This window comes from Balaenoptera borealis, assembly GCF_965194805.1.
Source record: "Balaenoptera borealis genome assembly, chromosome: 14".
NCBI lineage: Eukaryota > Metazoa > Chordata > Mammalia > Artiodactyla > Balaenopteridae > Balaenoptera > Balaenoptera borealis.
This window is the reverse complement of record NC_138875.1, coordinates 8,334,647-8,406,735: the sequence shown is the minus strand read 5'-3', so window position 1 is coordinate 8,406,735 and position 72,089 is coordinate 8,334,647. Positions and strand designations below refer to the sequence as shown.

At 38.0% G+C, this 72,089-nt stretch overlaps 1 protein-coding gene across 2 annotated transcripts; it reads right to left on the bottom strand.

Annotated features, from left to right (window-relative positions):
- Positions 1-18,224: 18,224 nt before the first annotated feature.
- TMX3 (thioredoxin related transmembrane protein 3) lies at positions 18,225-61,835 on the bottom strand. Of its 2 annotated transcripts, XM_082355259.1 has the most exons (16): positions 61,614-61,835; positions 60,555-60,609; positions 53,888-53,927; positions 52,527-52,650; positions 45,085-45,130; positions 43,451-43,531; positions 41,565-41,664; positions 40,797-40,874; positions 38,426-38,492; positions 34,697-34,795; positions 31,843-31,900; positions 31,592-31,645; positions 28,383-28,439; positions 24,354-24,483; positions 22,978-23,046; positions 18,225-21,126 (listed from the first exon to the last, which is right to left on the bottom strand). In XM_082355259.1, exons 1-16 carry the CDS (start codon positions 61,657-61,659, stop codon positions 20,866-20,868), a joined length of 1,365 nt encoding a protein of 454 aa, XP_082211385.1. In that variant the 5' UTR covers positions 61,660-61,835; the 3' UTR covers positions 18,225-20,865. The 2 variants fall into 2 exon arrangements, with proteins under 2 accessions (XP_082211385.1, XP_082211386.1); XM_082355260.1 differs by lacking the exon at positions 61,614-61,835 and having other exon boundaries at positions 53,884-53,927.
- Between the last annotated feature and the right edge of the window lie 10,254 nt (positions 61,836-72,089).

Sequence of the window (72,089 nt, the reverse complement as noted above, 5' to 3'; positions counted from 1 at the left end):
AAGAAGTGTGTAATAAAAACATAATGAGTTGCATTTGAGTCCTGGCTTAAGTAAGTGTTTGTTCCTATAACACTGGGCACATAGTTTATTTCACTTAGCCTCAGATTCCTCATTTGTAAAACTGGATGGTAATTATACCTATTTCTCAAGTATACAGTTGTTCTAAAATGAAATAATTCAAAACAGGTAATCATCAAAAGTTATAACGTATAAATCGTTTTTAAATGTCCGTATGCTACTATTACACTTGGAGTCTATGCATACGACCTAGCAGTTGAATAGCACAGTGTGTTCTGTTTGTCTTACCCTCCAGAATAGGTTGCAACCTTAGTGAGGTTGCTAAAAAATTTGTACAGAAATTTTATGGTGTTCTGCAAAACATGTAGCAAGTACAGTACTAGACAAACACCTGATTCGGTAAAATTTGATTAGAGGTGGATGGGTTCTTTTTCTTACTCTTTCAAATAGATGACTAAATAGTTAGATTAACAAATGAGTTTAACTTGATGGATCTCATTTGACATTTCATTACCTCTTTTAGGCATTTGAGTGATTTGTTTAAGAGAGTTTCTCTCTGGAACAAAATATTGGAGGAGTAAATAAACAAAGCAGGCATACCCTTTTGTGATGGAAATGAAACCTTGTTTTAGGATAAAGCAGTAATAAAAATCACTGAAGAGAAGGTTACATACACTGAGGAGACTAAAACTGAGTAGGAATTAGCCAAGGAAGGAAATAGAAGAATTTGAAAATGGTCTGCCCAAGACAGCTCCAAGTTCCTGCTACACGGAGAGCAATTGGGAAGCTGTGGGAAAACTGAGTTTTGGTGACCATCACATTCTAGCTTTGAGACCTTGCACAAATAGGTTAATTCTGATTACTCAAGTTTTCTCATCTATAAGATGAGGCATCATAACACCTGGTTCATAACAGTAGGGAATATTGTTTAGCAACTGTTAATTTTATCAAAAAGCAAGTTCTCTGATTTGTTCCCTAACTTTGGAAATTTTCTCTAAAACATTAGTCTTAGGAGGAGTGAACTAGAATTATCAAATCTGAGTAGATAATTAACTAACATAATTAAGCAGATACCATGACTTTTTTTCATGATTAACTGAAAACTAAACCTTTATCTCTTACTTATGTAGCATGTTTTCTAAAAAACAGTTTCCTAATACCAAATAAACTATGCAGTGATCTGTAATGATTCCATGTAATAAAATACAAAAATATGTATTAAAAATTCATTAGGTTACAGCATTCACAATTAATTCAAAATATATCACAGACATAAATGCAAAACTATAAAATTCCTAAAAGGTATCATAAGAGAAAATCTAGATGACCTTGCGAATGACAGTGACTTTCTAGCTACAAAACCAAGGCATAATTAATTAAAAAAATTGATAAGTTAGACTTCATTAAAATTAAAGACTTCTGCTTTATTAAAGATACTGTCAATAGAATGAAAAGACAAGCTACAGATTGGGAGAAAATATTTGCAAAAGACTTATCTGATAAAGGAGTGGATTCCAAAATATACAAAAAACTTTAAAAACTCAACAGTAGGAAAACAAACAACCCATTTTGAAAATGGGCAAAAGATCTGAATAGACGCCTCACCAAAGAAGATATACAGATAGGAAATAAGCATTTAAAAGTTACTCAACATGATATATCACCAGGGAAATGCAAATTAAAACAATTAAAAATTAAAACTACACACCTATTAGAATGTGGAATCCAAAACACTGACAACACCAAATGCTGGTAAGGATGTGGAACAATAGGAACTCTCATTCATTGCTGTTGGGAATGTAATGGTGCAGCCACTTCGGAAGACAGTTTGACAGTTTCTTACAAAACATACTCCTACCATATGATCCGGCAATTGTGTTCCTCGGTGTTTACCTAAAGGAGTTGAAAGCTTATGTCCATACAAAAACACGCACATGGATGTTTACAGCAGCTTTATTCATAATTGCCAAAACTTGGAGGCAACCAAGAGGTCCTTCAGAAGGTGAATGGATAAATCAACTGTGGCACATGCAGACAATGGAATATTATTCAGGGCTAAAAAGAAATGAACCATCAAGACATGAAAAGACCTGGAGAAACCTTAAATGCATATTATCAAGTGAAAGGACCCAGTTTGAAAATGCTACATACTATATGATTCCAACTATAAGACATTCTGGAAAAGGCAAAACTGTGGAGACAGTAAAAAGGTCAGTGGCTGCTAGGAGTAACGGGGGAGAGAGAAATGAATAGGCACAGCACAGAGGATTTTGGCAGTGAAAATACTCTGCATGATATCACCATGATGGAAACATGCCATTATAGTATATATTTGCCCAAACCCATAGAATGTACAGATGAAGAATTAACCCTAAGGTAAACTATGGACTTTGGGTGATTATGATGTGTCAATGCAGGTTCATCCTTAGTAACAAATGTACCACTGTGGTGGTACTGGCTCTTTTGCAGGTAGAGAGTATATTGTGTTTGTTTATTATTATGATTTATAAGTTACAAGTGGATTAGCACACATTTATTCAGATAAATGTAATAATACATAATATTAAAATGAATACACTGAGTAAAGAACATTAAAAAAAAAATCTCTATGGTCTAAAAGAGATAAAGTAGGTATCACCTTAAATCCTTGAATTTCAGTGGAGGATTTAGGGACCTCTGGGCTGCAACTCTAGTGTTTCTAAATGGATGCTGTCCAAGGAGAGAGAGATCAAGAGCACACAGAATGGCTCACCTGACAAGGTTTGCCAGAAAAAAACACAGAATGCCCAGTTACATTTCAATTTCAGGTAAGCAACACATAATATTTTAGTATAATTATGTTCCTAGTATAACTATGTCCCTCTCACTTTAGCCTGGTGAGGTCCGTTTTATTTATGTCTTTTAGTCTGGTGATGTCCGTTTTATTTATGTCTTTTAGCCCAGTGGGTATATAGCTTTTTTTTTTTTATGTTCTTTACTTAATGTATTCAAATATTGCATGGGATATACTTATACTAAAACATTTGTGGATTATCTGAAATTCAAATTTAAGCGAGCATTCTATTTTGTTTTTTTCCCAAATCTGATAGTCCTACCAATGAGCCTACAACATCAGCATTCATGGGATCCTAACACACTTGTTATGAGTGAGAAGTCAGTTAGACATTTACTTCCTTTTATGTCTCCCATGTTTGAACAAGTGAGAGTCGATTAAGATATAGGCATTAATTGAATAATATTATAATTTAAGTTACTTTGATTTTAGAGTAACTTGATCCTTGCCTCTGAGTGTCCTTTCTCATATGTCTTTCAACTTACAGGGCATTTTTTAGCCTCTTCAAATATAATAACTGTACTAAGCATCAGAGAAATGAACTTCAATTAAATTCAATTTCTTCACACACATAAATACATAGCAGCTGTCATCTACTTCCTAGGGGTGTAGTATATGTGATCAAAGAAAATTCCCTAAGATGAAACTATCAATGTACGGGTTTTAGAAATAAAATCCGTCGAACTGAAAAATATACACAATATTACTTACCATATTGCAATTTCATGTCATTTAGGAAAAGCAGAGTATTAAATTTTTAATTACTAGCTCCTCCTTGACAATGTGTAATGAAAATAAATACTAGACGTTGACATGCAAAAAAAGTAGTTTTGATTCCAGTGTGTTGATTCTATTTTCAGGCACAACTTATTATAAAACAAGTCAAATAAAATGAGATAAGCTGGCTAAAGAATAGGAAGGAAGCTAAGCCTAACAAAAAGAAAAAAGAGTGAATTATACTTAAAACTCTTTAATCACATTAACTATTGAAGACAGGCAATGCAAAAATATAGCAAGTTAAATTACCATTTTTATATCTTCCCCTTAATTCTCTAGGAGAACAGAAAGAATATATTATTTGTTTAAGTTGCAATTGATTAGGTAGAGGGGATGGTAGTTGTGGTAAATTTGATGATAATGATGATAATAATACTAGTAGCTAAGATGTATTAAGTGTTTTAATTTGTGCAAAGTAAATGCTATATGATACATTATATTATCATTTATTACTCAAGTCCATAATATGAACTGCTTCCATTTTACAGATAAGTAACCCTCTCAAGGTAACAAAACTAGGGAGTAATTGAATAAGGATTCACTCCCATGAAATATGACTTTCCAGTAGGAATCCATAGATATGATTCTTGTGTTGGAGCTTTAAGTGCTAGAGCCTTTCTAAAATGCACTGTTTCAATTCCTGTAATAACTGGATCTTTCCCAATTTTTAACAGAGAAGCAATTTAATAATTATGCTAGAAAATTATAGACTTCTTCATTTGGTAGATATGTAATACATATAAGAATTGAATTGCTATACTGAATAGGACTATTATACTCCAAAACACACAAAGAAGGTATTAACCCCATAGAGAGATCATGAAAAATACATTTATAACACATGCACACACAGATTGGGGGCTTAATCCCAAAAAGGGTACCTAGAGGATTGAAGCTGTACTCACTGTACAAAAATCAAAACATGATCATCAGCAAAGAAACATATAAAAAGATGCTCCCCATCATATGTTATCAGGGAAATGCAAATTAAAACAATGAGATAGCATGATGCATCTATGAGAATGGCCAAAATCTAGAACACTGACAACGTCTAATACTGACGAGGATGTAGAGCAACAAGAACTCTCATTCATTGCCGGTGGAAATGTAAATGGTGCAGCCACTTTGGAGGACAGTTTAACAGTTTCTTATAAAACTAAACATACTCCTACCGTATGAACCAGCAATCATGCTCCTTGGTGTTTACCCAAAGGAGCTGAAAGCTCATGTCCATACCAAAAACCTGCATGTGGATGTTTACAGCAGCTTCATTCACAATTCCCAAAACTTGGAGGCAACCAAGATGTTCTTCGGTAGGTGAATGGATAAATCAACTGTGGTATATCCAGACAATGAGCTATTTATTATTCAAGGGCCAAAAAGAAATGAGCCATCAAGCCATGAAAAGACCTGGAGGAACCTTAAGTGCACATTACTGAGTGAAAGAAGCCAATCTGAGAAGGCTACACACTATACGATTCCAACTATATGACATTCTGGAAAAGTCAAAACTAAGGAGACAGTAAAAGACCAGAGGTTGGGTTAGGGGTTGGTGAGAGCGGAGGGGAAATGACTAGATGGAGCACAAAGGATTTTTAGAGCAGTTAAAATACTCTGTGGGATACTATAAGGTTGGATACATGTCATTATACGTTTGTTCAAACCCATATTCTATATGTCATATAGTAGTAGACATATGTAATTTAGCAGTAGCTAAAACTATATATATTTACTGTCCAGTAGTACTATATATTTACTACTCCCAGAATGCCACTAAAGGTGCTACTTTAAAAATGTAATATAGTAGCACAAAATTAATGTACAATAAAGGCACAAGACATGGGATGCTTGTGAGCAAAGAGATTAGTAAACATAAAGGTAAATCTAATCATAAAATTAATAATGGATGATTTTGTAGCATCTAAAACACTACATTATTAGACAACTAAAAAATAATCTCTGTAATAATAATTCTATTTAAGGCTGTCTTCTTCACATCTGATGATATAATAATATGGAAGATAATAATGAAATGTTCAGGGCTTCCCTGGTGGCGCAGTGGTTGAGAATCCGCCTGCCAATGCAGGGGACACGGGTTCGAGCCCTGGTCTGGGAAGATCCCACATGCCGCGGAGCGGCTTGGCCCGTGAGCCATGATTACTGAGCCTGCGCGTCTGGAGCCTGTGCTACGCAACAAGAGAGGCCGCGATAGTAAGAGGCCCGCGCACCGCGATGAAGAGTGGCCCCCGCTTGCCACAACTAGAGAAAGCCCTCGCACAGAAACGAAGACCCAACACAGCCATAAATAAATAAATAAATAAATAAAATAATAATAATGAAATGTTCAGAGTTATAGGTGTTCTGAGTGTTCTCTATACGTTGGAAGATTGGAATTATTATATAAGTTGAACTCTCCAAGTTGGCAAGTCAAAAATTTTCTTGTTTAATTTCACTACCCACATCATTAAACCTTCTAGAGTTTTACTACTCTCGTTTTAAAAATGTGAAAATAATTCTGCACCTTTCATTTTGCTAATGTCAAATGAATTATGAATGATACAATGGTTTGAAAGTCTTAATGTACAATAGAACTGAAAGTATAGGGAGTTGTTCAATGGGTATAAAGTTTCAATTAAGCAAGATGAATGACTTCTAGAGATCTGCTGTGTAACATCATGCCTATAATTAACGATACTGTATTGGGTACTTAAAAAGTTTGTTAAGAGAGTAGATAGATCTCATCTTAAATGTTCTTAGTATACACATTAAAATAAAACAAAAGGGCATGAGGAAACTTTCAGAGATGACAGCTGTGTCTATTATCTTGATTGTGGTGATGGTTTCATGGGTACATGCATATGTCCAGATTTATCAAATTATAACATTAAATATGTGCAGTTTTTGTATCAATAAACTGTCACAAAGAACAAGATTTATATAACCACATGAGATGTTTTTTTTGTGCATCTACTTGGCTAGGCTGAAAAGCATTTTCCAGAATTCCCTTTCCTGTATGCCTCTCATTAGGATGGGCCAAAAGAGATGTTTTTTAATTGAAGGATAGTTGATTTACAATATTATATTAGTTTCAGGTGTACAGCATAGTGACTCAGTATTTTTATAGATTATACTTCATTAAAACTTTTTATGAGATAATGGCTATAACTCCCTGTGCTATACAATATATCATTGTTGCTTATCTATTTTATACATAGTAGTTTGTATCTCTTAATCCCCTACCCCTCACATGCTCCTCCCCCCATCCCTCTCCCACCTGGTAACCACTAGTTTGTTTTTTGTATCTGTGAGTCTATTTCTCTTTTGCATATATATTCACTGATTTTTTTTTAGATTCTACATATAAATGATATAATGCAGTATTTGTCTTTGTGTGATTTACTTCACTAAGCATAATAATCTCTAGGTCCATCCATGTTGCTGCAAATGGCAGAATATCATTCTTTTTAATGACTGAGTAATATTCCATTATATATATAAAATATTTTCTTTCTCCATTCATCTGTTGATGGACACTTAAGTTGCTTTCACATCACAGCTATTGTAAATAGTGCTGTTATGAATAATAGGGTGCATGTATCTTTTTGAATTAGTGTTTTTGTTTTTTCTGGATATATACCCAGGAGTGGAATTGCTGGATCATATGGTAGTTCTATTTTTAGTTTTTTGAGGAACCTCCATACTGTTTTCTGTAGTGGCTGCATCAATTTACATCCCCACCAACTGTGTACAACTGTTTTCGCCACATCCTCGCCAACATTTGTTATCTGTAGACTTTTTGATGACAGCCATTCTGACAGGTGTGAGGTGATATCTCATTGTGTTTTTGATTTGCATTTCTCTAATAATTAACAATGTTGAGCATCTTTTCATGTGCCTGTTTGCCATCTATATGTCTTCTTTGGAAAAATGTCTGTTCAGGTCTTCTGCCCATTTTTTGATTGCGTTGTTTGTTTTTTTGATATTGAGTTGTATGAGCTGCTTATATATTTTGGCTATGAACCCCCTGTCAGTCATATCATTTGCAAATATTTTCTCCCCACAAGAGCATTTTTTGAGTGAGATGTGGTGAGCAGAAAACAGTAGTAGACATTTGTAACCCACGCTGTGTTGCTGTTCTGCTGACTCTCATGTTGGCATGGGGTAATGCTGGGCCTGCCGATGCTGCCCTATTCCCTGGTACTCCTGCTTCTATGAGTCTTAGGCCACGTCCTCAATGAAGGGCCCTGGCTTCTGCATGACATCCGTACCACAAGGTCAATGCAACAGAAACTAACACAGGTTTCAACCCATCCTTATGTGCTCCAGCTTGCTCTTGATCTCTACCACCTTACTTACATTTATCTTTCCTTCTGAACTGCCTGCCCTGTGAACTTCAAGCTCCAGCATCAGATGTGAAGATGACAGACAGCCTTAGTGAGACTACTTAACTGCTTAGCCAGCTCTAAGATATCCTTGTAACCAATTCATATGTGTGTGTATGTGTCTTTGTATATACATATATGTGCATATATATCTTCTAGTGTGTTTGCTTCTCTGATTAAATACTACTGATGTAGAATGATACAGAGTTTAGTACTGAGAATGGTTCCAGAGGAGCAGCATCTTAAGATCTACGAACTAGTCTGGGTTTTCTGGAATTTGTTCTCTGATCTAATTAGATGTAAAGGCATAAATGACATGAGTTCCAGTGGTAATGGGGCATTAGTAATCCATGGCATGCAGTGGCAAAACCATTTAGATTTTTGTATTCAAGTGCCTATAAAAAGCAAGGCTCTAGGTGACCATGTATTTGCTGCCTTAGTATATTTTAGTGAAAATACAGAATATAATGCATTGGTTTATTGTTTCTAACTGTGTTGAAGAAATTGGGGAAAGAAAATGATAGCTCAAAGCCTTCAATTCCCAGCTCAATGTCTGCATAAAAGACCTAAAACTTCTATGACGGTCTTGAAAGAAATTCTTGTCTCCTGTAGCTACAGAACTGAGATTCCTAAAAAGCAAACCAAAGTTCTGTCTTGCACGTGGCTAGATTGCTAAACAAACTGAGTCCTCAACCTTGCAGAGTCTCTTTTGTTGAAGTTAGGTTAGTGATTGGAAATGAATGAAACCCAGAAAACTGGCATAAGTACATGTCCTTCCAACTCTGAGGTTAATCTCCCTTTGTCTGAACAATCTGTAATGGCCCACCGGCCCTAAATCATAAGAAACTAATCATGACCCATGAGAAGGTGCAATGCAAACTGAAAGAATCGCATGATTTTGACAATTTATACTGACTGAAACCAAGGGACTTGTATCAGAATATATAAATAACTCTTAAATCTCAATAATTACAAGACAAATAACCCAATTTTTAAAAAAAATGGGCCAAAGATCTGAATAGACGTTCATCCAAGGGGACTTCCCTGGCGGTCCAGTGGCTAGGACTCCATGCTTTCACTGCAGGGGGGCCTGGGTTCGATCCCTGGTCTGGCAACTAGGATCCTGCAAGCCACACAAACAAAACAAAAAAAAAGAGAAGAAGAAGAAGAAGAAATCCACTGACATTTATCCAAACAAAATATACAGGTAGTCAACAAGCACATGAAAAGATACTCAACATCATTCGTCATTAGGGAAATGCATATCAAAACCACAATGAGACAGCATTTCATACCCTATTAGATGGCTAAAATAAAAGAGACAAGCAATCACAAGTGTTGACAAGGAATTGAAGAAATTGTAACCTTCATACTGAATGTAGATTGGTGGCTGTCTAGGGCTGCCTGGGAGTGGGTAGAAGGGGGAATGATGGCTAATGGGTGCAGGGTTCTTTTTGGTGTGATGAAAATGTCCTAAAATTAGACAGTGGTGATAGTTGCATACCTATGTGATTATATTAAAAAAACCACTGGATTGTACAATTTAAAGGAGTGAATTTTATGGTATATGAATTCTATCTCAATAAAGTTGTCCGATATAGAGTTGTCAGTTCTTTGGGATGACAGAGTGGATTTATCACATAAGACCTCCTCTGGGAAGGTCTAGACGACACGTCTTTCACTACTGCTGGAGAAATAAATTCCTGAGAGGAGCCCCAGGGGTCTTGAACTATGTGGTCTCTTTCCACCATTAGTCCCAAGTTTAAGAGAACTGCTACACTGAGGTGGGCCCTCTCACAATGGGATAGTGGGATCCCAGGGTAGTGGAGCCAAGTGGGGGACTTAGTCACCAAAGGCAAAGTGAGTGTGGTTACCGTAATGGCAAGTAGCTTGAGACTAACCAGTCAAACCAGAACTGAAACCACTGGGAGTCTAGTAAAGTCTTACTTGATCTGTGTAAGTGGAAAAGCTACAGGACTGGCAAACTGAAGTCTGAATTGCATCCCCAAAAAAGAGAGTCATGGCCCTCAATGAATTCCCAGTTCATACATCCAGAGCCCCTCAAATGCAGGGAAAGCCAGGTCCCATTGAGGAAAAGATGCTGCTACATAGCAAAGGAAAAAAGTTATGCTGTAAATCATCCTCTTTGCCCTCCTCGAAAAGTTCTGTAACCATTTATCAGGACGAAAGCTTTGGGGAAGTAAAAGTAATCAGATATTGAGGATTTATGGGCATTGGCTCAAAATTCACAGTACTTCCTACAGTCCACCAGTCGGAGCAGGGAGCTAACGGTCAGATAAGCCATGGGGTTTGGTCAAGAGTCCATCTCATTGTAGCCCCCCCCGCCCGGGATTATTTTCCTGGTTCTGGAATGGATAATTAGAAATAATGTATAGCAGCTCACAGGATCTCCACATGTTATCTGACCATGGAGCGAGGGCTATGACAGGGAGAGTTAAATGGAAGCCATTCAAACTGGCTCTGCCTTTGTTTTCTGGTTTTGTTTTTACTTTTTTTTTACATTTTACTGAAGTATAGTTGATCTACAATGTGTGTTCATTTCTGCTGTACAACAAAGTGAACAGTTATACATATATATTCTTTTTCATATTCTTTTCCATTATGGTTTATCACCGGATAGTGAATATAGTTCTCTGGGCTATACAATAGGACCTTGTTGTTTATCCATTCTATATATAATAGTTTGCATCTGCTAATCCCAAACTCCCAGTCATTCCCTCCCCCCCTCCCCCTTTCAAAGGCTCTGCCTTTGAAAATAGTAAACCAAAGGCAATACCACATTCCTGGAGGAACTGCAGAACTTACTGCTATCATCAAGGACTTAAAAAATGCAGGGGTGGTGGTTCCATTCAAGTCGCCTGTTGTGCCTGTATAGAAAACAGATGGGTATTGAAGAATGAAAGTAGATTACTGAAAATTTAATCAGGTGGTGACTCCAACTGCAGCTGCTGTTGCAGATGTGATTTCTTTGCTGGAGCACAGAACACATCCCATTGTATCTGGTAGGTAGCTATTGATCTGGTAAATACTCTGTACCAGGCAAGCTATGGTGTGCTGGCCAAATCCAGCCTGTAGCCTGTTTTTGAAGAGGCCTTGAGCTAAAAAATATTTTTACATTTTTTAAGAGTTTAAAAAAAGTAAAGAATATGTGACAGAGTCCATATGTGGTCCTCAAAGCCTAAATTATTTATTATCTGGCCGTCTACAGAAAAAAAAAGTTTGCTGACCCCCTGTGGGGCTTTAAAGAAAATCTTTTTATGTTTCTGCGTTTTGAGGACTTTCAGAGCAAATTTTACTCAAACTTGGGATCTGAGCTGAAAGCAAGTGTTAGAAAGTAATTTATGAGTGTTCGAAAACAAAAAAAATCTCGATGTATTGCCAAGATTATCACAAGGAAACAAGAATTTACTATAATGCCTACTCTATTTTTTTCCCCAACATTCATTTTGAAAAATTTTAAACCTACGTAAAAGTTGCCAGAATAGTACAACTGGTGATTCTAGGTGAAGGGTACATAATACCCATATGTCCTTTACTTAGAATTATCAATTGTAAACATTGAGCCACATTTGCTTTACTTATTTTTCTTTCTAATATACACAATAAGAAGTCTTTATAATGTGTTTTTTTAAAAAAACTAGAACACACAAAACTGACGAAAAACAGTTATTGGGGCAAAGCCATGGTACCATCTCTTCTCTTTCTAACGGGCATCACTGCATGGGCACTGGAAATTTTAGTTCCTCGTGTTTTCTCATTATTCTACAGTCTGAAGTCAAATAATCCAATTTCCTAGTGAAGAAACTGTTCTTGAGCACAGAAGTCCCATTATCTAGAACTGAACTGCACTATAGGATGGTCCAGCGGAAATGCCCTCCTGCAGAGCTGTGCTTTGGCTATTTCTGGCTTTGGTCTTAACGTTACTAAGTGGACATCTTGGCACACAATTTATATTTGGGAACAGTTACTGGTCACATAAAATCTTGTTTTACATTAAATCGTGCAGAAGCAAGAAGCACAACTGTGCATACACTTTTGCATTTTAAATTTCATTTTCCACGCAAATGACTCATGAGGATGAAGTGAAAGTTTGAAACCTTGAGGGTCATATCTCCTTAGACCTCCCCCGTCTCACATGCCCCCTTACAGAAGAGGTTGATTTCAGTCCCCTGAGCCATCGCTCATCTTGAGGGGAAATGAGAAGTAAATCATCCCAGCTGCACATAACCTACTTTCTTGTGCTCAAGAATAAAAACCACTTTCCTGAAGCTGCTACTGTTATGCCAGTGAGTTGACTCGCAGTCGGCCAAGGCCAAGGGGTCACAATGGGGCTATTGAAGCATGTCATGCTCTTGCACGTCTTTGACTTCTGAAGGCTCACAAGGAAATCACAAAAAATACAACTTCTCTCAAAGGCACTGACACTCTGACCCCTCCTACTAATCAGTTAAGCCATTGGTTCACCACGTCGAAATCAACCGGGGAAGGTTTTTTTCTCTTTGTTCTGGCTTCAAGCAGAAGTTCATCCAAGACCAACCAAATAGATTTTCTAGGATTTATGTATATTTCATCTGAGGCAACTGATGCTCTTGTAATTCTGATAAGCCCTGCTGGTTAAGAATCCCTGATAAGCCCTACTGGTTAAGAATCCTTGACTTAAAATATAGTAATTATTACAAAGGCTAACAATTTTAGATGGACATTTGCAAAAGAGATATTTATTTTTCCATTGTATTTGAGGGACGGAGAATGTCTGATTACCTAAAAGTTTCCATGTTCTTGCCTCTAATCTATTCTTATTTTCAGTGACTATATAGATTTTAAGATTTTAGATCCTAAGCTAAATAATATAACAATCTTCCATATTAATACATATTTTACATGTTTTATAAATACAAAAATATTTCCAAAGCTTATGATTCTTTTATGTTAATTATCTTTTTTTATTGCTTAATTCATTAAGCATTTAGATACTTTTGGAACATGCATTTAATATCTTCAACTAAAAATGTGTGCTTTTGATTTTTTAAAAAATCAGAAACCTTCAACTCTAACACCCTAGTGATAAATACATCATTGTATAAATACACTATATTCAGTTACTCATTCATTCATTCTACAAGTACTTACTGAATGCATACTTCATGCCAAGCATGTTTTAGCAACTGGGAATATAGCCTTGAAAAAAAATAAAGTCTGACCATTCAGAGCTTACATTTATTGTGTATTTATTTGAGAGGGGAAGCAGGCAACAAACAATGGATAATATTATAAAGAAGAGCTTATACAAAACAAAGCTGCAGAATAAAGGGGTTAGGGAAAGTGGGAGGCCAGGAGGTGTAATCCATACAGACTGGTTAATAAAGGTGTTAATGGGTAGGTGACCTAAAATAAGGAGAGAGTGAGCTGTGAGGACATCCAGGAGAACACTATTCCAGGCAAAGGGAACAGCAAGGACAAAGAAGCATGCTGGGTGGGTTTGGGGAACAGCAAGGGGCAGAAGGCTGTAATGGAATGAACAAGAGCAGGGGGGAGGTGGGGAGGAGAGAAAAGTGGTAATGAGTGGGGATTGAGAAAAAGCATTATAGGCTCTATCAGTTTGCTAGGGCTGCCATAACAGAGTACCACGAACTGGGTGACTTTAACAGAATTTTATTGCCTCACTGTTCTGGAGGCCAGAAGTCAAAGATCAAGATGTTGTCAGGGTTAGTTCTTGAGGCTGCGAGAGAGAATCTGTTCCATGTCTCTTTCCCAGCTTCTGGTGGTTTGTTGGCAATCTTTGGCGTTCCTTGGCTTGTAAAAGCATCACTCCAATCTGTGCCTTCATCTTTCTATGGCATTCTCCCTGCATGTGTGTCTGTCTCCAAATTTCCCTTTTTGTGAGGACACCGGTCATACTGAATTAGGATTCACCCTAATTCAGTATGACTTTATGCTAACTAATTATATCTGTAACAAACCTATTTCCAAATAAGGTCACATTCTGAGGCACTAGGGGTTAGAACTTCAATCTATGAATTTTGGGGGACATATTTCAACCAATAACATAACCAAAAACATGGGTATTATGCTGAGTAAGATAAGAAGCCACTGGAATGTTCTGAGCAAATGCCACGATCCTCCTTGTATTTTAAGAGGATCCCTTTAACTGCTCTTTTGATGGTGGACTGCAGTCAGGCAAGGGTTAAACAGCAAAGCCTGGTAACGGATACAGCAGCCTGAGTAGAGATGGGAACCTGGAAAATGGTGTGAAGCCTGACTTCTTTAAAGATACAGCTAAGGCTCCCCTGGTGGCACAGTGGTTAAGAATCCGCCTGCCAATGCAGGGGATACGGGTTCGAGCCCTGGTCCAGGAAAGTCTCACGTGCCACAGAGCAACTAAGCCCGTGCACCACAACTACTGAGTCCACATGCCTAGAGCCCGTGCTTTGCAACAAGAGAAGCCACTGCAATGAGAAGCTCGCGCACAGCAACAAAGAGTAGCCCCCGCTCGCCACAACTAGAGACAGCCCACGCACAGCAACGAAGACCCAACGCAGCCAAAACTAAATAAATAAATTTTAAAAAATAAAGATACAGATAACAATTTCTCACAGATTAGATATCAGGTGTTGAAGGAAAGAAGCTATGGATAGATCCAGGGTTTTTGACCTGAGTAATTAGAAAAACGAAGTTACCATTTACTGAGATGAGAAAGAATGACTAAAAGCAGGCATTTGGTGGAAAATCAAAGTGTTTAGGACATGGTATTTGGACTGCCTATTAAACACCCAAGTAGAGATGTCAAGTCAGATATACAAGCTGGAGATACAGATTTGTGAGATTTTTAAAATCAAGAGACTGAATGAGGAATGATGTTGAGTACCTGCTAATAGTCTCATTGACCACTTGGAAATTCTCTTTTGTAAAGCTCCTATTCCCATCCTTTGTGCATTGTTTACATTGGGTTGTCTTTTCCTTATTGATTTGCAAATGTTCTTTGTATATTCTGGATACAAGTCCTTTGGTAGATGTAAAAATTGTGAACATCTTTCTCTTTTCACTGTCTAATGGTGTCTTTTGATAAACAGAAATTCTTAATTCTAATGAGATTCAATTGATACTTTTTGGCATGTTAGTCGTCTTGTGTCCTCTTTAAGCAATTGTTCTACACCAAAGGTCAGGAAGATTTTGTCTAAGAAAATTTTTCGTATTTAGGTCTATGATCCGTTTTGAATTAATTTTTGTGTATGGTGTTAGGTGGGATCAATCAATGGTCACTCTTTTTCCCCATTGGATAGCCAACTGATTTAGCATCATTTACTGAAATCCTTTTTCCCACAGAAATTTAGATAAGAAAACAACGTACAGCACTTACTACTTCCTAGAAATACCGTGTTTTTCCAGATAGAGAGCTAGGAGATCATCATCATTTGGCAGTAGTGAGCTACGTGGTCAGGAGACTCTAAGCTATCGTTCCCTGTGGCCATATGTGAGTGATTCTTAAATTAATCCTGGAGCAAGGAATTTGGCTTTTGCAAGTAAAAATGGAAAATGGTTACCTCAGTCACATACTGTTGGCTTCAGGAAGGCTCTCTGCAGAGCTGTACGCTCCCTTCCTGTTTTCCCATGCTGTCTCTTTCCTATAAGGACCTTCCCAAAGATCACAGGCAGTGGCCAAAACACCCTAACGTCTTGACATTTTTCTACCGAGTCCCTTAAAACTTCAGCCTCTTTATGCACATACATAATAACACCACCAAGTTTAAGGTTCCCAACTTCACTCCTGAGAAGGGAATGGGGAGACAAGCCACTGCCCCCCGCCCCCCGATCAGAGATAATGAGCAAGGGAGGTTAAGTGACTTGTTCAGATTTAAACAATTATTGAGTGATTCTACTCAGATATCAACCGCAGTTTATCTCCAAAGGCTCTTTAAACTATACTTCATACTATAAATTTAAAAAGATTAATCATCAACAACTTTCCTCCATAATATCTGAGGAGTACCTCATAATTTAATAAATAACTGGATCTTTCTGGGAAAAAAATGTTCCCGGTGTATCTTCATAGAGGTCCTTAGGCACCTGTGGAAATTACTGTTATGCTTCACAGTTAGTATTTAAATCAGTCTATGTATTTACAAGGACCACAGAGAAAAACTCATTATTTTGAAGGCCAGCAATTCACAATTTGAGATCATACTGTCAACTGAGAGGAACAGATTGTAGTAAGGGTAGTAATTTGGGCGTAAGAGGTTTATATGATAATCTTGAAAACTAAACTACCTAGTTTTTATTAAAAATGTGAAATTAACCTATGTCCAAAAATAGGGTGAATTTTGTAAATTCTTTTACTCCTTTCAAAATCACCTGTTGTACAAAAAGGGAGTAATCTTTTACTTTACAAAAATCTTTAATATTAAGTCCTTCTATCAATTATTTGGTTTAGAACAATAAAGTATTGTTTGGAAAAGTCATATAGTCCAGAAGTCTCAATAATGCCAATTCAGAATCTTATAGTTTCCTTAGCAATCAGTTTAAGAATAAAAAGGAGACAAAGGAATTTAACACAGATTTATTAGTTACATAGATTATTTTTGAGTGTACATCAAAATATTAAATGTCATTGTATGAGTCATTAAAATCTGATCATTTACTGTAGTTTTGACTGGATTCTTATGGTTTGATATAGAATTTCTACTAACATCAAACATATGTTCAGAAACTGCAGAGTATCAAACAACTTTGAAGGAAAAAAACCACTGTTCCATAAATCTTTAAGTGACCCTAGTGATGAAGACAGAGATGCCAAGATCCTATGAAAACTCTGAATGAGAGGAAAAATATCCTCAGTTCCTATTACATATTCATCACTTTCACTTGACTGCTTCATCCACCCAACTAAAATTTACTATATAAAAGCTGGCCAACACTCTTTTTGGACTTTTTGCTGTAAAGGGAAGGGACGGTTGTAAACATGGGCGTAGAGGGTGGCTTTAGTGCTTGCATTTATGGCCTTACAGAATCTGTCTCAGGAAGAAATGTCGGCTTATGTTTACATGTTTTCAATGTGGGAATTCTGACCCCCCCAGGAAGCCAACTGTGTCCCTGGATATTCCTTTCGTCCAGTGCTCCCTCACGTAGAACTGCACCCCCCTCCCTGTCATCCACCCACAGACAGTCTCAGACACGCTGGGTAAATCCCACCCCTTCATACTGATGCCATCTGTATTGTCCTGGTCTCTTACCCTCTGAGTCCCAAAGATCCCAGAGATCTAATAGCAACAATTAGATGCTGAACAACAAATTATATGAGAAGGGAAACTAAGAAAAACAGAAAAGTAGAAAACTTACAAATGAGCGCTTTAAGTAAGCCTGAGTACCAGTTATTGCAGCTAAAAACTCCATGAGGACTGAGGCTGTGACTGCCTTGTACTGCTGTATCCTCAGGAGCACATAGAAGACGCTTAATAAACATTTGCTGCAAGAATAAACTGCAACAAAATAATAGCCCCTTTTTTTACTACTTGTTTAAAACATCTTTTCTGTTTATAGGAATGAACTTAGAAAAAAGTTGAGGGCTCTTATCAGAAGAGGCCGGTTCTAACCAGTCAGTCTGCACACATCCACAGGCTGTGTGGAACCAATTTTGTGGCTGTTACTCCTGTGCCGGAGTGATTCTCACTAAAAGATATGCTCATGGCATAAAATGGGAAAAACAAATTACAAAACATTAATCTGCATAAAGTTTTGTTTTTTCATAATATACTTCCCCCATTTGTTTGCTATTTTAAAAAAGAAAACCTTGAGGCTTTAGATTCCCATTTTAGTGACAGTGAAAGTGAGGGGTGGTTGTGTTGTGTCCAAGATCACAATCTGGCAGTTGGATCAAGGACTCAAATCCACTTATTCTAGCTTTAAACTCTGTAATTAATATTTTAAATGATCAGGTTTTACAAATACAAAATATATCAAACCTATGAATCTCAGGTTCTTCACCTTCAATATGAAAGAATTAGATTACAATCTATCTTATCTCTATCAAGTCTGTTTAAATTTTAGAACTATGTTTCTATAATTACAAATAACTTACAATTAATAAAAGGGGAAAAAAAACACTGTGGAAGATGAGTCTCAACTGTCCTTTTTGCTTTGCATAGAGAATTATTTACATCCCAGACAACCAGAAGATAAATGGTAAAAATAACAAACGGTTACATGTTTTCAACTCATTTATTTTAGAAAAATGAAGTTTTACAATTGGTGCCTTAAGGCAGGATATCATGAATTCAACGAGTTAGTAACACAAACTTTCAAAAACCTTTATAGATTAGTCCAAAGTAGAAAATTATTTTTTGCCCACTCTTGGACTCAGACACATTCAGAAAAAATATATATTTATAAAAATAAAATGGCAAACCTAATCCCACCAATTAATTGATAGTCTTAACATCCTACACTTGTTTATTTGAACACTCTCTATATAAAAAGAATAGCTGAGTGATTTTTCCCTGTCCTACTTCCATATCATATGAAGCAATGATGAAAATATTTAAATTACTTTTTGCAAAATCAAAACCCAAAAGCCCCTGAAACAAAACACAAGAAATATCAACAAGAACAAATATCCACTGAATAAAAACAATATAGCTAATTGTTTAGCTATATTGACTATTTATATAGACCCGTCCTTCAGCCTCTAGACATTTGGCTCTTCATGTTATTTCTAACTCAGGTACCAGGGAGCACTATGTATAAAGAAAGCAAGTGAAAATTCCAGGTCAATCCACCTAAGTTTCAGATAGCTAGAGATAGAGAAATATTAACGTACACAGTGAAACAAAAAGGACTGCAAGCTATAATGGGGTGCGCTGCTTCATAAAAACACGCACTTTCTCTCTTTGAAATATCTTTAGAAACTGTCTGAGCACCAGATTCAGCAACAGCAAGCATCTAGGATCTTGAATATTAGAAGTTGGAAACAGAACTTTATTGCAACTGAAAGAGAAGGCAAAACTCCAGCTTACTGAAGGGCATTCCCCCTATTGATATGTAATCACAGTGAGATTCATCACTGAATTAGGATGATATCTATGTTCTTCTACAAGATTCATTAAGAAAACTACCTTTATTTTGAAGTAATTTTTCCTAAAACGAAAACAGCATTTCTAGTAAACTCTGATATCACATTGAGGGGAAAACCATACTAGTGAGCAAAAATTTTCAACTTGTTTTGTGAGGATATTGTGACAATATCCTAAAGTAGAGACAAGTAGAAAGCAAAATTTTAATTAAAAAAAATTATTCACTTACAAAGCATCTACGCTTTTTGTTTCCCAAATAGACACACTTTGAAAACACAAATAAGAATATGGGGCAACAGTATAGTGTTGTGAAAAAAGATAACAGAAATAGCCCCAGGCTGCCCTGGGGACCACAGCCCTAAACAGCTTTACTATCAGGACCATGAATTACATAGTTTTAAAGTGATGAAACATTTTAAAATGTTTCATAACTCAATGAATAACCACCCAAATTACAGTCACTTAATAAAAATCCGAAACTTAGCTAAAATGAAGGTCTCAAACATAAACTAATCTACAATAAACATACCACACTGTTATTTAAAAAATACCAGTCTTTGTACATAACTTGGGATAGAATTCCTATGTTATTCCGTTATGGAGAGAAGATGAGAGGTCATTAGTTGAAATGGATAATAGCTGGGAGGATGGAGCAGGTAACTGGCAGATGTCTTTAATCACTGGACGTGAAGTTTCTTAACAGGCTGATTATGCCACTCATTACTCACTATGAACACAGACACGCCCGTAATATTACATAACAGATGTATGTCAATAAATTTTATATGTGTTTATGTATGTGTGTATGTGTATATATAGATATACAGACACACACACTAGATTATAAATTACTATAAAGTTACCATACCATAAAATAAAAACATGATATATATTACTTTTTAAAAAGCAGCAGGAGCTTTTTACCAAAGAAAAAATTTTAGACAAAATCCCAATATATAAAACAGAGAGATAAAAGTATGCTGTTCTGGCTAAAGAAGTGTAGGAGTGACAGAGACCCCCCTCCCTTCCTGCAGTGTTGGCTGAGACACCTTCTCAGTGTCCAGGGCATCATTTGAAATCACTGATCCAAGTAAATCCTGTTTCTGCTGCAAAGATTAAACATAAGACTATTTTTTTTCCCACGATATAGGCCCATATGAAAGTTTTATAATGCAACTGAGTATAAAGGTAAAAAGTAACATTTCCTCTCCTTTAAAAATAATAACAAAATAAAATCACTATGCTGTATAAAACCAAATTATTTTATCTCATAATCTTAATTTGATCCTTGGAAAAAGTTATTAGTTCTCCTTAAAGTGCCTAAATTTTAAAGACTTAATTTTGTCCATATAAATCTTATCCAAAACATGAGGAAAATGGATGGTAGGAGGCAGAGGTGTTATTTTTCTCTATCACACATGTGTCTTCTACCTGCCTGGCCAATTTAAATATTCTGCCCAAGAATCTTAATTTTGTCACAGAATATTCAGATAGAGAAACATGCAAATAGAAGTGATCTGGTAGAACAACATCTATAAGGTAAACTTTGATGGAGTGTTTTGATTTTGTTTGTTTTAGACAAACGTTTCGTCTCTTTGCTCCAAACATCTCCCCATTTACGGAAGGACTATTTTATAACCCATGCAGTTGATGTTAGCAAAATACAAACACCATGTTCTCTTCTGTAAAGGTCATGATTAAATGTCTAAATTCAATAAATAGACTCTTTAATAATTTGAAATCCTATGAAATATTTTATCTTAGTAAAGTCTCAATCTTTCTTCTTTTCTAACACATCTTTGGGTTCTTGCACTGCAGGCACCAGAGAGTCCCCACTCCTGGGCTCCTGTTTCTCTTTGCTCTCTTCTACCGGTTCTGGGCTTTCCGTCTCACTTTTGGACACTTCATACCGTTCTTCTAGGTAACCTCCATCTGTGTCAGCCGTGTAGATGCCGTAGCACATGATGCTGATGACACCCAGTGGCAGGCCAAAGAGAAAGCAGCCCATAAGCGGAGAGCTCTTGAATATAGACTGTGGAAAGATGATTACATCCCTCATTTGTATGCTGATATAAAAAGCATAAATGAATTTAAAACCACTACGGATTTCTTCCTCTTGCTGCCATCCAACTTGCTTTTAGTTCCAATGAATCAATGTCAATATTTCCGTTGTGACTATCGTGTGAAAGACCCTTGAGAAATTTTATACCCATGTATGTGTGTATGTATAACCAGCTATTGGCAGCAGAAAAGGGCACCAAATTCTCCACTACCTTTTCAAAAGATGTTTATTTTTCTCACATTAATCACAAAGGTCTCTTTGAGATGGCTATTATGTGCCAAGAGCTGTACAGTTATATCCTGGCTATAGGAGTCTGCTATGGAGAAGGGTGGTTATTGACCATAAAGAAGGTAATAGTCTCTTCACATAACATTTTTAACGTTTTTGACCTGTTTGGTTAGTAGTAAAGCAACATTAACTTAATAATTTCCCTCAGTTTGTATACTGTCTCCTCGGCTCCCAGAAAAGTAAAAGCAATTTAACTGAACAGGTTTTTCAAGTACAATATATTCTCTGGATTGTGACTGTAACTCTTGGGAACTAAACAGACAAGTTCAGAGGAGAGCAGGGCCGCTTTGGATTGAGAGAATGGAAGAAGGCATCACAGAATAAAGGTGTTCTGAGGCAGAAATTTAAGCGTAAGAACAAGGCAGGCCAGGGTACAGTGTGAGCTCGAAGACTGAGGAGGAGGATATGTGAGACGGACAGAGAATTGTGAGGGGCATCACTGGAAAAGGGAAGGGAAGCGATCAGAACTGATTATTCTAGTAATACTAATTAGGTGGAGGACGGCAGGCAGGGCAGGAGGAAGTGTGAAAACCAAGTGGAGGCCGGCAGCCACACACACGGGATAAGGGCCCAATCCGTGCAAAGAAGGTCAGCAGCCACACACACGGGATAAGGGCCCAATCCGTGCAAAGAAGGTCAGCAGCCACACACACGGGATAAGGGCCAATCCGTGGAAAGAAGGTCAGCAGCCACACACACGGGATAAGGGCCCAATCCGTGCAAAGAAGGTCAGCAGCCACACACACGGGATAAGGGCCCAATCCGTGGAAAGAAGGTCAGCAGCCACACACACGGGATAAGGGCCCAATCCGTGGAAAGAAGGTCAGCAGCCACACACAACGGGATAAGGGCCCAATCCGTGGAAAGGTCAGCAGCCACACACAACGGGATAAGGGCCCAATCCGTGGAAAGAAGGTCAGCAGCCACACACACGGGATAAGGGCCCAATCCGTGGAAAGAAGGTCACTGACAAACCGAAGGACGCACGGAGTAACTGATGAGTTATCAGCACGACTTTACTTCTCAGCAACAGAAGAAGGTTAGCTCTGTTTTGCTTTTGGCCATAGCGAATGACAATACCCGTGCAGGAGCTCAAGACAGACAACTGGAACCAAGTTCAAGGCTCCTACAAAGTCAGGGCTGCCCTGTAGCCAAGCCACGGACAGCTGAAGCTGGGGTGGTGAGAGAGATTTCTCAGAGCTCTCAGCAAGAAGGCTGCAGATCCAAGGACTGCAAAGGGCAGGAGGAGGAGAGAGACTCTGAAAAACACTTTAAGTCATGCTATCAGGTGAAGTGATTCTGAATTCCAGTTAACTCACCAATCATACAGAAATGAATAATTGGAGAAACTTAATATCCACCTGATTAGTGTCTTTTCTTAACGTAAATATGTACTAGTTCTTATCTTGCAAGTTAAGAATACGTATTTTTACCAAATCCTTTGAAATTCCAGATTTTACCTTAGTTAGACATAACCTATATACCTATATATTCTCAATTATTAGTGATACCAAACACACTGTCACAACTTACCACAATAGTAGATTTGGCATCAAATACTATTCTTTTCAATCTCTGCAAAATGCTATCTCCTCCTTGGGCCTTAAATTTAACAAGAAATAAAAAACAATTAAATTGTTATTTCACTACTATTACTTCATTTTTCTGTTAGATAATCTTACAATTGCAGGTCAAGAGTTGACTACAAAAAATTACACAGAGCACCTGGAAGAGCCACGGAGTAAATACTGACTGGTTTTTCTGTCCCACCCTCCTCTGCTCTCCTGTATGAACATGCGTCCTCCCTGGCCACAGTCCAAGCAGCTCGGCTGAGGCTGACCCACCCACGCGCCGGCCTGCCCGGCTTTTCAGTTTAGCTGACAGGGTTACACTTGCTGCAGGATATCCTCAAGGTCCTGCAGGGAGAGTCTGTCCGACGATGAAACCCAAAAAGAAAAAAGTGCTGCAAGGCAGAGGGAGAAAAATTCCTGATGAAAATCCATCAAATCCCTGCATCCAGCCACGCCTAAAGTCTGGCTCATTCCTTGAATTTCACTAACTTACAAATAGAAGGGTTCTCACCCATACAGGTGAGCATCGTTTCAACAAGTGTTATTTTCACAAATATAAAATTCCTACTGTGTGATTCAGAGTGTTTCCAAAGAAGAAATACTTGTTACTCCCTGAGCCAACTTTCAAATATAGTTTGTGTAAAGCTGAAACAAGTCTCACAAAGTAATAATTACACTTCACGAAAGCACTGAAGTCTCTTCTTTTCTTATTTTATTCCAGTATATTGAATTAAGATGCATGTTGGCCACCACCTGCTGAAGTGATTTCATGACCCGCTAATACGGGCTACAACCCAGTTTGAAAAACACTGCAATATGGTTTACAGAAAAAAACAGTGAAGATTATCCATTCATCATTTCTGAGAAATATTTTATAGGATTATACTTGGAACACTCCACTGGGGCTGGTTTTAAATACATTTCCTGATCTTTTAAGAAACTGTGGTATTATTCACAGGTTTTTTTAGAAAGCCAATAACTTAATGCAACTGTATTCTTGAATCCAGAGAGGTACTGAGAGTCAGGAAGTTCACTATCGGATAGCTCTGTACCCTGCAGACCTCTCAGCATCCCTAGCCCCTGACTCTAAATGCCAGCAACACCTCCCCCAGTCACTATGACAACCTATGTCCTCCAAGTAACATTCCACCCATTAGCAGCCTCTGCCACTTAGGTCCTGGGGAATGTGACTCAGCCCATCGTGTGAGAGAAGCAAGGATGGAGGCCTGCCCCTCACCCCGGGTGATGGCCGACTCTTTCTTTCAGAATCAGAAGAAAACAACTCATTTCTCCTCCACCTCCTCCCATCACCCCATTGCAATTAAAGCAAAAACTCACATCTACTGTGCCATCCAAAATGTTATTAATGAACTGGACCATGTCTTCTGCATTCTTAATCTGTCTATCTAGTAAAAAGTACTGTTGGTTTGAAGTATTTAGTACAACCACAGTTGGGACTTTTAATTCACTAAAAATAGAAAAACAAAAGAAATCAAAATGCATGTTAAACACAGAGACAACAAATATTCTGATACTTATTTGAATTATATCTAAATAACTAGAAGTACAAAAGGAGGGAGCTATAATAGCTCTGCCTTCCTTTGTTTACATAAAGAAAATTTCAAATTGCGCATCAACTTAAAAAATAGCTAAATTAACATTTATGAAAACTATTAGTATACAACATCAGACAAATGAGTATTCACGATCAAACCTAAGGATAAAAATTATTATGTATGAAGTATCCATTTCTGGGCAATATAATTCCTTGCCACAAGTTTATCTTAAATACCATCACTTTAACCATATACAGCCCACCTCAGTTAAAGGGCGTTCAGGCAACTAGAGAGGGAACAGCATGGTCTCCAGAGTTACACTGCCTGTGTTCGGATCTGATGCTTTCCCACAACTTTAAGTCTAATATTTTTCATTTATAAATGAATAAAGGTGTGGGGGGCAGGGTACCCATCTTGCTACAGAAGTTAAATGAGAAAATTCAAGTTAAATATCCAGCACATTCCTTGTATCAATACATAATACACGTTCAATAAATACTATTCCAAATTCTCTGAACTCCCACTACCCTACAGTATAATCACCCCATCCTCATGGGTGCTTCAGTGATATACTAGACGTCAATTCAGTTTGCAGACAAAAACCATAATATTACTAATGTGTCATTTACTTCAAATAATTTGTTTTCCCTTCAAGAATAGGGTTTTGCATAATCATAAAAAGGTACTTAATTCTGTATGCCACCTACATATCAGTTTATGGTTATTCATATGTCTATATATGAATGTATTATGCAAAAGCACAAAACTCTACAATAGAAACAATTTACAGCACTGCATTATCACCACATAAGTCACTGGGTCCAGGAGGCTGCTTTCTTGTTTATAATTCTCTATCCCTCCCCACACCACGTCCTTCTCTCACTGAGGCAAAACGTGCATACATGATCCCTGATGTTGGGCTCAGCCGTGTGGTTTGGCCAATGGGAAGGCACAGAAATGACTGAAGCAGAGGCTTGAAATGTGCTTGCCTTCTTGTGTTTCTGCTATTGCCATGAGAAGAATATCCCCCAGGAAGATATCCCTCCAGGGTCAAGGACATGGAAGACACGTACGGTAGACCTGGACCTAACTGGCAGCTTGGAGCCACGTCTGGCTGTGCCCAGCTAAGGTCAGCCAAGCCCAGACGAGTGAGAGAGAATAAAGGATTGCTGTTTTATGCCACTGGGTATCAGGGTGTTTTATTATCCAGTATTATTGTTAGGCAATAATTAACTGTAATTTTAAAAAAATCTTAGCTTCATTCTTGTTTATAAAAACATGAGACAACTTTTTAACTTACAGCAGTTTAGTTATTAGTTATCATCATAGTGCATCAGTAGCAAAATTCTATTTTTATGGAATGAAGTAGAACCTGGTCTTCCTATAAAAATATATCTTATGAAAAAGTTAAATACACAGCTGAACTAGAAACAATTTGTTCTGAAATAATTCCATTTGAATAACGATGAAAAATAGCACCTCATCCTATTCCCTCTTAACTATACTCACAAAAATCAAATACAAAATAATTTAATAGACCAAAGGTCTGAGAGTACCCTATTTCCTTTGAGAAAAAGTAAAAAACATCATCAGTGCTACAGTGTTAACTATCTTATATAATATCACGTATTTGCCCTACGTTAACTTTTAGGCATCAATACTTATTAAATTCTACTAATTTATGTGTCAATACTGATCTTACAGTAGTTAGGAGATTTTGCAGTAAGAGAGATCTGCATTTGAGGACTGGATCTCTTTGACTTACTTGCTGAGCATCCTTTGGCTTATTATTTAACTTCCTTGAGTTTCTTCTAAGAAATTTCAATTTCCTCATCTATATAAAATGGAAATAACAGTACTTATACCTTACTAAGTTAGTGTAAAAGTCAGAAAACATACATTGACAACTCAGTCCATTGTTGGTCACAGGGTAAGTGCTCATTAAGGACTGTCGATTATTATATAGCCATCATTATATGCCTTCTCTCTTCTCTCAAAAAAAAGCAAAGTATGAATTTTTAAAAAACCAAACAATAAGGGGTTGGTGGTACAGATTATTGTTCTCTGACCATAACTGTAGCAAAACTTCTATCTCACAACTCACATTAGAAATAATACTCATGAAGGAATGTCCATCCATCTCTAGAAATTCTGAATATTATCCTGAATCAAGGAGTTATTTATCAGATGCAAATTGCTTTGGCCTCTTGCCCACAATGTTTTACTGCATCACTTTACTGGCTTGCCTCCAAGGACATTATAAATGGTTGTATCGAAGTCCCTACTATATATACTGTAAAGATCCTATTAAAAATACATTTCTATTATAATGTGCCCCCCTTTATGAGATTATATAGCATAGCAATTTCTCTTAGGTTTCTACAAGGTCGGCCATACTCTTATAAGCAACAGTTATTCTATAGGGGACGGGAAATGTATAAGCAATGTTTTTCTACTTTGTCTTCAGTATTAAAAATCCAAATTGTTTAAGTACCTTTGGTAATTGTATAGATCCTTTACTTTATTTCCCTTTGTCTTGATTTCTTCATTATATATTACATCTGGTACTTTATGTCTTCGGTAAACCCTCTCAAATTTTTATTGGAATAAGGATAATGAATTGATTATAAATGAATAGAGGTACTTTACTTCGTAATTTTAGGCTCTTACCTGAAAATTATGAATGTTATTCTGGGTTTATAAGTTGGTAAAGCTCTGGAGGGCTTTCCGCCATCTTCACGTCCGGGCTATTTTAAGACCCATTTTCCAAACACTCTTGTGTTTGCTATTACACTCTGCCTGAAATAACCTCGCTGCATTCTTCATTCAGCTACTTCTCATTCTTTAGACTCCCTCTTGATTACCGGCTCTTGTGGCAAGCGTTTCCTGAGCCCCTGCGCCTTGCTGTGCATTTTGGTGTGGGTGGGTCTCTCTCTGTCTCCAGAGCTCCGTACCACACAGGCCTTCCCACATAGTGCTGTAGCCACCATGCTGTCTCACCCAGCACACTGTGAGCATCTGAAGACAGGGCCTCTATAATTCACTCATTTTTTTGCATCAACAGTGCAATGCCAAACAGTGTGTGACTTAGAGCAAATACTCACTAAACGTCCACTGAATAGAGTAGGCTTTTATTTGAAACTTATTAATTCGGTATAGGTCTGGTAAATGTTTTCTAACATCAACTTTCTGAAGTGACAAATCAGATCTTTACATCATAAGCATAATCAATATTAATATTAAAGCTGCAAAGTTTTCCTATAAACTTACTTTAGTCTGTTAAATTCTTCTAGAACAGCAATTAATTCTTGGATGATAAAAATTTTCTACTTAAGTTACATTTATTCATTAAAACTGAACTTAAGGTTCATATTAAACAGAAACTACAAAGTTTACAAGTTTTTGAATGATGTTTTCTTTCCAAAATACTATAAATTGACAATATTAAATTGGGAGTTTTTTATTTTTTGTATAGAGAACTTTAAAGTTTAATAAGTTTCAAATACAGATTTAAAACCTAAAGTAAATATTTAATGGGAGAATATCTGCATTAGCATATACAAAGGTTTGCTTTTTTCAGCTATTAGTCCTGCCTGTCTCTGAAAAACAGAAATTTAAAAATTGATAGAGTCGGGACTTCCCTGGTGGTCCAGTGGTTAGGACTCCACGCTTCCACTGCAGGGGGCACAGGTTCAATCTCTGGTCAGGGAACTAAAATCACACAAGCCACACAGTGTGGCAAAAAAAACAAACAAAAAAAATTTGATAGAGTTGATAGCAAAATCATTTCATCATTTAGCATTTTACTTACTCCATCAGCAAAGTATTTATATAGTCATTTCCATCCATATGGCCAAACTGAAAATCCCTAATCAACAACAACCAAAAAGAACAGAGAAGGAGAGAACAATATTAAATACAAAAAAAGATAAATATAAAGCACTGAATTTAGGGTTTGGTAAGCATGCAAACACTGTAAACATTTAACATATCAATCACAATAAATATAAAAAAGTATGAATTCTACTGGCTTTTGAGATACAAACACGTGACAAATTAAGCAAATTTTAAGACATTTCTATTTTGTTTCATACTGTGTAACACAAGAAATACATATATCATTGATATATCATTAGAAGACTTAGACTAAAAAGGGCATAATAATTAAGTAATGCAACAAATTTATATTGACTGTCTTTTATGACAGTAACAAACTGATTTAGCATACAGGAAAAAATATCACCTATTTTTTATGTTCCATTATTCTTTGAGTTCCTGTTAAATCATCATCTGTCTGTATTTGACTTGTGATTGCTCATTTAATTTTATCTCAAATGTATGAGTACACAGGCAACCTCCTTTTATTGAGCTTTGCTTTACTGCAGTTCCCAGGTACTATGTTTTTTACAAATTGAAGGTTTCTGGCAACCCTGCTTTGAGTGAGTCTATCTGTGCTATTTTTCCAACAGCATTTGCTCATTTCGTGTCGCTGTGTCACATTTTTGGTAATTCTCACAATATTTCGAACTTTTTTCATTATTATTATATCTGCTCTGGCGATCTGTGAGCAGTGATTTTTGATGTTACCATTGTGATGTTCGGGGTGCCACGAACTCTGCCCATACAAGACTTTGAATTTAAGCAATAAATGTTTTGTGTGTTCTGACTGCTTCACCAACCAGCTGTTCCCCCATCTCTCTCCCTCCCCCTCTCCCAGGGCCTCCCTATTCCTTGAGACACAACAATATTGAAATCAGACCAGTTAATAACAGTACAATGGCCTCTAAATGTTCAAGTGTAAGAGTCCCAGGTCTTTCACTTTAAATCAAAAGCTATAAAAGATCAAGCTTAGTAAGGAAGGGAAGTTGAAAGCTCAGATAGGCTTAAAGCTAGGCCTCTTCCAGCAAACAATTAGCAAACAAGTTGTGAATGCAAAGGAAAACTTCTTGAAGGAAATTAAAAGTGCTACTCCAGTGAATACAAGTGTTAAGAAAGTAAAACAACCTTATTACTGATATGCAGAAAAGTTTTTGTGGTCTGGGTAGAAGATCAAACCAGCCACAATAGTTCCTTAAAGCGAAGCCTAATACAAAGCAAGGCCCTAACTCTCTTCAATTCTGTGAAGGCTAAGAGAGGAGAGGAAGCTGTAGAAGAAAAGTCTGAAGCTAGCAGAGGTGGGTTCATGAGGTTTAAGGAAAGAAGCCATCTTCGTAACATGAAAGTGCAAGGTGAATCAGCAAGTGCTGATGTAGAAGCTGCAGCAAGTTATCCAGAAGGTCTAGCTAAGATAAGTCTTGAAGGTGGCTACACTAAACAACAGATTTTCAGTGTAGATGAAACAGCCTTAAACTGGAAGAAGCCGCCATCTAGGACTTTCTAGCTAGAGAGGAGAAGTCAACAATGCCTGGCTTCAAAACTTCAAAGGACAGGCTGACTATCTTGTGAGGGGCAAATATAGTTGGTGACTTTAAGTTGAAGCCAATGCTCGTTTACCACTCTGAAAATACTAGGGTCCTGAAGATTTATGCTAAATCTATCCTGCCTTTTGCCCTACAAATGAACAACAAAGCCTGGATGCAGCACATCTATTTACAGCATGGCTTACTGAACATTTTAAGCCCCACTGTTGAGACCTACTGCTCAGAAAAAAAAAAAGATTCCTTTCAAAATATTACTACTCATTGACAATGCACTTGGGTCACCCAAGAGCTCTGATGGAGATGCACAGTAAGATTAATGTTGTTTTCACTCCTGCTAACACAACACCCATTCTGCAGCTCATGGATCAAGGAGTCATTTTGACTTTCAAGTCTTCTTATTGAAGAAACGTGTTTCCTAAGGCCACAGCTGCCATAGATAGTGATTCCTCTGATGAATCTGGGCAAAGTAAACTCAAAATCTCTGGCAAGGCTTCACCACTCTAGATGCCATTAAGAACATTCATGATTCACAGGAAGAGGTCAAATATCAACATTAACAGGAGTTTGGAAGAAGGTGATTCCAACCCTCATGGATGATTTTGAGGGGTTCAAGATTTCAGGAGAGGAAGTCATTGCAGATGTGGTGAATACAGTAAGAAAACTAGACTTAGAAGTGGAGCCTGAAGGTGTGACTGAATTGGTATAATCTTGTGATAAATCTTGAATGGCTGAGGAGCTGCTTCTTATGGGTGATCAAACAAAGTGGTTCCAGGAATCCACTCCTGGTAAAGAGGCTGCGAAGACTACTGAAGTGACAACATTTAGAGGATTTAGAATATTACATAAACTTAGTTGACAAAGGAGCAAGGTTTGAAAGGACTGCTTCAGATTTTGAAAGATGTTCAACTATGGGTAAAATGCTACCAATGCTACGGAGAAATCGTTCATGAAAGGAAAAGTCAATGGATGAGGCAAACTTCACCGTTGTCCCATTTTAAGAAAAAGCCACAGCCACCCTGACCTGCAGTGACCACCACCCTGGTCAGTCAGAAGCCATCAACATCGGGGCAAGACCCTCCACCAGCAAAAAGATTACAACTCACTGAAGCCTCAGATGACGGTCAGCATTTTTAAAGTATGTACAGTTTTTAGACACAATGCTACTGCACACTTAATATTCAAAAACATAACTTTTATATGTACTAGGAAACCAAAACTTGCATGTGACTTGCTGTACTGCACTGGGCTGGAGCCAAGCCCGCAATACCTCTGAGGTATATGCCTGTATGTGCATATTTTCTTACCACCAACTTATCCCAAATCCTATCAAGACTAAGCTATGATACAAATTATAAGTTTTTTTTAAACTTGTAAGACACATATCAATAAACTTCAAGTCCAAACAATTCATACTGAAATGCTACATGCTGTAATTCACTTCAGCTCCTTGATTCATCTTTGAAAGTATGAAATACTCCTACTTTTGCTTTACTGTATTACAAAACCTAATTAGGTTTTGTAATAAAAGAAGTTATTTTGTAAACAAAAAAGTTGTTTTGTAAACAAAGATAATGGAGCCTTCCAGAATGCAAACACCTACCTGTGGAACTGGTCTCTATAATCTCTAGCAACTTCCTGAATAATTGACTTTAATCTGTGAGAAAACAAAAAATACATGAATATTCCATTTCATCAACTTGAAAAATATAATTATTCAATTATAATATATGCTGCCTTATCTAATATCTAACACTGCAGGAAAAGTAAGATACTGTGTCAAGTTTATCTGAAGCCATGTAAAGTCTGAATTGGATGATATTTGAAGCTTAAAACTATTTCAAGGCACCATACCTGGTATGTTCAACTGATGTATTTTTCTCATCAATTACTGCAATAGCCACAAGCTTTCCTGAAATTAAGAATGACATATCTAAATTCAATAATCCTCATTAAACTTTTCAATTATTACTGTAGCAATGAATAGGAAAATAGTATATAGTTTACAGAATTCAATTCCAATTATCTTAAACATGTTATGCTTAGCAGAGTGAAACAGTGAACTGTTGACTCCAAGTGATAAATTCCCACCTACCTCCCATCCCTGAAATGTAAATATCAATTATAGTAAATATTTAACAATTCATATACTCAAATTGTTATTTTTTTCACACAACCCACACACTAAAGTAAGTATTTTGTTGAAAACTAAAACTGTAAGGAACCAGTTGATAAAAGAAATGTACTAAGAATTACTACAGCTCTGAAAAAATGGTATAGAACAAGAAAATGATTTTTACCATGTTATTCCCTTTGGTACCACGGGCCACTGTTTGCTAGTAATTAATGCACAAAATAAAACTGACTCAAATTTATTTAACCCTCAACAGAACATAAATCATATTCATCTCTGACATCCTCCAGGACGGCAGCATGATGTAACAACCAGAGCACTGGTATGGAAGTCAGAAGACCAGGCCCTGCAATCCAGCAGGGTCTATTATGGTCCAGGCCTGGGAGAACAACAGTGAGGCACAGCGTCCATTAGCCACGTGCCTTAACCTCAGCGGACGCCAACTTATTTTAGAAACTATTATCTATTTCAAAGTCATCTGGAGAGTTGAATGAGATGACATGTACAAAAATACTGGGATAGTTTCTGGCTCAGAGTAGGTATATAAACGTAGGATTAAATCGACAATCTTTCAATCTCATCCCCATATCTTCTCTAATTTCATACTTAAATTCTATACAAACTTTAAATTCTACACAATCTTGACGCTTCTTTTAACCCCCAGCTAAAAACATTAGTTCATAATGTTTATTTCCCCTCTTGAAATATTACTGCATTTACTGTTCAGTGTTTGGTTTTTACTGTTATTTCTTTAATTTAAAGTGCTTCATGAGTTTTTTCAAAATGCCTACAACATGTCCAGCATCTTCCCACAGGCCGACACAGGTGGTTTCTCGCGTATTAAGTTCACAGTTACTGGGCGCCAAGCAATGTAGCCGGCACAGGGCTAGTTCCCGAGGCCGCAGTGAGAAGCACACAGACACAGCTCTGCACGTGGGGAAGACAATCGCACACGCAGACGTGTGGTGAACAGTCAGAAGACTCTGGGAGGACGGAGACATGGGGTTTATAAAAGAACATTTTGTAAGAGTAAACTAATGTAGTTCCAGGGGGTTAGTGAAAGACTTTCCTAAGAAAGCAGTATTTGGTCTGACTTTGACAGATGAATATAAATTCACTACACTTTTCCAGGCAAAGAAAAGAGAATATTTAAAGGTGCTCTGGTGCAAGGTGCACAGCGTTTTCAGGAAACTGAACAGTCAGCATGGCCGGAGACGGGAGAGAGTGAGACAAAACGGGAAAGTAAGCAGGAGTCGGAAGATGCAGGGACCTGCAGTCGCCAGAAGTCCTGAAAATACACTAGGTGTCTGAAGCCACCGAGGGCCAGGAGCCTGTTGCGGGGCTTATATGACAAGTGTCCAGGCAGGACCACAAATGGGGCACAGCCGAAGCTGACACCCAACCAGGGCAATTACGCTGGGAACACAAAGACACACTGCCATAGCCAACTTCTTTCCAAATCAATCTGGGAGAAGACACTGAAGAGCTTTGGCAAAGCTGCCTATTTTAGTTGCCGCCTCCTACGATGCTGTACTGAGAGCAGAACTACCGTATTCCTACATTCTCCCCCTTTTCCCTTCACACGGGCCTGCATGAATCAGCAAGTAAACCCACAGTCTCTGACAGTATCTGCGTCAACTTCCAATACAGAGCTAAGACACACCTCCTTCTGTAAGGAAAGCAAAGACAGAAGCATCACCAGACACAGAACATTAAAAGAAGACTCAGGAACCAGAACAAATACCATCCTGTGAAAGTTACAAAGTAACAGAAAAATGTGTTAGAGCCCTTCTAATTTGTATTCTTAACCAGATCCAAGAGCAGGAAATCATGAAGAGGAATCTCTATGCCTATTATTTCTCAGAAAAAAAAACTGAGCCTTGAGTAACATTTTCCCATTCTTTTAATCTAAAACTATACTTTCATCCAACTATCATAAAGTTGTGAATGGAAACAAATGTGGCAACAATAACCATGACTTATTTCTTATTTGTAATTCATTATAAATTTACAAAACACTTCCTCCTAAAATTTACACGGTTAGCTTCTTACAGTTTTTGTAGTTCACATCTATTTGAGACCAGTCCTTACAGCTGTAGTTCCTTACAGCTTTCTTTTTTGCATCTATATTTATATTTGCTTTGCTTATCATTTTCAATTACATAACTTCAAGAAACCATGCCAATCTGATGCCCATAGTTTCTTCACAGGTAAAAGCAGGCTTTCAAAGGTTGTGATAATTTGTATTCCAACTCCTATTACAAAATCAGCATCCTGCGGACAGCTTTCTGGTTGGTTATTTTTTTCTCATTTCCTTATTCTCCAGGCTCTGTTTTCCCTGTCACTATCATTTCTATTAGTAAACCCTTTCTAGCTAATCTTTATTCCACATGCAAAGGTATGTTCTTTGGTTAATATTAATCTATATTCTCATAAAGTTGAAGTGGCATTCAGGTCTGAAAGAAGGAATGATATTATGAAATAGAACTTAAAAAATTCATTTTCTACAGATTGAAGTAATCAGTTAAGGAAAAGTTTTGTAGTGTGATGGCGAGTTGTATATATGCTTGTTACCGGTATCTCCAAGTTCATACAAGAGGAAGCCATCCATTGTAAGATAATTCTGAAACCTCTCCCTGTTGATCCAAGATGACAGATCACCATCTTCGTACTCTTAAAAAAACAAAACAAAGTTGATAAATTATAGTGTAAATATGACGTTAAAATGTTTATAATGTTTAATCTAGCAGCATGTATAAAATGCCTGACATAGGATCATAATCTTAAATTCATAAATTTCATTTTTAGAAAGCTATTTGAAGCAATCAAATGTAAAAAAAGGATTAATGCACAAAACAATTCATTATTATAGCACCACTGAAAATAGCAAAAGATAGATAAATAAAAATAAATAACTGAAATATCCTAAACAGGAAATAATTTAAATCATTATGGTACATGTTGAGAAAGACCATTTATAGATTTTAAAAAATTATAATAATTAAGTGGTAAAGCAGGTAACAAAACAGTATTACAACATGACTGTAACTCTGTAAAAAATAAAGTATGAAAAAAACTGATAGAATGATAAAGTGAAGGCATATATATACTCCTATTAAATAGTTTTCCTGAGTTGATGGTTATTCTTGGATGATGGCATTATGGGCAATTTTTATTACAATTTCTTTGTTCTCTATTTTATGACACTTTGACCTCAGTTTACAACCCTCCTTCATATGTAAAACAAACTCACATATAAAGTCACACATACTGTATCAGCCCTTTTCAACGTCAAATACTTCCTCTGATAAGCAGACAGGAAACATTTACAATATCCAAGAGAATTATGTCCTGATTAGAAATATAATTCTGAAGTAATTCTGAAAAATTATTACAACTGCATGAAAAAGAAGTTGATGTAAAAGCCTACCAATATGGATGAAGACTGGATTTTACTGATTTCTTGAAAGATGTGCTTTTTCTGTCACTTGCATTGCTAAACAAAACATTTTCAAGTTATCAAACCTATAAAATAAGTAATATAATGCAAATCTGAAAGTATTTATGGATTTGGATTTATGAATTAGGAAAACAAACATAAAACTAGAAGTTGATTATTGGGCCATAATCTCCACTCCAGGTCAAAAGCAAATTTTCTAAAGATTATTCACAAAAGCGATAAATCTAAAACTCATTAGGAAATAAACCATCCTCCTAAGCCCCATCCCACTGTTCCTGAAATTATTAACAACAATGTAATAGTAGGATAAGCATTCAAAGTAACCTTTTATCTGAAGACTTCAGGCAGGTTCTAAGAACTGACTGCTGCAGGTTAGAAAATGTTGGCCTTCAAAACAGCTGTAGATGCTAAACACATTACCCCTCTCTTTCTCATGCATCAGAGGCCACATGTGAAACATGGATGGGGAAGGGCACTTCTTAGCCATTATTTAGACTTAAATGTATTCTTTAATAAAGAAAATCAGGCCTTTTTCAAAAAAAAGTGAAGTGGCTCTCTGAGTTAAGAAACTCATAATGCAACTAGAACAAGAGATTTGAAGGCTAAATCTTGGTTATACCATGTACGATTTTAACTTGGAAAAAACAAAAACAATCTCTTTAATCCTGTTTGTTTATAAAACAGTAAGACTGCTGATCTCAAAAGATTGTTGTAATTATCAAATAAGACAATATATTGAATATACTAAGTGCTTATCATACAAGGAGTGTAGATAAAGAATAAATGGATGGAATATGAATTTTCATATTTCAAATATGAAATATGAACATATTTCAAATAAGTTCCTCTTAATTTCCTTTTTAAGCCCAATGTCTCATGCAGCCATTCAACAAATATCCAATGAATGAGCAAAGGAATGAACCTGCAATTTAACTACATATCTCTCTCCTTTATCTAACATTCTTAGTTACCCCCTCTGTAATCTCAGGATATTTATCTATCTGCCTTACTACCAGATTCAGGTGAGAATGAGATGAAAATGTCAAGTTAAGCAAATAGATAGCACCTGCTGCACAAACATAACAGGTAAGTGGTGGCTATTATACTACATCAAGGAATAAACATGGTCCTCACATCTATCTAAAGATAGGGAAGCTATAAGATTTTACAACTGCTTTGTCTTCATGTTACTGTCAAAACAATTAAAATGCTCCTTTGACTAAAACAAGACAATCAAAATATTCCTTTTATTAGATATTCTTCTATTCATTTGAGTCATTTAAGCAACTCAAAGCTTACAGCTCTCAAACACTTGTAGTTTCTTCTCTGTCACAAAATAATATGACTGAGCAGGACCCCTCAGGGGCAGTCCTGGGCGACCCTTCCCCCATATTCTCTGCTTATGTAACCGTATCTGATGCACATTTCCTGAGTTGTTTTGATGACCAGGAGCACTTATCCCCCAGGCCTACTGGAGCCTAAGGATTGATAATGTTAACTGACACGGCCCTTGCTGTTACCTCACCATCAACCAATCAGAGGACTGTGCACCAGCGGATCACATACCCTGTGACTCCCCTCCCTTACCTGGCCTTTGAGCACTAGCTGCCCTGGACTCCTTGCTTGGCGCCCTGCACTGAAGCTGCCCTTTCCTTCACCACAACCCGGCGTCAGCAGACTGGCTTTACTGCACACAGGAGAGTGGACCCAAGTTTGGTTCAGTAAAAATAACTCTCTAGAATGTTTCTGATATGAATAACATGGTCCCTATCTGTGCTCTCCAACAAAAGCCAAGGCCACTGAGTATATGAAAAGTAGCTAGTAAGAATGAGAAACTGAATTTTTTATTTCATTAATCGTATGTAATTTACAATGTTACTAACATCGCTAGTAGGTGAGATTTTGCATTCGCTTTTGCTTTTGAGTGGCTGTGTACTGTCCAACAGATGTCGCGTTTCAGTGCTTCCTGAAATCAGAACTATCTCCCCATGCCCCTGTGAGTTTGCTGCACTGCCCTAAGCTACTTCAAAGCCCAGTTTGCGAACTCTGGTAGTAAGTATTTGATAATACCAAGGAATTACTGTTAATTTTGTTAAGTGTTATAATAGCATGTGGTTATCTTAAAAAAAGAAACTCCAAAAACCCCACATTGTTAAAGAAATGCATAATAAACATAGAGTCAGGGACACATAATGAAGCACATAGCGATGAAATGCCACTGGATTTGCCAAAATGCTTCAACAAAGAAAAAAAATTGTTGAAGCAAATGTGGTAAGATCTTAGTAACTGTCTCACCTGGGTGACAGGTATGTATGTAGAGCTTATTATTTTAGCATTCTCTTTACTATAATGTGTGTTTGATATAATAAAAATATTTTAAAAATAGACCAAGTATTTGCTTCAACAAAGAAATGCTGAATAGCAGGTGGGTGGTTACTTCTGTCAGGGAGGGAGAGAAAAGGCTACAGACGAATACCCCAGGGCTTTACCACTATTGAAGATGGTTTATTTCTTTCACATCTTTGTGTGTCTCAAATGTTAGACCATTTTAAAATTAATTTTGAATATTTTAAAGTAATGTATAGAAATTGCCTAGGGCTCATTTCTAAAAAAGGCAAATGATCTGACAAAAAAAGAAATTTACTGTAGCCAAACTCAGAATGAAAGAACACTGAGTGGAAAAACTAAAGTTGAAGGGTAAGAAAAACCTAGCAGTCATTCAACTAATGGGAAATGTAAGCAGTAGCTGCATTTACTAAATCTTTCATCAACACGTAAGCCCTATAATAGACACAACATTGTAATTATAAAGTGTTTACATGAGTTAAAACTTTGGAACTTACCATCATAAACAAAGTAAGTTTCATCTTTGAAAACAAGCACAGCGGGCATCTCTTTCAGGGTCACATACTGCGAAAATCAGAAAAAAAATTTCAGTTGGTAGCCATGAGTTCAAAAGCATTGAAAGTTACCAGGGGGAAAAAAGAACACAATGATGACAACCACAAAAAAGTTACCAACAGTTAAAAAGAACACAGTCAATCCCTAGCTGATCCAAGGACTCGGCTCGATATCTCTTTATACGCCCCCTGGCACGGTGCCCTGTTTGCTATGGTGAAACCATGAAATATTCTTAGAGCTGTTAACAGACTCAAAGATATCACAGGAAGTGAAGGCCAGGAGGCACTCTGAAACGGCGGAAGAGCAGGGGCTCAGGTAGCAATCGGCATAGGTAGGTTCTCCACACCACTCCCAGGCTGTGAAACAATGAGTCCATCACTTCATCCGGGGAGTCGGCTTCCCGTGAATCAAGGACTCAGAGCACCCACCTCACTGGGGAGTCAGGAGAGTGAGATCTGCTAACACACGTTGAGAGGTGAGCGCACGCTTAAACGATAAACTGCTTTATGAATGGGAACTTACGGTGGCAATCAATAATAAGGAATCCATTCAGTGGGTACCTGCTTCTTATACCTGTGTTGTACTTATTTCAAAATAATAAAATTACAGTAGAGAAATCAGTATTAGAGCAGAAAAGATATAATTTAGGTAAGCCACACAGAATTACTACATGAGTATGGTAATACTGAGCATAACAACAAATAAATCAGTAGATAACTAATAAAGTAAAAATAATAAAATAAAAAATAAGGACAGCTATCCTGGGAAGATTAAAAAGGGAGGAAGGTATGTCGCAGGTGATCTAGAATGATCTGGTTACATTACAGCACCATGAAAATAACTATTGTAAGGGCAGTGGTAAAGCTCTCAGGTGAGGCTCTACCATCCAGCATGCCTCTATTCACCCATGGTTGGCAACTCATCCACACAGGTACCCTGGGAGTATTTCACAGCATTCAGCATCTCTCCCTTTCAAGGGTATCCCTGAGTGAGCCAGTCTCTGAAATCACACCAGTGAGTCACTTGTCCCCATTACTCCTCTGAAACTGTTTCTCTTAAAACCACCAACAACCTCTATGGGGACAAACACCATGGTTCTTTCCTCTCCTCACGTTGGTTGCTTCACAGCATCTTGCACAGTTGGCCACTCCTTTCTTAAACACTTTTTATCTTGGCTTCCCATTCACCTTGTTTTCCTACTTTACTGACAATTTCTTCTCATTGTCCTTTGCTGTTAGGACCTGGACCCTCTTATCTCCCACCAGATTTGCATCCCATGTCTAAGAAGTTTATTTCATTTATGCAGCCGTGACTTATCTCCAAACCCTTATCTGATGCTTGTACTTGGATGCCTAATACATCAACTTAAATTAAAATAAACCTTCAAAACTCCATCACTCCTCCCATACTCCAACTTGTTCCTTCCCCAGTATTCCCCAGCTCATAAATAACACCACCAGCTAACCAGTTGTTCAGGCCAAAAACCTAAAAGTCATCCTTGATGCACCTCTTTTCCTCTAGAACAAGCTCAAAAAATTCTATCTCCAAATACAATTCTTCCACTTCTTCCTAATTCTCTTACTAACTTTCAAGCCTAAATCCTAGATTACTTCAAGAGCTCAACTGAGCTTCCTGATCTAGTCTCATCCTGATCCAATTGTTTCTGCACTTGGCACAGAGTAATGTCCTTAAAATGAACTTGAGACCAAGTCCTCACATGCGTGGCCATGACCTAGGAGGCCTCCACTGGCCTCTGCCTACCTCCCATCTCCTTCCTCACTGCAGTTCAGCCACACTGGCTACCGCTCTGTTACTCCACTACGCCAGGCAGGTTCTCATCTTGGCCATCTGTAATGTCTGTTCCTTGCTTCTGGTTTACTATGGCCACAGATCTGTGCGTGGCTCCTTCACATCCTGTAAGTCCCATTTCAGATGTATTTTCTCCTCAGACAGACATTTCTTGATCAATCAATCAAGAGTAGCCATCCCACCTCTAAATGTCCTTACTATCACACTGCTCCTTTATTATTTTTTAGAGCAGTTACGATATCCTGTTTATAGCTTTGTTTACCGAGAACCACTATCTCAGTCTGAGGACCCAAGAGAAGGCTCTTATCTACAATACTAAAATTTAGTCCACTTCCCCCACCCATGAGAACATAAACTCCATCCTATCAGGGTCCTGGTGATCTTGCTTGCCATCAATAATCCAGGACTTAAAACTGTGCATGGCACACAATTAAAGGACAACAAACAGCTGTTGAATATGTATAGTAATTAATACACTACTTAAAATCCAACTTTAAATATTACCTCAGGAACGACTTCTTCTGAGGCAGAAAAAAAGTATGTATATACAATTAATTCTGAAGCAGCATCGATATATTTCTCCTGTGAAGATACAAACAGAAAAAAAGTAACTTTTAAATATTAATCAAGATCAAAATTCATTCCTCATTAAACATTCAGAGCAAGTAGTATCACTGCTAAGTAGTATCATCACAATTAGCTACCTTAAGTTTTTTCATGTGAAAAGATTAAATATAAGGAAATGAAATAAACTGTTTCTAAGGCAAAAGACCATTGTAACTAAGTGCTTTTATATGCCTTCAAATAAAGTTCATTAAATATAGCAAGCTCAATTCATATTTATTAATTTAATTTGATGATGATTATAGGAAGAGATGTGTGTCTGACATGCAAACACAAACATACATACATACGATAATCTTAAGACAATGAGCTTTTGCTTTTAAAAAGTTTACACTCTAACTGCATGTTGCAGTCTCAAAGACTCAAAATGCTAAAATGCAATACAAAATCTAAATAACCAGGTCAATAGAAGAAATATACTAACACAGGCAACACCCACCCACTTTTTACTCAATTCTGTTTCATGAAGGCAAATACTATAGAGGATATATGACAAAGTGTTTTTATTATAGAAATACTTAGATTGAACTAAAGTATTTCTAATAAGAGTGAAATAAGTCCTGAGTTTTTGGTGAAGCCCTCCTTATACAGAAAATTAAATTACAATATATCTGTGCTTGTGGATTAAAGAATAAAATCATTTGATACCTTCAGAGGTGACTCTCCACCTATATAAACAAAAAATACACGATGCCTCTTCTGCACATGTTCAAACATTTGCTGACTTGGAAGTGGCCGAATTAGAGCCCTGTTTGAAAATAAAACAAAATAAAAAAACTTGCACTTGAACTAAGGATAGTACGTAATTTACTCCTATTTATATGTCATCCTATCATATCTAAAGTTACAAAGTTTTAATATTGTATGAATTGCATTTTAAGTATATCACTCAATCTATATAAATCTAATAAACTATGGCCCATGACCACTATTATACCCATATAATAAAAATACAGTACCTACAATTTAATCTACCAGTTTAAAAAATTAGCTTTAAATACATCCCTTTAGAGAGTATCATCTTAACCAATGTTTTGATAGGCAAAGATGGAACTATAATTCATTTAGAATCCTCAGCTAAAAACAAAACAATCCACGTGAGAATTATTTTTTTTCTCCCTTTCAAAAGATCATTCACACAAACACACTGTGAAATACTATCCCAGGAGTTTATAATATTATGTTTAGAATATTTATGTCTTACTCTGACCATTTAAATGCTAGTTTTAAAACACACTATAAAGGTTAAAATCTAAAATGTTTCCTAAGTATGTTATTCTCAGGAAAAATAAAATGGAAAATGGTAGTCATAATAGCATATAAGAATCTCATGAAGAGAAAACACTACAAAAAGTTTTATTATACAGTCATTTTCAAAGCCAAATAGACTGAGAAATGAATTATACCAAAGATTATTATAAAACATATCACTTATGAAATACTATTAAAAGCTAAGAGGCAGTCTTTTTTTAGTGTGGTCTATATTATTAGATTTTTACTCCATCACATTTGCAAAAAAGAACAAAATGTATCCTGCAAAGGCAAACATTTTCGAAACACACAATTCTTTAAATGCATTGCATCACTATACTCTAGCCACTATTTCAATACTTTAGTAATTAACTAGAAAGTGACACAACTCCAGAACTGACTCTTGAAATTTCCTTTGCAGTAGAGTCACTCCCAGTTACATCAGAAGGCCATCTTAAGCTTAAACTAAAACTCATTAAAAATTGCCAAAACATAAAGACTAATTTAAACTATAGGGGAATAAAAAAATCCTACTGGCGACCCCCTCATGTAATATGAAGTTATCTAAAAATTTATTTATTCACAAAGCAAATCAAGAAAATGAAATATGCAATCAATGAGAAAATACAGTGAAAATTATACTTTACTAAAGCTTTGCAAACTTTAATATACAAAGACCATTCCTAATTCTGTGCATTTTCTCAAATAATTTAAGCTAGATAGTATCATGCCACCCAACAAATCCATTCCAATATTTTAATTTATCTTAAAATTATTTTAAGCTATCAATATAATATATCCTGGCTGCAACTGAAAAGCATTTTCTGGTATTAAAGGCTAGGGATTCAAGCCCAGGTTTATTTAGAATATAATACTGTGGGGTGTCTCTGAAAACTGAAATTAGATAACAAGAAAAATAAATGAATGTAAACCGGGCAGTACAAAGGCAAAATTATAATAAAAAAAATTAAGATTCACAAAGCTGTTAGAAGTAATCAAGTTTTGAAAATGTATTAAAAATCCATTGGGGAAAATATTCTTCTATACACAAAGTGAATTTAAATGTGAGGCTAACAATTACATAAGATCATGGACCCTTTTATTCCTCTCGAGGAGCTCTTTGCATATGCTACGCAACCCTAGCTTTCCTTTATAAATAAATAGACAAATTTTATTTAGGCTAAACACCTAAAAATATGTATGTTCAATATGGTCTACTCAAATACATTTAACTTGCAAATACTAATATTATATAGTAAAGGCCCTTCATAATACGAACTTACCCAGACACTCTGTGAGCAAACTCAATTATATCATCTTTAGTTCGTGGTCCTCTATAATTATACGCCAGGTCCCCTTTTAATCTTAAAAAAAGAAAATAGGGTAAAAGTTTAGATTATTTCAACTGTTTTCACATTTAATGATAATCACTCTCTATTGTAACACAAATTACAGCAAATAAAATAGTAAATGCAGTGGAGTTTTAGAAGCAGCATAATCATGTAAAAAACAGCCAATAACTGGCTTCAGGGAACCAACAACCAAAATGCAAAGAAAAAGGCTGTATTTTATTAAAATTACATGAAAATATTTTACTCTGTATTTGATAATTGCATTGTGTCTGTGCCTTCTGATAAACGAAAAATATATACATTCACAGTCAAGAACTCATCAAAGCTTAATTCTCACTATCTTCTCTATTAAAAAGTAAGTGAAAGGACAGGGAATTAAAAGTATTTTGGTAAAGGTAAAACCAATTTTAAGCAATACAACATCAGAGTAACATGACAGATGCTCCAAGATTAAAGAGTAAAACAATGCATAAAAATACCTCTTCTAGAAAATTAGATAATTTTCCAAAAGCCTGCCAATGAATTGTGTCCAACTAACTGAAATTTTTTAAAAAATTGTGAAAGCACAGTAGAACATCTATAATTAAACAGAAAGAATAGAAAAGATAATTTACTGAACACAAGAAAGTCAAAGAGGCTTACAAACTTTTTTTTTTAAAGGTTCTGCCCTGGAAGTATTTTGTGTGTGTGCATGTGTTTTTTTATTTTATTTTATTTTATTTATTTTTTTGGCCACGCCATGTGGCCTGTGGGATCTTAGTTCCCTGACCAGGGACTGAACCTGTGCCCTCAGCAGTGAAAGCAAAGAGTCCCAACCACTGGACTGCCAGGGAATTCCCTTAGCAAACATTTTTAAACAGTGGGGGAAGGAAGGGAGGCCAACACAAAATCCAAGAAATAAAAAAATTAAAATTCGTCAAGTTTCAAAATCTGAGATTTTAAAATACTAAAATAACTTTATAATAAAAATAAGTTTCAAAATAATTCTTCAACTCTCCACATTATTGAAATAAGGATGAGATCAGGATTAAACTCATGAGAAAATTCAATAACATCATGATTATAAAACACAAGTCCTTTAGAATTATCACAATATTTCTTCTACCGTATATGCTCTGTCTTAGACGTGATCAACATCTACAGATGAGAATTAACATCCAACAATTTGATTCTCTTTTCTTTCATCTCTAATGAAATAAGTCTATTTCAATTATAGAAAAGTAAAATTTGTTAGGAGACAGGATTCACAAGTTAAACAGAATATACCCTTGAGCTCCTCAGGGGTAGAGCTTTCCTAATTTACAACTGTATACCTTGTCCTGCTCAGCGCCTGTCACAGTAAACTCAAAACACATTTGGTGAATTAGCCATAAACCACACATTAACTTAAGTGCAAAGAAAAGCACGGATGAAGTCCCTCTCCCTGGATCACACACTGCACCTAGAAAGAACTGCAGAACCCAAATCTTCAGTCCTCCAAGGAAGCTACTAGAAATTAATGTAATAAAATGTAAGTAGAGTGAACTAATAAAAATACACATATAAACATACAACACTCAACTTACAGCTTAATTGTTGGATAACCTCGAACTCCAAACTCTGAAGCCAAGCCTTGATAAGAAAAAGAATAAATAATTCTAAATTTTTTTTAAATGAGAAACTAGGTAATAAATGAGCCTTTTACTTAAAAAAATATATATATTTATACAAACCCATATAGATATGCTGTTTTCAATTCTTATAAAAGAATATAAACACATACAAAAAAGAAAAAACATGACATTCTCATACAAAATAATTACTTAATAATCCAACTTATGACCTGCACAAAAATACTGTAACAAAAAAAAAAGCCAAAAGAGTAAATTTTTATCTCTAAAGTACTTACTTTAAAAGATATTCTTGTTTTAAAAAACTATATATACACACACACACACATATATAAATAAAGTCTCACTCCTCATTTGACTTCATTTCCAGGACAAATATTTCTTCAAAAAAGGCCCGTCTCTTCCTTTAGTGTTTTCTGAGTCTTAAAAGAACTGCTTTGTATTTTAATGTTAAAAACATAAATCATAATTGCAAAATTAATTTAATATATGATCTAAAAGCAACTTTATCTACTTGTTTTAAAAGTTTCTGCTTCTATAATAACCTAGAGTAATTCCAGTTATTTCAAAGATTATTCTGAAATCGCACGTTAATTAAAATGAGACACAGTCACTACAGTGGCATCTTTTTGAGGGAAAGGAGAAATAGTAATGAAAACAAGCAAACAATAGAGAATTAGGACTTTAAGAGGTATAGTAATCACTATGGGAAATTAATACTATACTACTTTACAGATTCAAGGCAATTAGGACAGGAAAGAAGAAATAAAATATTCTCAGTTAGTAGACAAAATACAAAATATACTTATACTTATCCTAGTATATGCAAAGTATACTGTATTTACTCACATGATCTCTCCTTTTGTTAATTTTCTTTTATTTCCAGAATATATTCTTATGATAGCTGGGTATAAGAAAACTACATCTATATCTACCTCTATATGTGAGTTCTGATTTACTCATCGCTTTAGTAATCATTAATTTTGGTTTCTCATCACTCCCCATCAATACACAAGAATAAAGACAAAGTGAATTTGTGGCAAATAATATCGAAAATCTCTCCTCCTTCCCTTGTCAACTCTAGAGCTTCTCCCTTAAACGGATGGAGAGAGGTGACCAGAAGGTTCCGGACAGTGATCAACAATGTTTTTTATTAGAGGCAACACAAACAACAGAGGTAACAAAAATAGGAACTTGGTATATATATATATACCAAGATACAGGTTCTGCCTCTGAATAGTCATGTGAACTTAGACCAATTACATAATTTATTTGTGCCTATCTCTAATTTAGGACTTATTCTGTCAAGTGTATATATATATATATACACACACACACATACACACACACACACACACACACATATTTTATTGAAGTATAGTTGATTTACAATATTATATTAGTTTCAGGTGTACAGCATAGTGCCAATATTTTTATAGATTATACTTCATCTACAGTTATTATGGCTGTATTTCCCTGTGCTGTACAATATATCCTTGGTGCTTATTTATTTTATATATACTAGTTGGTAGCTCTTAATCCCACATCCTTATCTTGCCCCTCCTTGCTTCCCTCTCCCTACTGGTATCCACTAGTTTGTTTTCTATTATCTGTGAGTCCGTTTCAGTGCTGTTATACACATTCATTTTATTTTTCAGATTCCACAAATAAGTGATAACATAAAGTATTTATCTTTCTCTGTCTTATTTCACTAAGCATAATACTTTCTAGGTCCATCCACGTTGTTACAAATGGCAGAGTTTCATTCTTTTTTTATGGCTGAGTAATATTCCATTGTATATATATACCACATCTTCTTAAGCCAATCGTCTGTTGGCCCTTGGGTTGTTTCCATGTCTTGGGTGTTATAAATAGTGCTGCTGTGAACACTGGAGTGCATGTATTTTTTCAAATTAGAGTTTTCATTTTTTCCAAATATATACCCAGGAGTGGGATTGCTGGATCATATGGTAGCTCTACTTTTAGTTTTTTAAGGAACCTCCATACTGTTTTCCATAGTGGTTGCATCAATTTAATTCCCACCAACAGTATACAACTGTTTTCTCCACATCCTCGCCAACATTTGTTATTTGTAGACTTTTTGATGATGGCCATTCTGAGAGAGAAGTAAGAGGTGATATTCCATTGTAGTTTTGATTTGCATTTCTCTAATAATTAGCGACGTTAAGCATCTTTTCATGTGCCTGTTAGCCATCTGTATGTCTCCTTTGGAGAAATGTCTATTTAGGTCTTCTGCCCATTTTTTAATCAGTTTTTTTTCTTTATATTAAGTTGTATAAGCTGTTTATATATTTTGGTATTAAACCCTTATTGGTTATATCATTTGCAAGTATTTTCAGGTCAAGCATATTCTAATTGAATACTGCTGTTATTGAGATTGCCCTCTTCCAAGAAAAAACACAGATTATGTGTGTAATGTACGTTCTTAATGCTCCCCATCCCAAATTAAGAAGGCAGGTAAATATAAGCCATTATTACTTTCAACTAAACCTCATTAAAAACTGCCAAAATACAAAGACTAATAAAACTGACTGGAGGGGGCGGTGTAGCCCAGTAGCAATTGCTTACGTAATTTAGTGTAAAATTTATTTGTACACATATCAAATTAAAAAAATGAAATATGCAATCAATGAGAAAATACAGTGGTGGTATTTTATAGCTGACGTTATGGTTCTCATGATAGGCTTCAGAGAGAAAATCCCAGCTCCACACATAACCCCATCACTTAATTTCCTTGACCTCAGTTTTCTTACCTATAAGATGGAGATGATACCACCCACCCTTTAGCCCTTTGGTTCTTTGAACATTACTTTCATCTCTGACAGAATTTCAACTGACAATGACTGCTAAAACTTCAAAGGTAGGTTTTCCTAAATGTAAATGATTGTATAAGTAAAGAGGCACACAGCAAGGCATGAGTTACTGGCACATAATGACCCAGGTTAGGGTTCCAACGTCTCCATTTATTGTCCATGCAGCTCAGTGTAAGCTCCTTCACTTTGGATTTTGTTTCCGCTTCTGGGGATACCACTCATCTTCTAGGGCTACGGGTGGTATTTAAAACAAGGAAGTGTGGAGAAGAATCTAACAGAGAGTTCGGCACATACAGATGCTCAGATGCTGAGTCCATTTTCTTCTATTCTTGGTCCTGACCTCACTGTTAAGTAATTACCTGCCGACACACTAATGTGCAGAAAATATTAATAAGAACTAGCATGTGTAGATATCTTATAACTGGCATTAATATGCCTTCAACTACCCCTCAAAACAATTTTGTGAGGTGGGGTGACGGATGCTAATGTTATCTTTCAGATAAGCTAATACTTCGGAAGACTGGGTAACTTGTTAGAAAGCAAGCATTGATTAGGTAGCAGGGCCGATACTGAAACTCAAGTCTGAGTTTAAATCTTTTGTTCTTTACTTTTTCCTATCAAAGAACAATGGTTTATACAGAAACCTGAGATCAATTCCATTACAAACTGAAGAATCCATCTGCAACGTGAATAACTTCCCCTGAAATTTTGTAATTTTAAATGTTCAGAAAATAAGGTTAAGCATAAAGCTCCCTATTTCATTTGTTTTCTCCTTGAAATGATAACAACTTGATGGTTAAGACAGGCCTTATTTTGAATCATGGTGATCTTGGATTCTGGGCCTAATTCTGCTGCTAACTTTGATGTCTGAAATTAGTAAAGTCAGCTCACTGCTAATTACCTTCTGTTACTTCATCTACACAATGAAAGGAGGGAAAAAGTGAGGAGTTGAACTCAACCTGAAATCCTTCTCAGCTCAAAAATACTACTTTTCTTAGTGTTTACTGAGTGTCACTATGTGTCTAACATGAGAAGGGAATAAAATAATGCAGAGGTTCTCAACTGGGGGTGATTTTGCCCTCAATGTCTGGAGACATTTCTGGTTGCCACAACTTAGGGGGTGGGGAGAGAACGGAGCTACTGGCATCTAGTGGATAGAGGCCAAGAATGCTGCTAAATATCCTACAATGCATAGGAAAACTCTTCTCCCCCCCAAAACAAAGAATTATCTGGCCCAAAATGTCAACAGTACCAAGTTTGAGCAACCCTGAAATATAGTCACTGACTAAAAGGGCTTATAATCTAGAAAGGTAAGACTGATCTGCAAATATATCTGAGATCTAAGAATCAGAATGTTATTGGCCAAATGCCCTTGAAAGTTTATACATGAAAGGGGGGTAAAATATGATCTTTACTATAAAATGATGTCACACTTACGTTGAGGAATAAATGGAATTTCAGTGGTTTCATAATAGAAATCAGGACATGACTACAGGTAACATCATAACATTTTAACTTTTGAATGAGAAACAATTTTTGTGCTCATTTTTGGAGGAATATGTAGAAAAAGAAAGGCTAAAATAATATGTGAATTTACACTGGACATTATACAACTTTTTAATGTTATTTGATATATTATTAATTAAAACCATGCATCAAGAAATTTTTGATACACACAGGGCAGGGTAAATCATGAAAGTTCAAATCTCTCCAGTTCAAAACTTCTATACACAGAGATTTGTTGGACTGAGTGTGATGGCATTTATTTCAATCACTGCAATTACATGATTGAGAAATAAGTTACCATCAAACAGTCTAAGAGATTTTCTACACTTGATCACTGAATAATCCTATCCCACCCTAAACTGAGATCCTATAATTAACTATCCATCAAAATAATACTTTACTCTGTGATTCTCTAACTTGAGTGTGCAGCAGAATCACCTGAAGTCCATGTTAAAAATACAGATTCTTATGACTCAATCTGATTTTCATTTGGTAGGTTTGGTGTGGGCCTTTGAAATCTGAATTTATACTGAGCACCCCAGGTAATCCTAATGCAGGCAGCCTGCAGAGTAAACGCTGGGAAACACCGATGCTATAACCATCTGAAAAGCAACCTATGGGGATGGAAGAAACAGGTACAAAACAACCAATCCTTTAGTGCTCTACAGTTAGATGCAGAATACTGCCAACAGCTAGCCTGAAAAAAGAAATTCAATTTCTTCACCTGTTTGATTCCAAGTTCTACTAAAATGCCTGTATTTGAGCTGCCTTGAAATATTTAAGAAAACTTTAAGAATTATATGCCAAAAATCTATTTGTAATCTCTAGATAGTAGTTTTTGAATACTTAACTACTTTTTTTAGGAAGATATTTCTTTTCTCCATAGCACATAAAACATCTTCTTGATTCTATAACAGAATGAAAAATTCATCCATCACTGACATCAAACACTAAACACCAGACAATTTATTTATGTTTATTGCTTATCCTCTGACTGACTGAAATAAATGAATGACTGTATGGACGAATGTATGTGTATGCATGTCTAATCAACATACATGCCTAGACACAAGAATTTACTTTCACAACAGTTAAAAGGAATAATTTCTTCAACACTGTAAAAGCTTATTTCAAGAAATACCAACTCGAGAATATTATCTTATCTCTCTCTCTAAGATAACTTCCTGCCATCGATCTCATCCCCTCTCAAAGTCGCAGCAATTCACTTGTGTGACTCAATAATTCCAGCTCTAACATCTCACCTGCACTCTAGTTCCCCATATTCCCAAACATCAATAAAGCAAAATACCACAAATTCAAAACAGCTGCTAACATGAAAACACACACAAAATTAAATGTATTATTCTTTCCCATTTAACCAGTGGTTATGTAGTTCAATGTGAATTGTGCTAGGAATCTTACACTATTATTTTCAATTGTTTTTCTTTATACCAGGGCCAACCTAGCACATCCGTGATTTCACCCTTGCAAATGTCTATAAGAATTACTGTTTCCTCTTTACTGCCCTGCCAACCACCCAAGTCTGCCCTCCCGGCACCCTATACCAAGATGCATACAAAAGTCCACTTAGATGATCTTTTTGTCTCTAACTGTTCTTTTCATCTGTTCTTCTTTTCAAAAACATTTTTATCAAATCATATGCCTTCTCAAAAATGTGTATTACCTCTCAATTGACAACTGATAAAATCCAAAACACTTTGTCCCACCTGAGAGGCTCTTAAAATCTGGTATTATCCCTTAGCACCTTATAAGTACTAGCCATTGTTCTAGGGGTTTTGAATAAGAAATATTAATACAGTCCTCACAACCTTGAGAATTATCACTCTCTCATTTACAGACAAGGAAACTAAAATTAAGAGAGGTTAAGCACTTCCCCAAAGCCACAAAAGTAAGAGATGATAGACTTGGGCTTAAAATAATACATCTGTCTTGTTCCAAACTTATATCCAGAGTACAGTGCTGATTTCCTAAAATGAAATATGCATTTTACATTTCATACTTCTACTTTCTTCATTAATTAAAGGAAAAGGGAACCTACATTTATTGCATACTACGAGGGACTGTACATGTGCTACCTCATTCTAATCTCAAAACAACCAATAAAATATTCATTACAATTAAATATTTACCCGTGTGCAAATCAAAGTTTTAGAGACGTTAAGAAACTTTCCCCATGCTACAGGGCAAAAGTAGTAGGCAGAGCCGTACTTGATCTACTTTCTGAAGCCATGCTCTTTCCAAATCTGTGTGATATCTTATACTTCTCTAAACTTAATTTTGCCTTTTCCCAAATCCTTTAAGACAGGTGTTGGTAAATTTTATCTGTACAGGGTCTGATAATAAATATTTTAGGCTTCGTGGGGCCTACAGTCTCTGTTGTAACTACTTGAATCTGCCTCTGGGACATGAAAACAGCCATAAATAAGGGTAATCAAAGGAGAGTGACTTGTTCCAGTCGAGCTGTATGTACAAAGCAGGCGGGGGCCAGACTGTCCAGCGCTGTGGTTTGCCAGTTTTTGCTCGAAGACATTCTAGTCTTTGGTACAAACTCACTAAACTCTTTTTCAGCTCTATGATTTTGCTTTAATATTCTCTCTAATGTGAACACTTTCCCGATCCTCACTTGTATTTATCCTAACTCAGCTTGCCCTTCGAGTTCCCGTTACTCCTCTACCATGCCATTCAGGCTACTCAGACAGCAAACTCTCACTCTTAAGCCATGCAGCAATATCAAGAGTTCAACACTCAAATTTCTGTGGCTGTCTCAGGCAACTGATATATCAAGTGGGCTCAAAATAGGAACAATGGCTCATACATCTATATTGGGTATAAGATTAACATAGACTGCATATTACACATTCAATGGTTAATTCATCTAACTCATAAAATATACAGTCTGAAATCTCTAAGATAATTTTAATTTTACACGAGCAAAAAAATATATATATTTCTTCCTCTTACCTTGAATACTGCTTCATGTAATTAAAACACTTTCATTACAAGAACAGTAGAATAATAAACTGAGTAGATGCTTACTGGAATAGGAAGTAGCATCCATCTTTCCAACTTTAACTGGAGAACCAATGTTTTTCATCTCGAGACCAACTTCATTCCAAATTGGTTCCAGTTTTTTACAATGGCCACACCACGGTGCATAAAACTTGTTTGGAAAAAAAAGAAAAGAGAGAGAGAGAGAGAGAGAGAGAAAACCACTAAAATACTATGCTACTTTGGGTATCAATCTTAATTTTAAAAGAATCTTTTTGACTAAATGATTGGATAATAATCTATTTTAGACAAGAAGTCTAAATATAATTTTTAAAGTGGTTTCAAAATAAAAGAACACACATATACACAAACCTAGACAGGTCATCTCCTAGGATATACCTCAACACTGATACTACTTTAAGTTTAAATGACTGTTGATATCTATTTAAAGTAGATGATTTACAATAAAGCATCTTTGCTCCCAAGTATGTCCATGTTATATGTAAAATTAAACCACCAAATACACTTCATATATCATATGCACACCCCTTAAGTGTTAATGATAAATATCAATTTATTTCTATTACAAAAATTCCAACACAGTAGGTGGCCTCTGCTGTTCTAAGCGTAACCACTGGTAAGATGTGGGGAATCATCAGGATGACTGGTTTGGTATAGTGACAAGTCAGGCTGATGAAACTAAAACCCTAGTTCGTTCCTCTTCAGAATCACCAGATGGCTGGGGTGGTACTTAGGTTCCTCCAGTGAAATAGTGTAACAAACTGCTTGTTGTACTTTTACGAAACAAGATTTATCTCTCTTTTAATATTACACTATGGAAATGTTCAAACATATACAAAAGGAAAACAGACAGAATTAAACAAGGGACCTTTACGCCTCATTGCCTGGCTTCAATAACTGTCAGCTCTGCCATTCTCATTCCATCTCTTTTGCTGCCACTCTACTTTTTTACTGAGGCATGTCAAAATGAATCCCAAACATCATAAGGTTTAAATACATTCAAAACGTCAAAGTGAGGAAAGGAAGATGAAAATCTGATTTTGTTCACTACTAAGATAAAAATATGATTTTGACTGCCAAGTGATATTACTATATTCAATCTCTTGGATAATATGAAAAAATAAGAGTGAATTCTGTAATAAAATCATACCGTAATCTCCCTCAGACATAATCCACAAGTGGACCTCACTGAATTTCATCATTTCCCTGCCAGGAATCCTAAGGCTTTGACATTCACTTTAATATAAAAACCCAAATGGTACTACCTGAGCAAACAAAGTGGGTAATATACATTAGTACTGTCTATTACATATTGGGGTGAAGAGAATGCAAAATAACACTTAAAATGGTAGGGGCGGTTACTTAGTACAAAAAGTTTACATACTCACATCTACAAGCCAAATGTCATCCTTTCGATTTTCTTTAAATCTAAAAAACAAAAACAAGAAAACAAATCTTTGATTGTAGGTTTCCACTTTACAACTGAATAGCACAGGTAAAGATAATAAATTGATAAATATAGGAGCATAGAACAAATTCTTTCAATAAATTTTTATTTTTACTGAGAGACCTCTAGATCTTATCCATTAAACATCTTAATAAAAGTAGAGAAATGATAATTAGGAGTAAAGAATCAAAAAAAAAAAATTAAAGTGGGACTTTGTAGAAACACAGACAGACAAATGCTTTAGCCTGTAGCCCCTCTACTCCACTTATACCTGTGCCTTACAGAGCGGGCCTGAGGGGTCAGCCTCGGAAAGGTCTGCTTGCAGGACTGGTCCCTGGGTGGCATCTGGGAACCTGAATTTCAGGAGGGTTCCCACCATTTCCTGTTAAGGGTGGTTCACTGGTCTCCCACTGTACAAACAATGTGGTTTTGTGATGAACAGCTACTTTCCTTCAGGGAGTCTGGAATTTTGGTAATGGCTAGGCAGAGGGGTGCTTGCATGGCCAATCCCCAATAAAAATTCCTGGGCAGAGTCTCTAATGAGGTTCCTTGGTAGGCAGCATTTCACACTTGTGGTTGCAACTCCTGATGAAGAAATTAAGCACATCCTGTGTGACTCTACTGAGAGGACTCTTGGAAACTCGTTCCTGGTCTCCCCTGGAATTCGCCCCACGTGCCCTTTCCCTTTGTTGATTTTGCTTTGTGTTCTCTCACTGTAACAAATCATGGCTCTGACTTCCACGACAGGCTCAGTCCTCTGAGTGTTCCTAGTCAATCAGTGAAGCTGGGGGTGCTTTGGGGAACCCTGACACAATACAAAGAATTTTCCTAAAACACAGTTCTGATCATGTTACTCTTATTTGACATTTTCTAGGTCCCTTCCCACCACTTACAAAAAAAAGTACAAATTGCTACACTACTCTGGCTCCAACTTATCTTCCCACTCAAATATAAGCACCCAATCAAATATATATGATTATATATTTGAGTATATAATCATACTCAAATATGAGTATGATTTCCAATCAGACTATGGTACTTACCACAGCTAAACTCACAATGTTTGACTTTCTACATTCTTTCATATTCAAATCCTATCCAGCCAAAAGCACTGCTAACTCTGTAATGTCTTCCTAAGTTCCTCAAAGCTAGAAACGATCTCTCCATATCATCTTTACCCTCTTTATGATTCTCATCAATTTCCACACGTTGTAGTTACTTACATATTATCCAACCATAGATACGCTAAGCGAGAAGGAGTGTATTTGTTTCATCTCCTAGTGCCTTGCACAGCGATCTATATTCAATTTGTACTGGATGAATGACAAAAGTTCTCTGTGGGGATATGCTAATAAGATTCTTAACCCTATAGGTAAGACAAAGAGAACATATCCCCATACCATAGCTGTTAGGTCCAAAGGTGTTCACATCTACACAACTACAACACAGTCTGCTGTGTACCACAGACAAGGACAGCGCCCTTAATCAATCCCCGAAATATTTTGGCTTGGCTCCCCTTGTGGTTTATAGTAAAAAATTCTATTTTATATTCATCTCGTGGGGCTACCCAGGAATGTGTCACAGCCACCTTAAGCAAGTTGTTGAACCAGAGCCCTCTAATTGATGGTCATTATTCTTGAGGTCTTTGTAGACAAAACCCCATGCTCTGTACCCAGTGGCCAATGTTGGAGGTTGCCGTCCCCCACCTCCTTGATGTTTAATAGCCATCCTCCTCTCCCACCAGTTTGAGTCTTTGGGAAGGAGTCGAAGGGTACAGAAGTCCCTTACAGAGCCCCACATGGAGTGGAAAGTGTTGTAATTGTAGAAGAGCATACAGTTAAAGGAAGGGGCAGACAATGTGTTCGCACATGCAGGGTTAATGAGAAGTACTGGACTGGGAAATGCTGCCTTCAGCCCCCAGGCCGCTTGCCTGAGATGTGTAATCCAGGCCGTGATAATCTTGTCCCCTCCCATCTGCTGACTAAGCCTGTCCTTTAACTGTTCATTAAAATGCTCAACACCCCTGTGGATTAGGGGTGATACGGAGAGTCCACTGTATGCCCCATGACTGAGCTCACTGATGTGTAGCTTGGACTGAAAATCCAGGGCTGTTAGCAGATACAGTGCTCTCAGGGAACCTGAATAGGAAACAAATGTCGTCCTATAGGGCCTGACAGTGTGGCCCGAGTCAGTGGAATGCGTGGGGATGGCTAGACAAAGTGTCAACTGCAGTCAGGATCCAGGGGGATACTATGGGTGGGATGAGGTGCCTAGTGTGTTCTATCTGCTGAGAACGCCCTGGCCCAACGTGAAGTAATGTGTTCCTGGGTAGTTATGTTTAGCCTTGACCAGGGTCTGACAAGCGGGACAGCTTTTTCATGCTGGTTCAGTCTTCCCACAGCAGTGGCAATCTGTGCATGCCAGCTCAACCTACAACAGTGTCTGAATTTCCAAGGGCCATCCTCTTGTGGATCCAGGAGGCAATTAGCTGCACATCTGCTTGCTCTGGGGTGGAGAACAATTCAGTTCCTGTGTTCAGCTGACAAGCACGGGATGCTCATTGGTCGTTTCCCTTTGTCAGCACAGGGGCCTTCCTGGTGAGCAACCACGGAGGGAACAAAACGCTTAGTAGGGGCAGAACCGATCTTCATCTCAATGTCCCATCCTCACAGGGGGTCTGCTTTATATGCCACACAACCAACGGCCAAGCCATTTGCCAGAGCCCAGCGAGTCAGTGAACATACAGCAGGGCCTATTTGCGAGGGCTGGAGCGAGGAGCAGGTGGGGGAACAGCAGGACAGACCTCAGTCTTCCACACTGCATGAAGCTGCCCATTGTGCAAAGGTCCTTTACCACGCTTGGGAAGGACAGGTCTCTTTCAGGTTGGATGCGGGCTGCACCCAGCTCCATCCCAGGAGGAGCCATCAGTGAACCAAGCCCATAGGTGGTATGGGAGGTCTCTATTATCCGGGTCCCCCTTGGGCCAGAGGAGGCAGTGGCTCCTTGGGTGTTACTCCTGGGAGGTGGGGGGACACTCGGGAGACCTTTTCACTGAATTGTGAGACTCCAGCTGAGCTCCTGGAGGTGCCATTCCTAGTTCATGAGATTCCAAAGCTATCGTTCTTCAGCAACATGATTAGAGTATCTGCTCGTGAGTCTACTACCACACTTATCCACCAAGGGCCAACAGGCCAGTAACTGCCTCTCAAAAGCCATGTATCTTTCAGCCAACTTGGGGGGCTTATCAGGTCTATGCTGGTTTGTGATGTCGTCCTTCTGCCACAGGCTCCCATCAGCGAACTGAGAGGTTGCTGAGATGTGTAACTCAAACGGCAGATGTGGACCAGTGAGACCCAGGAAAAGGGAAGCCTGGTGGCCTGCCTAAGGGCCTCTAGAGTATCCTGTTGGTTGGTGCCCCACTCAAAGGCAGTGGCCTTTCTAGTACCTGATAGCTGGGTGCCAGATCCCTGCAAGAGTTATGTGACAACATCAGTAGCCCAATAAGCCCATCAGTCCCTGAGCCTTTTTTATTTTGGGGGTCAGAAAGGGCCAAGAGTTTGGTAATGATCTCCTCTAGAATGAGATGTTGTACTGCTTCCCACATCACCCCCCAGGAATCTCAGTTGTTACACTTTGTGGGTATTAACAGCCCAGCCATGTTGCCACCTGTGAGTCATCATGGTGTCGGGTCCTTGTTGGACAGCGACCCTGTCTGGGCAATCTAGGAGCTGTAATCAATAGAGTGGAAGGTCTGTGCTCCCTCTAGGAGTTCTTCCAGGTCATGGCCTACCTACTGAGAGCAGACAGGCAGGGAATTTAGATACGCATAGGATATTAAAGGTGTGCTGAATCCATTCCCAATGAAGGAAATTTATCCGTATCAGCCCAGTGAAGACACTCGCTGGCACCTGACATCATTAATGCCGCAAACCAAGCTCCCTCTAGTAGCATCTTCCTGATGTCAGGTACCACCATGGTACTGAGCCACCTGTCATCAGTGTTGAGTCTCCAGGTACCCAAGGCCTTGTGCACAGGCCAGAGGGGGTCGGGGCGGGGGGGGCTCCCGAATAGAAAAAGTCTCACAGAGCACTCTGGCTTCCTTTAGCTCAGCTACTTCTTTTACTTACCAGGCAGCCAACACCGTTTTGGGGAGACAAAGGCACTAAGAGCTGAAGGTCGGGTAGGTTCAGTCTTGCAGTGCTCCAAGAAGATGGCCTCAGGTGCAGCAACCCCCACTGGGGCCTGGGGACCACGGCGAGCAGGAGCACGCACAGCTAACACATCTATACCCGTTAGCATGCTGAAGAGGAGGGGCCCAGAAGTGCTCAGCCAGAACGGGCCTGGGCAAGCGTGCTGGCGTTGGTCATCACAGACTCAAAGCCCGACAGCATTATCCGTCTCCTCCTCCTCCTGGTAGCGGGGGCTGTAGGGATCATACTCACCTGTATACTGATACCCAAAAGGCCCAAGAAGTGCAACTCTCCTCCACCTCCCCAGTGAACTCTGACCTTGGCAGCCCCCCCGGGGAGAGAGAGGCCTCCACCGAACACCCTGTCAAGGTCTGGGTAAAGGTTTTGGCACTCTCTGACTTGTCTCCAGACTCACTAGGCAGGATGGTGGGCATAATTCTAATAGCCACAGGGCTGTCATCATGCTGACCTTTGAAAAAGCCCATCAGACCCCTCACAGGTTGGTACCTGGCCATGAGGCCCGTGGTAAGAAGCCTATGAATCTCCTCCTTTGAGACCCCGTTATTGAGCAACCTCACTCAGAGCTTCTGGAAAGGCTCTTGCATGGGTCATCCCGGAGAGGGCACCAGTTCCCACTTACTGTCACTCTGTGCTGGTCAACCTTTGTGCTCTTCATGGTGGCTGCTTTTCCCGTGTCCAGAAATTTGTCAGTTAAGGCTTGGACTGTGTCACAGACTGACTGACCTGACTTCATGAGAAGGCTGAACTGGGTCCAGTAACAAACAGGAACAGGAAGGACAAACCTAGAGCTCTGAGTCTGCTTGACAGTCTCATTACTCACTGTTCCTAATCCCGCACCACAGGCCCAGGAGACCACCAGAAGGCTTGCAGGGCCACTTCCTCCTCTGTGAAGGAGGGCCAGATGTGTTCTTCAGTTACCGGAAACTCACTACAGATGGGCCCAAACCGTTAGTTCACGGAGCACCCGGCCGAGAAAGGTTAGGGTCCTGGGCATCTGCACCTGCCCATCCCTGCTTCTGCCTCCTCCTTAAGCAGAGTCACGCTGTTAGGGCGTTCTTAAGGATCAGGTCTAGAGCGACACACCCTTCCAGGCACCATGAAGTTTAACAAAATCACCTCTGTGTTAACAATGGTTTCCCTGAGAACCAAAGTGCCCATCAAAAATCCACTAGGGCGCCCAATACCCATTAGCAAGGCTGCTGAGGGCCCCGTGGCATCTTTGGGCTTTCCGCTCTTCTAGAGCAGGACTGTGCCCAACTGACCACCCTGCTGCTGTACCAATTCTGTTGTGTACAGGTGGTTAATTAGGACAACAAGCCAAACTGAAAGTCACAATCGAGACTTTATTCACTTACTGCGACAGTGCAAGCCAAGAGGCAGAAAAAACAGGTGCCAGCCCTTCAGTGTTCCGTTTTTCTGGGCGGAACTGGAAGAGCCGAGGGGTCAGAGAAATTCACCTCACTGTTGAGGAGCCCTGAACCAAAGGCTTCTGCCTCTCTCAGGACCCATGGGCAGAGGGAGGGAGAAGGGAAAGGACAGGAGTGGAAAGGTACTGAGTCCAAGTGGAGAAAAGTGCCTCAGCCACACCCCTCAATAACGAGCTTCCCAGAGGAGGTTTTCCTAAGAAATGCCTTAGGTGAGGCCCCCAACAAGGAGGCCTTCACAAGAGGCAACTGGGCTAAGAATGAAGACTCGCACATGAGCACGGCTGCCCTGGGGGCCTGAGTCTATGACTACAACTCCCTCCAGAGACTGCAGGGCATTGGCTGTGCCCCAAGCCTGGTGTGGGGAGGGCAGCTTCCCGCTGGAGGCCTGCCAGGAAAAGCCTTGTAACTGCCTATGGTCAGGCCTGAAAGATCAATCACGCACAGGATTTTGGTCTGAAGCAGCACTCCTCACCTACTATAAGCAAGGCCTTGTGATTAATGCTGTGTTACGGCGTGGTTACCAAATTCCAGCCCCCACTGAGTAGTGACTAAGGCCAAAAGACTTAACAAATGTACAGGTAAAATGGTAAGACAGAAGAGTTTGCCAATTTTTTATTCTTATAACTGTTCATAAAACTCTTGAGCACAATCCCATTTCATACATATATAGCACTTAGGGCAACTCCTGGAACAAAACTGGTGCTACATTAGCATTGGTCATTACTGTCTCTGTTATTAAAAGATTACATTCACACTTCGCAGTACATTTGAAACTAATATAATATTGTAAATCAACTATACTTAAAAAAAAAAAAAATCTACCTCCATACAGAATTAGCAAATTATGTAGTGTAGATTAAGTGCTCAATAAAACAGGTGTTATTTAAAAAAATATTAGATTCATACAAATATTCAGATAACATCACAGTTGGAAGAAGTGAAGATACTATTTTAAAAAATATATACTCACGATTCATCTAAATCTTCTACATATCCTTTACAGAAAGCCATATCAAGTAAAAAAACTGAAAAAAAAAAAAGACAAAATGTATACAGTATAATAAATGCTGATTTATCTTTTGGCTTATATGCTTATTCACCTATAAAATGTTTTTGGTTTTTTACAGCCTACCAAAAAACTCATCATTCATCCATCTCAGGGCACAAATGATGCAAAAGCATAAGTACTGTAGTTCACCTGTTTAATAAATACTTACGACCGTATGGTGACAGCAAGTTCTACGTAGGCTAGTAAATCTGAGACACCGAATTTCTCTTTAAATATATGTTTATTTTCATTCTATTTTTCCTTTTTACCATTCCATCTTTTTGGAGTAGAGATGAAAATTGTTCTTCTATATTTCTTTTTCTCTAGTAACAATTATCTTCTCAGTATAAACTTCAAACGCCATTCAAAATACCGTTCCCCCCGCCCCCAAATTCATAGATAGAGACAAAATTGAGCTACACTCCTAATACTGATTACAGAACAGTGCGTGGCACGTAGAGGGAACTAAACGGCTGCCGTGTGAGTGGACACACTGAGGTGAGAACCAGGGTACCCGATGCCGGCCAGAGGATGAGAAAGGCCAACACGCCCGCAGGTCACTTCTCACATCGCACAGCCCCCGGAGGCCCGACCAGGACCCGTCCTTGAACCTCCCTCTCTTGGCCCCCGCGTGGGTAAAGAGTCTTCAGACGTGACAAGACTCAGAACCCAAAGGCAAAGCAGGTTTGGCCGCCAGCTGGGAAGGCAGCATCCTTGACACCCATCGACGGAGTCAGCGCTTCTGAAACTTCCTGCCGCACCGCGAACGGAAGCAAACGGAAAGCGCGGATGCCCAGCGAAGCTGCGCCGGGGAAGGACCCTAAGGCGTCCTCTCAGTCTCGGGACCCAGGCCCCGGAGGGCATCTCGGAGGCCCCGCAGGCCTCTCCCCACCCCGGGCCAAGATCCTGCCAGGCCCCCGCACCCGATCCCATCGGGGGAGGGTCCCCGCACCCGCCCGCATCGCCCCGCGCGGCCTTTACCTGTGGCGCAGACCCGCAGGGCGGCCCCGCGTCTCCGAGCTGCCATGCTCGCCGCAGAGGAGCTGCAAGAGCCGACTCTGCAGAGCGGAGAGAAAGAGACACCGGCGGCCGCCGCCTGCGCTCCCGGAAAGGGAAGCCGGCCTGCCTGGGCGCGGAAGGGAAGCTGCGCGGGGGCGGGGCAGGCCGGCCTCCACTACCCTCCTAGGACCCCGCCGACCTCCGCCTCTGAGCATGTGCGGAACTACGGCGCCTGCGCGGAACTGGGACGCCTGCGCGGTCGCGTCCTCGAAGCCTCTGCTCCGGGGACCGCCTCGGGGAGCGTGGGAACCTAGTGTAGGGGCGCTTTCCTGTGGTGGTGGAGTGTTGCGTGGGTGTGCGTGGGGGTCGGGGGCGTTTCCGGGAAGTTAAACGCCTGCTAGACTTTGAGCGGAAGCTGAGGGGGGCTGGCGACGCTTGAGGCTGAATCCTGCCGTCTCTTTCACCTGCTGCTCTTGAGCAGTTAGCAATCAAATTCGTGAAAAGAGGTGGGTGTTAGCAGTGGGTAGAAAGATGGAAGGCTCTGGGTGCTGCGTGACCTTACATATGTCTCCAGAATGAATTTGGAATTTTCTTTGCCCCTGTTTGCAAAATGCGAGGTCTGTCTCATTTTGCTCCATGAATGCGTTTTTGCCAAGAGTCCCCTTTTAAACAGTGTTCCTCTTGAAACCTGAAAACATGAAGCTGATCATGGGGTATTATTATTTTTTTTTGATGATTTGTTCCAGTTTCCTGATTTTTGAAATAAAATACTTACCAGAAAATATTTATATTGCTATCTGTTTTTCTGCATAACAAAAGTAATTTATAAAAGCCATCTAGTTTTATACGGTAGTGACTGCTGCGGAAACTACCTCTGACTTAATATGAAACTTTTATAGGAGGAGAAATAGCAGAGGATTTAGATTAAGTCAATTATTGAACGTGTGTTATGAGAACAGAAATGGATTATGATGTCAGCCCATTCACCGTAGGTTCAAAATTCCATCAGGCAGAAAGCTCATAAAACACTGCTATTCCTAATGACTAGAAGATTAAGTTATAATCTGATTGAGAGCAAACCCTAGGTTTCATCCCTTTTATGCATACAGCATAGTAGCCGGTGCAGGCATTCAGCAGATTCAAATACGTCGATTTTTAAATTGAGCATCTAGTTTATTCTAAAAGTTTAGCATATGTAAATATTTAATCCTCACGAAAGTTCTTGAAGAGTGTAAATGAGGACCAAGGGGCTCAGAAGCTAATTTGGTTAATAATTTAAAATGATGGAGTTGCCATTTGAAACAAAGTCCCAGACTCCAGAGCTGGAATTTTTTCTGTAACAGGACATGACCTCTCAGGATTTCTTTCTGCCCTGGAATTTTCTCCCTTTCTCTTCCTTGTCTCCTTTTTCAGTCATCCTATTTTGGCTAATGGTACAAATGTTTGACCAATTTCCCTGGAAGTTATGCTAGGTATTTCCCTACTTAATGTTTTCCATATTCAACTGCTCACCACATCTTGTTGCTTTTATTGCCTAAATATCTCTTCAATCTGTCCCCATTTTCTTCATCTCCATTATCCCCAGGTCAGAGTCTCATCTTCTCTTGCTTGGATAATTGAAATAGCCTCCTAATTGGGCTCCTAGCCTCTAGTTTCCCCTCTAAGGCACTCTGTGTGTCACTTCCTAAATGGATGTTTCAGAAATACAATTCAGAACTTTAATACAAAATCAGATTACTTTAAACTTTAACACTGCTCGCTGGGATACAGAATAAAATCATAGCTCTATACTATGTGCTAGTACTTTCATTATCTGTTGTTTCCTCTAATTTCTCCCCCATTAGTCCCATCCTCCACTAACTATGCAGCGCTCGCAACAGTTCCCTACTGAACCAACCTTGCTGTTCTCATCCCTTGCACTTTGTGTAAAATAATCTTCGTTAGTTAGATTGAATCTTATTACCATCAGTGTGTTTGCTATTTTAGCAAAAATCTCCTATGTTGCACTCTCTTTAAAAAAGGCTTTACTTTTTTAAAAGCAGTTTTAGATTCACAGCATAATTGAGAGGAAAGTACAAAGGTATCCCCCCAAAAGAAGCAGACTAAAAAATTCTCATTCTCATCTATTTCAAAATTCTGTCTTCCACAGTGTGTAAAAGAAAATATATTTTTTTAGAATTTTCATCACAGCTTAAATTAGCAGATGGAGCACAAGGAAACCACTCTTGACCCAGGCCTGTGCTTCCCAATAGCATAACCACTAGCCACATGTGGCTACTGAGCTCTTGAAATATGGCTAGTGAGATGCAGTTACTGAATACTAGTTTTATTTAATTTTGATAAAATTAAATTTTAAATTGATACTTGATTCAGTTACTGGAAAATGTTTATGTATGGCTGGAAAAACCTAAAAATACATTGGACTTTGAAAACAGTAAAAAAAAGAATGTAATGTTTCTCATTATCTTGATTATGTCGAAATTATAATATTTTAGGTATGAGATCATAAAATGTATTAAACTTAATTTAACCTGTTTCTTTTTATTTTTCAATGAGACTACTAGAAAATTTAAAACTACATATGTGGCTTGCATTATATTTCCATTGCACACTGCTGACCTAGACAACCTGAAAATAATCAGAATAGAGCATTGATCTGAAAATGGTCAAAACAAAACAAACTTTTTAAAGGTTTTTGTATAGAAAACAGGCTAAATTTACAAATGCTAAAACTTGTGTTTAGTAAGTTCATAGTACAATATGGAATACATTTTTAATTAAAAATGTGTGTTTTTCCTGATTATCTGTCTCCAGTGGTGATGAATTTCCCTGACATTTAGAAGGTTCTGTATTAAATATGACATGTTTTTAGGAATCCTTTCAAATTAACTACATATTATACATATATATGCCTTGTGTGTTATATATACACATCCTAACCAAAAGGCATGTACAAGGATGTCTATAGCAGGTCTATTTGTAATTGTAAAAAACTGAACAACTCAAATGTCTAATAGCAGAATGGATACTATAGCAATGTGCTATGTAGCAATAGAGAATGAATTAACTTTTGTGGAGGGAACTCCATCGATGCATCTCATGAACAAAATGTTGAGCAAAAGTGAGAAACCAAAGAAAGGTACTCACTACATGATATGATTTGAGCTTAAAGCTCTAAAAGCAGCGAATTAATCAAGAGTGTTAAAAGTCAGGGGTACAGCTAATGTTTTGTTTCTTGATCTGAGTGCTGTTACACAGATGTGTTTACTTTGTGAAAATGCATTGAGCTCTGTCCTTATGATTCATGTACTTTTCTGTATATAGACTCTAACCATAAAAGTTTAAAGGTAAGAATAAAACTATATATTTTTAAATGGAAAGATCATTGTACAGCATTAAAGCGGTGCTTCTCATATGTACTAAGCATCAGTGACCTGGAGAGCCTGATCAAACACAGTTTCCAGCCACTCCTTACAGACTCTGAGTCAGTAGTTCTGAATTTGTATTTCTCACAAGTTCCTGGGTGATGCTCTTGCTTCTGGTCTGCAGATCTCCTTTAGTGGTGTTGAGGGAAAATAAATTCAGAAAATACTATTAATTTTTAGATTGATTTGTGTAACATATATGAGGAAAAAAACTAGAAAAAATTACATTTTATAGTTGTTGTTTAATGGTTTTATTGTTAATTTTAAATGACAATTTTAAAAAGTTTTATTTTTAAATGTATCAGTTTTAACTTCTAATATGGGAAATACTGTTAGATACAACCCACATTTTTTAAAAAAAGGTCTTTGGAGTCCTCGGTATATTTTTAAGAATTTACAGAGGTCCTGAGACCAAAAGTTTGAAAACAAAGTAGACATTTATAGAACTCTACATTCAACAAGCAGGGAATGTATACACATGGAAAAAGTAAGAGAAAATCATATACCTAGTGTATCATAAAGTAAGTTTCAACAGATTGAAAAAAATTTGTCATTGCTAATATATTCTTTGACCACAACACAATTAGTTTATAAATCTATAACAAAAGAAAATATTACCCAAATCTAGAAATTTAAAAACACAAATAACATGTTTGAAAATGGTAGGAACTACAATATACTTAGAACTAAACAAGAAAGGAAAATATGCTTATTAAAATTGTAGGATGCAGGAAAATCTGTACATTTAGAGAAATTTATAGACGTAAATGTTCTTTTATTTTAGAATGAAAAAGAATGAAAATCAGTGAAATAAATATTCTCTTTAAGAAGTGGGAGAAACAACAGAAAAAGAAGGTTCAAAAGATAAAAAGGGACATTCATTTTATTTTATTGTGCTAGGAACTGTTCTATGCACTGAGAACATAGCATTGAACAAAGTGGACTCTAGTGAAGTTTATTTCCTAGTGGGTTATAAGAGTTATCACTTATGGCACATATATAGTCAGGCTGTGTTCTAAATGCTTTAAACCTTAACTCATTTAGAGAGATAGGGGAAAAAGATACAGTAGAGAGACTCAAAGAAGTCCTAAAGTGTGGTTTCTGAAGCAATCGATAAAATGGGTACATTTCTTGTTATAGTGAATCCAGAAATAGAGAAGATATGAAAGAGGATGAAGAAATGAAAATACATCTAAAGCATTCAGAAATCACCAGGATACAGGATGAATCATACTTCAGGCCCAGGGAAGTGGAAGTCATTTTAATCTTGGACCAGTTAAAGTAAGACAGCTCCTTCATTCATCCCATTCTTATTCCCTACATACCAAGTCTTGAAGGGTCAAGGCCCAGTTAGCTAGCTGGGAAAGGCAGAAGAGAGATGGTAAATCAAGACACTCTATCGCACTGCAAGTTTCCAGCCTACAACAGTCTCTTGGAGGGGAAGGAGAAAATGTTGCCATTATTGATTATTCAATAAACTAATTACTAATTAATAATATTAGGACCAAAAGAGGGGCATAAATATAGATAGCTGAGATTAAAAAGATCAACTTTATTGCAATATCTATGAAAAAATGAAATCGGAAAGTTATAAAAATTCAACATACCAAGATAGATTCTAAAACTAAAAAGACGGTAATTGGATAGCCATTAAAGAAATCGAATCAGAAGTTTGAAATTAAAAAGAAAATATGCTATACAACTTTTATGGAAAAAAAAATGTCTTACAAACTCTTCCAGAGAATAGAAAAATAGGTAACACTCCTCAGTTGGTTCAATAAAGCTTGTATAAACTTGGTAACAAAACCAGAGGAGGCCTGGAATGAGAAAGGAATTATACAGGTCAATTCATTCATGAACAAAAATGGAAAAAAATTCCAAATAAAATATTATCAAACCAGATGTAGCAAAGCACCAGAAAAACAAACGTGGGTTAACATTAGGGGGAAAAATTAGTGTAAATTTTGCATAGTAACAGGTAAAAGATGAAAAATATGTAGTCATTTAAATGATTAAATGCAGTGAAAGAATTTGATACCCGTCAACTCCCCAGTCATAATAGAAAATTAGGAATAGGACCATTCTTCAACATGATGTGCTGAGCAGGTTAATTTCTGACAGACCCGGAATCTGTCTGAACTGTATTGCTAAAGTTCCTGCATGACACTAACCTCTGGTTCCAACACGTGAAACATGCTGATTAGTGATGTCACTTTTGTAACCATGGTTTGGAGGAGTTTTAGGGTGGTTTTTACGAGCCTGTCAGCATTGTTTATTGGCAAGAATGAGATTGATGATTTGCATCTCCCCCCCTGGAAACTTATACTGTTAAGGCTGATTTTGTAGCAAGAATATGTGTAGAAGACCAGCAAAATATTTTATAACCCAGTGATATTCCATTTTGGGCTCCCTAGTTCCAAGGCATTCTATGCACGTGTAGATCTTTCTGATCCAAGAAAGAAAGTGCTTACAACCATGACCCTTATAGAAGATAGAAACTTGTACCAAGCCTTCCCAGACCCCTCGCTATGAGATAGTCTTTGGCAGTGATCTGAACCTTTATTTCAACACTATAGTTATATTGTATCCTTTTCCTATAGTAGAGTACAAATTTATAAGTATTGTTATTCTGGGGTCCTAAGCCGTCTTCTTTAGCAATCAAACACTCTTTTGGTACAGTTGGCATTAGACGTGGGATTGCTTAGAAGACTTCTGACTTACTTTTTGCTGAAAGTGTGGCTTAGGCATTATTTAGAAAGAAAAAGGATGATTCTGAGAAAGGGGATGAAAGTGAACTATTGGTGCAGAGGTGGTTTCCACACTTGGTTTGAAGTTGCACAGGCTTTGAAATCAGTTACTGATTATAAGACTTTCCATTGCAATCTAGAAATGATAGAACCTAAATGCCAAGAGCGAGCAAAATTAGAAGACAAGAGCAAACTGATGACAGGTTGGCTAAATCCGTTCCAGTTGAAGCTTGTAGTGTTAGCAAAAGTAAAGGTTCAGAATATCCTTGGGTTGAGTTTCATCCTCTTTGGCTAGCAAGTGGAGCTCCAACCACAGGAACCTGGGCAGTATAACTTCTGATGGGTCAGTTTAGCCTGGGAGACCCACTACAGCCAAGAAGGTAATCCAGGCAGGGCCAGTAGATGATGGAGGGCAGGAAACCAGTGGAGTAAGGGATTAATTAGTAACAAAGTGGAGGCGTTTTGTAAATTGTTACAAGCACTGTCCTGATGACCCTTGTTAAAATGGCTCCTGAGAATTTTAGATCAAGTTGCAGTGTCTCTGGCTTGGAACACTGTTGAGTAGAGGGGGTTGTTTGCATTCATCCCTGATCCTCTTGGCTGCTATCTTTGTGGGGCTAGTTCTAGGAAAAATCATTGCTGACGAGAGTGGATTAGGACAGGAGCTATTCATTCCTAGAATGAATAGAAGAGAAGAGTAATTACTCTGTCCTTCCCTTGTCATTGAAATGTCAGTATCTACTGAAGCTGCAGAAATGCTGCTGATGCAGGCAGCGCTGGACCGGCTCTGTGACAGTGAAACAAACTCACTATTTGATGCCTCTCACCCAGGTTGTGATACAAGGCGTCCCACCGTATGTGATTTTGGTCTTGAGACCTCAGAGGATGTAAAAGAGGCAGTTTTGGATCTTTAATCCCAGCTTCCTCCCATAAGACTTCAAGATAATACAAATGTTAGGGTTTTACCAAAAAAAGTAATCAAAACAAGCAAAGGGCAAGAATTCAGGACCTAATGGTGTGGAAGTCTTTAGATGGTTAATTTAAAATGGCATTAAAAAGGAGGAAATTGGATAGAATTTTATATGAAGCCAAGGAAACACAACTGTCTCTCCTTGAACTTCCCAAGATATAAAAATATCAAAGCAGAAATGCTTGTCTTGTCCAAAATTAGGGGAAATTCAGATAGAGAAAGGTTCTCATGAGCCTACAGCATCGAGTTTCCAAAATGCACACATTTACTACTAAGGCAAGGTATGGGTTTTCTATTACTACTTCTTGAAACAATAGAATTTACTATCTCATGGTTCTGTAGATTAGAAGCCTAGTAAGCTCAGCTAGTTTCCTTGCTCCAGGTCCCACAAAGCGAAAGTCAAAGTGTCAGAAGGCTCTGGAAAAGAACTTACATGCTCATTCCAGTTGCTGGTAGAATCCACTTCTATGTGGGTGTGGAACTGCAGCCCGTTTCCTTGCTGGCTGGTGGCTGGGAGTTCTTCTCAGCTTCTAAAGACCACCTACATTCCCTGACTGTGGTCCCCTTCAAAGCCAGCAGCAGTCGATCCAGTCCTCATGCTTCAGATCTCTCTAACTTTCCCTTCTGCTGCAACTCTCTGGCTTCTGCCTTCCTCTTCAGTTTTCAAGGGCTCATGTGGCTACACTGGGTCCACCTGGCTAATCCAGGATGCTCTCGCCATTGTAAATTCACCTGATTAGTAACCTTAATTCCATCTTTAAAGTTCCTTCAGGGAGGTGCCTAGGTTAGTTTTCAACTGAATCAACAAGGTATGTGAATCTTGATAGGACACCTTTAGAATACTGCAAACCACAAGCAGGAAGAGAGGAAGAGCATGACATGAAGGATGGGCTCTCCTGACCAATTCCTGTGCGAGAACCAAGGCCTTTTAGAAATGTGTGGGTGAGATGGCCTGCCAATGGAGAAGAAACTCTTTTAGGTCAGCTGGATACAGGAGCACTGCCTTGGCCTGCTTGTGAGCCCCTTGGGGAGGTGATAGAATTAATTTAGGGGAATAGAGAGATGCTACTATAAGAAGAATAAAAATTAAAGTCATTAAAAGTTGGAATAAGTGATTTTCAAAATTCTGCTGTGGGGGTAACTTCCTCACCTGAATGTATCATTGCTGTCTATGTAGTCCTTGACTAAAAATCCTTCCCTGTACTGAGTAGAACAAGGAAGATAAACAACTTGTAGATCTGCCCTAAATCCAGTAGTAACTGGATTTGAATAATGGGAGCCCTTAGAGTTTTGAAGTGGTTAATTTGAACCACTGTCATGTGCCTACAGCCACAAAAATTATCGTCCTAATTAAGGACAGGTGTGTTGATCCCACACCCTCACTCCACAGTAACCTGATGTTGCCCGTGAGGAAGATGATGGATCGTGGAGGCTGACCCAGGGCTACAGGAGACTCCAGTAAACAGCAGCCCTAATAGCTTCTGCAGTCCCCAGTATGGTCCAGACTATTCAACTGCTACCCATTATTCAACAAGCTAAAGATGACCGGTTTTCCATAGTTGACTTGGCTAATGCCTTTTTTCAATATCGGTTCCTAGGGAGTGTCATCCACAGTGTGCATTCACGTGGAATGGTTTCCAGTGTACATTTGCCTCAAGGATATTTGAACTCCCTTAAGTACTGTCACAAGTATAGTGAGGCAGATCTAGTGTAATACAGCTAGGTTACAGTGTTCTAGTGCTCAATAGAGATGACATTATGATTATTTCTGAAACGGAGAATCAACCTGAAAGCAACTTTACTATGATCATATGACTGATGGAAGATGGTTTATGAACCCTGAAAAGAATCCAGAACCTTGCATAGACTGTAAACTTTGGGAGGATTATATGGGCTGGAGTGTGCTGTGATACACTGCAGACCACTAGGAATACAATGTTCTTGTTCCCCAACCTCCGTTATTAGACTAGACAAGAGGCCTAATGCCTAATAGGCCTACTTGCTTTTGGAGAAATCATATCCTCCACTTAAAGACACTATTGGGCCTAATTAATTTACATCACCTGGGAAAAGGTCATTTTTGGTTAGCAGCTTGAACAACACAAGCTTTCTTGAAACTGCAGAGGCTGTAGCTCAAACTATCCTGTGTGGACCGTAATGGACTGAATTGTGTTGGAGCTTTAAATTCATATGTTGGAGTGCTAATGCCCAATCTGATGGTATTTTGAGGTGGGTGTTTGTGAGGCAGTTAGGTTTAAATGAGATCACAGTGGGCATATGATGGAGCCAGTGTCCTTATAAGATCAGGAAGAAACCAGAACTCGTGCTCTCTCTCTCCACCACGGGAGGATTCAGAGAGAAGTCAGCCACCTGCAAGCCAGGAGGAGGGCCATACCAAAGCCCAACCATGCTGCTCTCCAATGTTGGGTTTCCAGCCTCCAGAATTGTAAACCTTTGTTGTTTAAGCCACCCAGTTGGTGGTATTTTGTTACAACAGCCTGAACTGACTGAAGTAGCTGGTTTCACAGGTTCTCATCTGGAGAGGAATTTACCTCAAGATGAATCATACCTCACATCTCACCACGTCTAATTTAGATGAGACTTTGGACTTATTTAGAGTTGATGCTGGAAGGAGTTAGGATTTGGGGGGCTGTTGGGATGGGTGAATGTATTTTGCATGCAAGAAGGACATGAATTTGGGGGATCCAGAGGCATAATGTTATAGACTGAATGTTTGTGCCCCCCTGCAAATTCATATGTTGAAGCCCTAACTCCTAATGTGATGGTATTTGGACATGGGGTCTTTGGGAGATAATTAGGTTTAGATGAGGTCATGGGGCAGGTGGGGCCCCCATGTTGGGATTAGTGTTCTTATAGGAAGAGGAAGAGACAGGAGCGCTCTCTTTCCCCCATATGAGGAAGTCACTTGCCTACCAGGAAGAGAGCTTTCATCAGAAACTCACCATGCTGGCACCCTCATCCCAGACTTCCCAGCCTCGAGGCCTGTGAAATAAATGTCTGTTGTTTAACCCACCCAGTCTATGATATTTTGTTAAAAGCTGCCTGTGCTGACTAATACAGACACCAATGTGGAAATGATATTCAAAGTGTCAACTACCTGCCTTCATGCAGGCTCAAGTCTTCTTGGCAAAAGCCCATAATCATGGTCAACTAGAAAATTATCTTATACTGCTCAGATACACTGTGATGTATTTCTTTTAAAGATAGTTACTAGCTAGTTATTGGGTGTTTACCATGACAGCCCCATTAACTGAAGAACATAAAATTATATCAACTGCTGAATTACCCCCATGTC

Bases quoted from the DNA above. Each gene is read 5' to 3' on its own strand.
- TMX3 (XM_082355259.1), bottom strand. From the start codon at position 61,659: ATGGCAGCTCGGAGACGCGGGGCCGCCCTGCGGGTCTGCGCCACAG. The intron at 43,532-45,084 runs GTAAGTTGAGTG...TCTTTTTTTAAG, and splicing joins GGTTATCCAACAATTAAGCT to ATTAAAAGGGGACCTGGCGT. The intron at 40,875-41,564 runs GTATCAAATGAT...GTATCTTCACAG, and splicing joins GTGGAGAGTCACCTCTGAAG to GAGAAATATATCGATGCTGC.